Here is a 71,779-nt window from a genome sequence, read left to right as displayed (position 1 = left end):
ACCTAGATTCGTGGGAGAGTAGGCAGAGAGAGCCAAAGAAGGCTCGTCTTGTTGATGCCCCAAGGTGTTTTAATGTGATCACACAAGTTAATGTTGGACCCCGTGGTAGTTTTGATGTGATCAACCAAGTTAGTTAGGTCCTGCATTTTGTCTGAACCCTGTGTCTGAGTGTGCAGGAACTTAGGAGCGCAGGAAGTCGAGCGGAAGACGCAGCTAGCGAGAAGGACGGCACGGGAAGGGAGTCGATGGGCTCGGTGCGTCCGAAGGACGAGAGAGCTGCGGAAGAGTACTCCGGTGGAGCGAGAAGAACGTGCGCGGCGTTCGAGGGACGAGAAGCCAGACGGAAGCTTGCTCGAGGAGAAGGCCAGGAACTGGGTTCGAGTGAGCCCTATTCCGGATGGCCGCAATCACCCAAGGAGCCGAACCGGAGCAAGTCAACTGGAGTTGACTTGTCAACAGTTCGGTCGACTGAACCTATTGATCGGTCGACCGAACCCTTCATTAACCGAAGCCAACCGCAGCAGACACGTCGAATGCCACGTCAGAAGCTGACCGTTGGTGAAGCTGATCGGTCGACCGAACCTATTAATCGGTCGACCGAACCCAAGTTTATCCAGAGACCAAGTCAAGTAGTTTGATCGGGCCAACACAGCTGGAGACCGTTGGCCGATCGGTCGACCGAACAAAAGGATCGGTCGACCGAACCTAAGCTCGATCCACAGAGATTGCACCTGGACAGAAGACTGGGCAAGTACAGCAGGTTCGGTCGACTGAACCTGGGGATCAATCGACCGATCCCTCTGGAGTCAAAACCTGATCCCAAAGATCAGGTCATCCAATAAGCTCTAGAACCCCTATATAAAGAGGGTCTCGAACAGCTTTACAGTACAACGATTTGATACGAAAAAGCAACTCTGTAATTTCTGTTTAAGCAACTAGTGAGCTTTCAAAGTGTAAAAGGCTTCTCCGCCTTCAGAGAAGGAGTTTCTCTTACTGCGCCTTTCATCGCCCTGGATTAACAACCCTCTTGGTTGTAACCAGGTTAAAACTCTGAGTTCTATTTCTTTTCTGTCATTTTGTTTTTAAGTGTTGCTTTATTTTAAGAGTTGAAAAGCTTTGAGGAGGGTTATTTTTACTTGCAGGCAATTCACCCCCCTCTTGCTGGCCTCCGCTGGGCCAACAAGTGGTATCAGAGCCCAACAGCCTCAGAGGGACTAACCGCCATCTGAAGCACAAAGATCAAAACAATGGCAGGTGCGAACATTCATCCCCCAAAGTTCGACGGAGATTTCGCTACATGGAACCGAAAAATGGAGGTATTCTTTAAAATAGATTTTGATATTTTAATTACTATGAAATATGATTTTGCAGCTCCTAAAGACAAAGAAGAAAACACGTGGAGCAAGAAGGAGGAAGTCGACTTCGTCGCCAACGGAAAAGCTGAATTCCACCTCTTCAGCGTTCTGTCACCTCAGGAGGTAAGCTGAATCGGAAGCTACAATTCAGCGAAAGATCTCTGGGAGAAATTTCTAGAGCTTCACGAAGGTACCTCTGAAGCGAAGCTGGCGCGGCGCGATATCCTCCGAAACAACTAACAAACCTCCTGATGAACAACGGCGAGAACGTAGCGCAACTCCAAGCAAGAATCAAGGAGCTGATAACGCAACTAACGAACCTTGGAGAAGAAGTGACCAACCGGGATTCCATCCGATACACGCTCAGTGCCTTCCCGAGGACTTCAGAATGGGCGTCCTTAGTAGATGCTTACTACATCTCTAAGGGCTTTGAGGTAAGTAGTTTAGAAAACTTGTTTTCAACTTTCAAACTTCACGAGTCTCGACTTGCAGAAAAACCAGTAGAGAAGTCGAACCTCAACATTGCCCTACGAGCTGAAAAGGACGATCCCGACTCCGAAGCATCAATCGACGAAAACGAAGCTGCGTTAATGGTAAGGCGTTTTAATAAGTTTTTTAAATCTAACAAGTTTAGATCGCAGTCAAGTAAGTGTCATAAAAAACGAAGGACAGTCCGGTGCTACAATTGCAACGAAGAAGGGCACATCAAGGATGATTGCCTAAAATTGAAGAACAAACAGAAAGATAAGGAAAGAAGCAAGAAGCCAGCTCGACCCAAGCACAGAAATCTGAAGGCAACATGGGACGACTCTTCATCCTCCGAGTCAGAAGTCGAAGAATTCTCGGGACTAGCACTGATGGTCAACCATCAGCTAGAAGAAACATCTAGCTCAAAAATGAGCATTGATGAAGGGGGAGGAACATCAGAAGAAGAAAGCAGCAGTGAAGGGGGAGCGTCACCAGACCAGGTAAGTAAGGTACGCAATCTAACCCCGACTCAATCTTTTAAATTTATTAAAGTTCTTTCTAAAGAATTAGATAAATTAGAAAAAGAAAATGAAAATTTGAAATCAGAAAATGAAAATTTAAAATTGGAAATTGGAAATTGAAAAATTGAAATCTGATGCATGCTTAAAAATAAATGTTTTTCCAAAATCAAAACTTAAAATTTATGAAAAATTAAACTAGTATATAAGGAAGCATCAGGGTCAACTTAGGAAAATTCCTAAGAATTATATACCCCCTAAGTTTTTGACTAATCCTGTAGGAAGGAATCTTTATTGGGTTCCAAAATATGTGCTAAACTAAGCTCTTAAAATTAAAAGCTTTATAGAGAGAAAATTAAACATTTTCCTTATGAAGGCTTTGTCTAAAGAAGTGGTTGTTGCTCCAATAACCAAGAAGGCCTAGTTCCTCGCCATGACCTGGAAGCTGAAATGTTGAAACAAAATGTTTAATTAACTTTCTGAAAAAACATTAAAAGTAAAATTAAAATACTTTGAAAGTGCACAAACATTTTTTTTTACTTTTCTAAGTTTTGGATTTTTTTGAATTTTTTTTTTTAACTTAGAAAATAGATTTCTAACTTAGAAATTCTTTTTGAAAATTCTAAGAAATCATATTAGAAATCTTTTTTCTATCTTAAAAATTGTTTCCCCGTTTTTTGCTGTGATTAAAGGGGGAGAGAAAAGTACAAGTTCAGGGGGAGTTAGGAAATTTAAAAGTTTAAATTTTTAATATTTTTCTAAATAGTGTTGCAATTTTACTTATTGCAAAACTTATGCTTAATATGCTAGTTTAGTAATTTTTCTTTAAAATTAATTGTGTCTGTTTTACCCTAACTTGAACTTGGGTTGATGCACATCAAAAAGGGGGAGATTGTTGGACCCCGTGGTAGTTTTGATGTGATCAACCAAGTTAGTTAGGTCCTGCATTTTGTCTAAACCTTGTGTCTGAGTGTGCAGGAACTTAGGAGCGCAGGAAGTCGAGCGGAAGACGCAGCTAGCGAGAAGGACGGCACGGGAAGGGAGCCGACGGGCTTGGTGCGTCCGAAGGACGAGAGAGCTGTCGAAGAGTACTCCGCTGGAGCAAGAAGAACGTGCGCGGCGTTCGAGGGATGAGAAGCCGGACGGAAGCCTGCTCGAGGAGAAGGCCGGGAACTGGGTTCGGGTGAGCCCTATTCCGGATGGCCGCAATCACCCAAGGAGCCAAACCGGAGCAAGTCAACTGGAGTTGACTTGTCAACGGTTCAGTCGACCGAACCTATTGATCGGTCGACCGAACCCTTCATTAACCGAAGCCAACTGCAGCAGACACGTCGAATGCCACGTCAGAAGCTGACCGTTGGTGAAGCTGATCGGTCGACCGAACCTGCTAATCGGTCGACCAAACACAAGTTTATCCAGAGACCAGGTCGAGCAGTTTAATCGGGCCAACTCAGCTGGAGACCGTTGGTCGATCGATCGACCGAACAAAAGGATCGGTCGACCGAACCTAAGCTCGATCCACAGAGACTGCACCTGGACAGAAGACTAGGCAGGTACAGTAGGTTCGGTCGACCGAACCTGGGGATCGGTCGACCGAACCTGGGGATCGGTCGACCAATCCCTCTCGAGTCAAAACCTGATCCCGAAGATCAGGTCATCCGATAAGCTCTAGAACCCCTATATAAAGAGGGTCTCGAGCAGCTTTACAGTACAACGATTTGATACAAAAAAGCAACTTTGTAATTTCTATTTAAGCAACTAGTGAGCTTTCAAAGTGTAAAAGGCTTCTCCGCCTTCAGAGAAAGAGTTTCTCTTACTGCGTCTTTCATCGCCCTGGATTAACAACCCTCTTGGTTGTAACCAGTTTAAAACTCTGAGTTCTATTTCTTTTCTGACATTTTGTTTTTAAGTGTTGCTTTATTTTAAGAGTTGAAAAGCTTTGAGGAGGGTTATTTTTACTTGCAGACAATTCACCCCCCTCTTGCCGGCATCCACTGGACCAACAGTTAAGTCCTATTGTGTTTAACCCTGTGTCTAAGTGTGCAGGAACTTAGGAGCACAGGAAGTCGAGCAAAAGACGCAGCTAGCGAGAAGGACAGCACGGGAGAGAGCCGATGGGCTCGGTACATCTGAGGGACAAGGTACTACAGAAGAGTCTGCGAAGCGTGCAACATTTTCGAGGGACGATAAGCTGGAGCGGAAGGTTGCTCGAGAAGGCCGGAAGTTGGGTTCGGGTGAGCCTAACTCTGGATGGCCGAAATCACCAAAGTGAGCGGAGTCGGAGCGGAAGACCCGGACTAAGGTGAGCATAATTGGAGCAAAGGGCCCAGACCGAAAAAGTTAACTATGTTGACTTTGTGGGTCCGAGCGCCCGGAACCTGATTTTTATCATGTTCGACATGGATATTGACCGACGAATCGGGGAAGTTCGCTAGCTGGAAAAAGTGAATGCAGATATTCATTAAAACCAACTTTGAATTACTTTTAATAATGAAGTTCGATCTTGTAGCACCTGAGGGTAAGGAAGAATACCAGTGGATGAAGAAGGAGCAGGTTGACTACGTGGCAAACGGCAAAGCAGAATTCCATCTGCTGAGCGTCCTTCCACCACAAGAAGTCAACCGGATCGACACCTACAGCTCAACAAAGGATCTTTGGGAGAAGTTCCTTGAGTTACACGAAGGGACGTCCGAAGCCAAGCTCGCGAGATGGGACTTACTTTGCAACCATCTCACCAACCTACGATTTGAAGAAGATGAAATGATTGCGCAACTTCACTCGAGGATTAAAGAGCTCATCACCGGACTTTCAAATCTCAGAGAAAAGGTAAGCAACTGAGATTCACTAAGGTACGCTCTTAATGCCTTCCCTAGAAATACAAAATGGGCATCACTAGTAGATGCCTTCTATATCTTTAAGGACTTAGAATCTATTACCTTAGAAGAATTATTTTCAACTTTTGAAGTGCATGAGTCGAGATGTGCAAGTACGAAGGAGCCGAAGCACAACATCGCCTTCAAGGCAACGAGAGACGAACATGAGTCAGAATCCTCTCTTGACGACGAGGAAATGGATGGTAAGGCATTTTAAAAAATTATTTAAATCAAGAAAAGCTAACATCCGCAGGGTAGAAAGAAAAGGATAATTAAATGCTACCACTGCAACGAAGAAGGGCACGTTAACGACAACTGCCCTAAGCTAAGGAACAAGGATAAGGCCAAAGGAAAGAAGCCTATCCAAATGAACAAGTACAAGACTTTAAAGGCGACGTGGGATGAAACGTCGTCCGAATCGGAAGTTGAGGCTTTCTCCGGGCTTGCGTTGATGGCAAGTCATCAAGACGAATACGAACAAAGCTCTTCCAAAATGAGCATTGAAAGTATCGATGAAGGGAGAGCGACATCGGAAGAAAACAACAGTTCAGGGGGAGTCACGGACAATGAGATCGACAAGGTAAGTCAAGTATGATCTCTTCCTCCTGATAAAATGTTTAAATTCATAAAATTATTATCTAAAGATTGTTATAAGTAAGAAAAAGAAATTAAAGAATTAAAAGTAATTCTAGCAAAATCTTGTCCATTACAAAATTTTGATAAATTAAAGTTAGAAAATGACAATTTACAAAAAGAAATAAAAAAACTTGAAAAATCTTATATGTAAATATAGTACAAGTTTTAGAAGATATAATTTGAGCTGGCATTTTAAATATCACAAAGGACAAATTAGGAAAAATTCAAGGAAATATGTTCCAAAAAAATATTTAATTAATCCAGTTGGTTGGAACCTATATTGGGTTCCAAAGTCTTGTTTAACTTGAACTTTAATTTGAGTTAGCGCTTTCAGTGAGAAAATTAGACGTTTAATTTCCTTATAAGGTTTTGTCTAAAAGTAGTTAATGATCCAATAACTAAGAAATCTTAGTGCATCGCCACGGTCTGAAAGTCAAATATTGAAATAAAATATTTAATTGAGTAACTGATAAAACATTAAAATTGAAATTAAATAATGCTTTGAATAGTTATTCAATTTTTTTTTTTGAAAAATTCTAAATTTTTCTATGCAAAAATATTTTAACTTCTTTTTTTTAACTTAAAGTTTTTTTAACTTGTGCTTTACCAAAAATTTATTTTAACTTAGAAAATTTTCCTTAGATTTTTTTTTACTTAGAATTTTTTTTTAGTTTTTTTTATTTACTTTACCAAACCTTCTACAAAAATTAATTCTTGAAAATTTGTTTAACTCAGGAAAATTTTGATTTTTACTTAGAAAATGATTTTTTTTACTTAAAAAATGTTTCTAAAATTATCACATTATTAGCGCTATCAAAATTGTTATCAATATTTTCAAAATCAGAGTTTCTTAGAAATTTTTTTCATACTTGAAATTTATTTTTTGGAAATTCAGAGTTTTATAATAGTTACCCTTAGATTTTTTTTTTTTTACCATATTTTTTATGTGATCAAAGGAAGAGAAGTGGAGAATTAAGTCTAGGGAGAGGTAGCTAAAATTTTACATTTTACACTTTATTGCAAAACTTATTATTCTAAATTTATAGTTCTTTTTACCCTATCTTAACTTGGATTGCTCACATCAAAAAAGGGGGAGATTGTTGATGCCCCAAGGTGTTTTGATGTGATCAAATAAGTTAAGTTAGCTCCTGTTATGTTTAACCCTATGTCTAAGTGTGCAGGAGCTTAGGAGCACAAGAAGTCGAGCAAAAGACGCAGCTAACGAGAAGGACGACACGGGAGAGAGCCGACGAGCTCGGTGCGTCTGAGGGACGAGAAGCTGCGGAAGAGTACACGGGCAGACGAGAAGGAAGTGCGCGACGTTTCTGAGGGACGAGAAGCCGGAGCGGAAGGTTGCTCGAGAAGGCCGGAAGTTGGGCTCAGGTGAGCCCTATTCCGGATGACTGAAATCACCCAAGCGAGCGAAGTCGGAGTGGAAGACCCGGACCGAGGCAAGCAGAACCGAAGCAAAGGGCCCAAAACCCTTCTGGGCACCCGGAACTTGATTTTTATCATGTTCAACGTGGACGTTGACCGACGCGTCGAGGATAGAATTCTATCACACTCCAGGTGTCTGGAATCCTTCTAGGTGTCTCGATCAAGACTATAAATACAGTCTTGGTCCAGAAGCTGAAATACAACAAGCATTCTTGAATCAACACTTGTACACACTTTAGTTTCCATTTAGCTTCTTATTTTCTGTACTTCATTGCTATAGTGAGGCTTCTCCGCCTTGAGGAGATCTTTAGTGCACATTCACTTCCTTGGATTAACAACCTCCCCGGTTGTAACCAAATAAATCCTCCGAGCTTCAGTCTTTCAGTTTATTTCTTATTTTATTTAATGCAAGTGTTTCTTTAAGTCCGAGAAGGGTTTGTTTTTATTTTGTGCAGGGCTATTCAACTCCCTTCTAGCCTGCCAATGGGTCCCAACACGTCTCACCGAGGGAGGGGTATCTTTGAGAGAGGGCTCATAGTTGTCACAACGAGAGAGGGAAGGCATGGCGAGGGAGGGCTTCAGCGAGAAGAATCGCGAGGGCGAGAGAGGGCTAGGGCTTCGACGAGGAGAATAGCGAGGGCTTCAGCGAGGAAATTATTTTAGGGAAAAAACTGCTTTTATATATATATATATAATATTTCCTGGAATTTATATCCCACATACATTACTATATCCCATAAATGTATTACTATACCCCGTAAATGCCTAAATTTTTTTCTTTTTTTATTTTTCTTTTAACTGAACACTATAATCTAATTGGAAAACCTGAGCCTTAGAGGTGAAATTTTAAAAAAATTAACTTAAAAATTATAATTTAATTGGGAAATCTAAACCCTAGGGATAGAGAGTTATAGGTGTGCAAAGTATTAATGCCCTCTATATAAGGGTCGACCTTAGATTTTGATGAGTCTGGTAAAAAAACCTTTTATTCATATAAAAATAATAAAATTCATGATATAGAAATAATTTCATTAATAAAACATATAAATTAAATTTATATTTAGGGATTTTAAGATTTAAGGAGATGGAAAAAGAAAAATGTGAATGAGGAAGAAAAAATCTACTCAACTGCTTTAGGCATATTTTTGTTTTTTATTAGATACTTTTACAAAAATAAATCCATCTTGTTTTAAATTTATGTTTAGATTTTTTAATTTAATTTTTTCCGACATTGTTCGGTTGGCATTTACTTGAAAAAATAAAATAAAAAATTATTTTAAAAAAATTGGGTTCCACCTTTTTAATTTATTTTTTATTCAAAGAACACATTTTTTAACATTTATTTTAAAAAAAATATTAAAAAAATACAAAATTAAAAGTGGGCCTCGCTAGAGGTGGGGTCTTATGAACTAGCACACTATAGGGTCGGATATATATATATATATATATATATAAAAAGTAAAGTTATGCTTTGGCTGCACAACTTTGTTGATGACATGTGCATTTGAATTTTTTTATTAGTATCTTTTAGCTTGTGGTATGTCATCTAGGGTTCTATTTTTAAGTGTTAAATTATAGTATTAAATATAAAAATTTTCAAATTGAAAAAAAATAGATGATTACGGGATACGCGGCATTAGATACTTATATATAGAGAGATGTTACCCTAAGGATTTTATACCGCATACCTTGTGTATATCTAAAAAAATATTTCGATTTGAATATTATAACCCAATCCATAAACCCTAAAGATAAAATCTTATTGGCATAATCGGGAGCTTAAAAAAAATTTAAAAAATAATAAAAAATTACATTGTCACGAATGGCATCCGTTGCAATAGGTCCGTAGCAGATAAATGTTGGATCGAGACGCGCTAGAGGGGGGTGAATAGTGTTAGTAAGAGCCCTAGAGCCAATCATTTGATGATTGTATGGACTCATTGTATCATATTCTTGTATATTAATAAAGGCATTTGTTTGGTTATTATACTTATTTGTATTAGTGCCAAATAGACTAAGTATAATAGCGTCCTTGAGTAGAAGGTTCATAACAATTCAATCGATTAGTTGAATCGATAGTGAGATGATATAGGGAACACTACTCTAAATCATTCCTAGTCGAGTATTAACATTCAGGGACAATGTTAATACAATAAGACTAGCATGTAGGTCAGCTCAATGACTTGATCTCACAAGTCATGGATATAGAGATATCAAGCTGACACATGGGTATGCATTAGAGAATGTATACTGAATGACCCGCCATGAGAAAGTATCATGGATCGTTATATGAGTGTCATATACTTTCTCATGTGGCTATTAGCATGACTATTAGTCCTTAGACCTGAAGTCACCATGGATCCCTACATAAGGAGTTATGTACTTTGGTTTCGTCAAACGTCACCCGTAACTGGGTGGACTATAAAGGCGATTACTGGGTATGTAACGAATTATGCAGAGGGATGTGAGTGATGTAGATGGGATCTATCCCTCCTATATGACGGGAGTGACATCGATATTCTTGATAGAGTAAGACCACGAAGTGTATGGCCATACCCAAATGAGTCAATATGAGATATTGAGCTCATTTGATTGAGTGAGTCTACTTGGAGTTCAAGATTTAGATTGGTCAGAGGATGACACGGTCTATGCCTCACATTGATCAATCTAGATGTCTAGGATAGAAGGACACTTGTCATATATTGTGAGGAGTCACAATTAATAGTCACAAGGTGATGTTGGATCTCAACATTTCTTGTAACTTGGGTAGCAATGATGTATTGCTAGATGCCGCTCATTGCTTATATTTCTAAAGGAGTTTAGAAACATTACCAATGTTACAAGAACCTATTGGGTCACACACAAAGAACAAGTGGATGGAGATTGGGTTTATATGATGAACCAATTGGATTGGGTTCATATGATGAACAAATTGGATTCAAATTAGACTTATTGAGTTAGACTCAATTAGATTCAATTGTTGAATGAGTCTAATTTAGATTTGATTCATTGAGTCAATTTATATTAATGAATTGAGATTCATTAAATTAAAATTGACTTGAGTCAAAGGTTGGATTTAACTCAACAAGGAAGACAATTGGTCAAGTTTGACTTGACCAAGTAGAAATTGAAACATCAAGTTTGACTTGATGTATTGCCACATCATAAGGATGACTCATCCTTGCCACATCACCTCCACCTCATGAGGCATGCCACCTCATGGGGGTTACACTCTTCCATGGTTTTAATGTGGCCGGCCACATTAATGGGGAGTTACATTATGTGGCCGGTCACACTAATGGAATAAGGTGGTTTTGATTTTGTGGAGTTATGTGGGCATTTATTCTCTCATCTTCTTCCTTGATTCTTCCTACTCTTCTCTTGTTGTGGCCGTGGGTTCCAAGGGAAGGTGAAGGTGGTTGAGTGAGTTAATCCAAGAAGTCCAAGAAGAAAGGTAATATTTTAGAGGAGTGTATTGTATTCTCTTCTTTGTTTTTCCTTTCTTCTTCCATTCCCATCCGAGAGCCCTAGAGAGAGTGCTAGCACACTTGGGGTCTTTCTTCTCCATCCTTTGAGTGTGAGAGACACTCCTTGTTCGTGTGGATATCACTAGAGAAGTATCTACCTTGATACTTTGGAGATCCGACACGTACCTTGGACGAGCGAAATTTGCGAAGGCACGCACCAAAGGTATAAAGTGTTTTTCTTTGTAGATCTACTGTAGATCGTTGTTTATAACTCGTACTTGTGTTTTCGAAATTTTTCCTTGCACGGATCCTACGGCTTTGGGTGATTCGGGGTTTCCGCGACGCGAAAAGCGGTTTTCGCGGCCCGAAAAACCCAACAGTGGTATCAGAGCCACGTGCAAGGCTTGTACGAGTTTAATTTTTGGTTTTATGAAAACTAAAGTTTCTGTAATTTTCTGTAAAATTATGTTTTTATAGTTTTTATGGGTAATTTTTCCGTAGAAGCGAAGCACAAGTGTCTCGGCACTTGTAGGCTTCGGCTACCGGAAAGATTTTCCCGAAACGGCTTCGTTTTGCCCCAAATCCATTTGGGACAGCGGGCTTGGGTGCCATTAGATCACAAAGGAGCAACTCACGATGGTTAGATAGTGGGTAGGGGTACTGCCCCTAACCCCGCAAGGGGATTTGCTCCGCGATTGCACACAAAATAGCTAAAAACGAACCCGCCGGGAAGATTTTTCCGAAACGGCAATGTCTCGGCCCAAATCGTTTTGGGACAGCGGGTTTAGGCGCTGTTGGATCGCAAACGAACCCTCGCGATGGTTAGATCGCGGGTAGGGGCGCTGCCCCTGGCCCTGCAAGGGGATCCGTTCCGCGATTGCGCCCGAAACCGCTAAACGTGACCGCCGGGAAATTTTTCTCGTAAAAATTGTAAAAATTATTTTTAAAATTATAGAAAATTATGAAAATATATAATTTTGAATTATATATTAATTTTGTGATAGTCATGGCCCAAAACCCAATATGATTGGATTGTGTTGTAATTCATAATACGGCCTGCGTGCCGTTATGTGTTTGCGCGTGTTGTATGTTTTTATTTTCCCGCGACCTGCGCGTCGTGCCTTTCTCTTATATTCTTGTTGTAAATTAGATTTATACTCGAATGTAACTCGAGTTTCAAATTGTAATGTACAAATTGGAGCGGTGGAGGGTCCACACGAGACGGAGTTCCGAGGCGGGCACAAGCAACACAAGGTGGTCAAAGGGAGGAGCTTGGAGAAGCTGTTGACCCTAGGTTGACCATTCGATCTTCTCATTGGCTTGAGAAGATCGTAGTAGGGCCATGACTAAATCACAAGTATATTAATTAGTTAATTGCTTATGTATATGATGCATGTTTAATAAGTAATTAATTAATTAGTGCCTTACAATTAGATTAGATCTAAGTCGTGCACATGATGCACCCTTGTGATTAGATTAGATCTAAGTCGTGCACAAGATGCATCCTTTTCGATTAGATTAGATCTTGATCGAACCAACTCTAAATGCCTAACCGTGCCGTGATACCTATCACTACCTCGATCACATGTATTGTTGAATCTGCCAAAGCAGAGCAATACATATTATCTTGGTAGGGTTCGGAGGGACAATCTTGGTCCCGCCTATCAACGCATGGGTGAATACAAACTCAATTAGATTGAGTATTCCTAGTTACTCGGTTGGATCGAGTCAACTATAGGCATTCTTCCAATAGTTGGAATGATAGGTCAAAATCACATCTATATTAACTCTCGGGCGTATTAGCCAAAGCTAACTCGAGTTTTAATATAAATGCGGATATTGATTTTATAAACAAGAGTTGCATAGAGATGTAATTGGTAATCGTTACCTACCGATCATACTAAGCCTTGGGCGTATTAGCCAAAGCTAACTCAAGGGTTAGTATGATGTGGATCTTGTCCCACAAGAATTATAGAATTCAGTGGGAGCATCATTTAATTAAAGGCATAATTAAATGATTTTAAAAGAATATGATATTTATTTCTATAAATTTTCTGTTGTAGATAACCATGACGTCGAATACGAACTCTTTCTCCCTGCGTTCTGTCCTTAAGAAGGACAAGCTCAACGGAGCAAATTTCCTGGACTGGTACAGGAACCTGAGAATAGTTCTCACTCAGGAACGTAAACTGTACGTTCTGGAGCAGCCCATCACGCGAGCTGACCGGGATGCTTACAAGAAGCATCAAGATGACGCATTAGATGTGTCCTGTCTTATGCTCGCGACCATGAACTCTGAGCTTCAGAAGCAACATGAGTTGATGAGCGCTTGCGATATGGTTGAACATCTTTGTCACCTATATCAAGGACAAGCAAGGCACTGGAAGAGGAACTCCAAAGAATACCTGGAAGATCTTACGAAGAAGAGAAATAAGATTCCTACTTCAGGTATACATGTTATAGAAGTCAACCTCTCTATTTCTTCATCGTGGGTATTAGATACCGGATGTGCTTCGCACATTTGTACTAATGTACAAGCGCTGAGAAATAGCAGGGCATTGACGAAGGGTGAGATAGACCTACGAGTAGGCAATAGAGCACGGGTTGCTGCTATTGCTGTAGGAACTTATCAGCTATCTCTGCCCTCTGGGCTTGTACTAGATTTAGATGATTGTTGTTATGTGCCTGCTCTTACTAAGAACATAGTTTCAGTTTCTTGTTTAGACAAGAAAGGATACTTTGATGATTGTATGGACTCATAGTTTAGACAAGAAAGGATACTAAGAACATAGTTTCAGTAAGAGCCCTAGAACCAATCATTTGATGATTGTATGGACTCATTGTATCATATTCTTGTATATTAATAAAGGCATTTGTTTGGTTATTATACTTATTTGTATTAATGCCAAATAGACTAAGTATAATAGCGTCCTTGAGTAGAAGGTTCATACCTATATCAATCGATTAGTTGAATCGATAGTGAGATGATATAGGGAACACTACTCTAAATCATTCCTAGTCGAGTATTAACATTCAGGGACAATGTTAATACAATAAGACTAGCATGTAGGTCAGCTCGATGACTTGATCTCACAAGTCATGGATATAGAGATATCAAGCTAACACATGAGTATGCATTAGAGAATATATACTGAATGACCCGCCATGAGAAAGTATCATGGATCGTTATATGAGTGTCATATACTTTCTCATGTGGCTATTAGCATGACTATTAGTCCTTAGACCTGAAGTCACCATGGATCCCTACATAAGGAGTTATGTACTTTGGTTTCGTCAAACGTCACCCGTAACTGGGTGGACTATAAAGGCGATTACTGGGTATGTAACGAATTATGCAGAGGGATGTGAGTGATGTAGATGGGATCTATCCCTCCTATATGACGGGAGTGACATCGATATTCTTGATAGAGTAAGACCACGAAGTGTATGGCCATACCCAAATGAGTCAATATGAGATATTGAGCTCATTTGATTGAGTGAGTCTACTTGGAGTTCAAGATTTAGATTGGTCAGAGGATGACACAGTCTATGCCTCACATTGATCAATCTAGATGTCTAGGATAGAAGGACACTTGTCATATATTGTGAGGAGTCACAATTAATAGTCACAAGGTGATGTTGGATCTCAACATTTCTTGTAACTTGGGTAGCAATGATGTATTGCTAGATGCCGCTCATTGCTTATATTTCTAAAGGAGTTTAGAAACATTGCCAATGTTACAAGAACCTATTGGGTCACACACAAAGAACAAGTGGATGGAGATTGGGTTCATATGATGAACCAATTGGATTGGGTTCATATGATGAACAAATTAGATTCAAATTAGACTTATTGAGTTAGACTCAATTAGATTCAATTGTTGAATGAGTCTAATTTAGATTTGATTCATTGAGTCAATTTATATTAATGAATTGAGATTCATTAAATTAAAATTGACTTGAGTCAAAGGTTGGATTTAACTCAACAAGGAAGACAATTGGTCAAGTTTGACTTGACCAAGTAGAAATTGAAACATCAAGTTTGACTTGATGTATTGCCACATCATAAGGATGAATCATCCTTGCCACATCACCTCCACCTCATGAGGCATGCCACCTCATGGGGGTTACACTCTTCCATGGTTTTAATGTGGCCGGCCACATTAATGGGGAGTTACATTATGTGGCCGGTCACACTAATGGAATAAGGTGGTTTTGATTTTGTGGAGTTATGTGGGCATTTATTCTCTCATCTTCTTCCTTGATTCTTCCTACTCTTCTCTTGTTGTGGCCGTGGGTTCCAAGGGAAGGTGAAGGTGGTTGAGTGAGTTAATCCAAGAAGTCCAAGAAGAAAGGTAATATTTTAGAGGAGTGTATTGTATTCTATTCTTTGTTTTTCCTTTCTTCTTCCATTCCCATCCGAGAGCCCTAGAGAGAGTGCTAGTACACTTGGGGTCTTTCTTCTCCATCCTTTGAGTGTGAGAGACACTCCTTGTTCGTGTGGATATCACTAGAGAAGTATCTACCTTGATACTTTGGAGATCCGACACGTACCTTGGACGAGCGAAATTTGCGAAGGCACGCACCAAAGGTATAAAGTGTTTTTCTTTGTAGATCTACTGTAGATCGTTGTTTATAACTCGTACTTGTGTTTTCGAAATTTTTCCTTGCACGGATCCTACGGCTTTGGGTGATTCGGGGTTTCCGCGACGCGAAAAGCGGTTTTCGCGGCCCAAAAAACCCAACAAATAGCGCTCGTAGCTATTTCGTTCGATTCGTAAAACTATCGGAGTAAAATACGCAACGGAAATGTAAATAAACACAAACATAGAGACACAGTCGTTTACTTCGTTCGGAGCCTAGATCGACTCCTACTCGAAGGCCCGCGATCCTTGATCGCTTTCCGTGGGCAACAACTAAAATATCGTGAATAAGTACAAGGAAATTAGTACAACTGGAAATGAAATAATACCAACAACAAAATAATAACTAAAGCTTCGGGTCGTCGGTGACTGCAACAGCACTTCAGAGTCGTTTCTTGAGCAGCACACAGCAGAAAGAAAGCTTGTAAGTTCTTACTGTTCACTGCTGCTCGAAGACCCCTTATAAAGGGCATCCAAGGCGCCTTGAGAGCCTCCGAAGGCGCCTCCATAGCTCCGAGTCCACCGTGCAGATGAGCGCTGACCATTCTGCACTTATCACCTTGAAGGCGCCTTAAACCTTACCCAAGGCGCCTTCTGCCTTCTTTAAGGCGCCTCCAATGATGTTTCGTAGCCAGCTCAGCTTGTGCACCCGAGGCGCCTCCAAGCTCCATGGAGGCGCCTCGGACACTGTTCATCCGAGGCTTTAGGTTGCTCCTTTGCACCTGCAAGATACGTTAGTCCCAAACACTATCCTGCAGCACAAAGTTAGCACAATAAACATGATAAATAAAGTATAGACAGTCTCCGGACTGTCCGAGTCTGACTTCGGATTTCCATCCGGAAACCCTAGGTCGACCCGACGCCTACTGTTCCCTCTACGGGGAACGCGTCCTCACCTACTCCACTCAGGAGATTTACCTGTTGCCAGTCGATCCTCCAGATCGACTGGACTTTTGCTTCCGGACTTTCTGCTGGACATCCGCTTCCCGGCTAGTCCAGTCTTTCACCTGGTTCGCGACACCAGGACTTTCCACCTAGGGTTACCACCCCCTAGGACTTTTGCCTGAAGCTATCGACCTGCCAAGACTTTCCGCATAGGGTTACCACCCCCTATGACCTAGGGTTACCGCCCCCTAGGGTTTTTCCTTTGCCTAACCGCAGCTAGGACTTTCCTGAAATCCTCAAGTAGACTTGTTAGACTACAAAACATCTTAACTTTGAATTCTTTGCCGTTATCAAAACACGAGTTCGATCGTCGGATGCTTCCCGCACCAACAATCTCCCCCTTTTTGATTATGGCAACTCAAATTCAAAGTTAAGTAAACAAACGAATAGATAGACATTTTTAACACAGGCAAATCTACTAAGTATAGATGAACAAGGTAACTAAAGCAAATTTGCCCTATATGCTCCTCCTTAACTTTGGCTCCCCCTTAGTTTTTAACTTAAATTTTATGTTTACATTTTTTCTACTCTCCCCCTTTGCCATAACTCAAAAAATGGGCAATAATAGGTGTTTTAATGAGTTGTACATGATTTTATTAAGGTTAGCAATGTTCAACAGAGTTTGAAAGTTAAGGTCAATTGGAATAATAGTTTTAAGGTTTTAGGACAAGATTATTCATTTAAGTTCAGTTGGTCCTTAAGTCCAAGCACAAGTCATGTTGATATATTAGGTATCAGAGCCATAAGGAACAAAACATTCTTAACTAAAAAAAATTGAGTATCCTTTACCAACTGTCTAACTTTTAGCTACATGCTGATTGTCTATAGGACAATAGCTTTCACTAGGTTAGTCAAGTTAAGTTATTTTGGTCCAGATAGACTTGACTAGAGCTGGAGAACTTAACTTGATTAATGTTTATTGCATATTTAACGCCCAAACTCATATTGATGCACAGATATAAGCATTCTTGAGTCCAGGCTATACCCTATGCATCTCACACCGTTCTATATTTTTCAAACACAATCAAGGTAAACCTAGGTGTTTGTGAGATGCTCTGGCTTAATTCTAGGGGGACATGATATCTAGGGGGAAAGCTTAGGCTAATTCCAAAATTTTGAACAATCTAACAGAAAGTGGGGTTTTGAAAACTGTTTTTCCTAGAATTTGAAAAACAATAATAGAAATAATGGTAAGATATCTACTCTACCCAACACATTCCTATTTGCCTTCTAAGTCCACTGAACTCGAGTTCATGTAAGGGTATTGTAAAGATGTCAGCTAGGTTTGATTTGGACTCAACATGGTTGAGTGCAATTTCACCTTTAGCTACATGATCCCTTACAAAGTGGTGTTTTACCTCTATATGTTTGGTCCTAGAATGGTGAATAGGATTTTTGGTCAGATTAATCGAGCTGATATTATCAATAAAGATTTTAGTGTTTTTATAGTCTAGTTGATAGTCTTTTAGTGTATGCATCATCCATAACAATTGAGATGCACATTCTCCTAGAGCTATATATTCAGCTTCTGTAGTGGATAAAGCAACACAATGTTGCTTTCTGCTTGACCAACTTACTAGGCACTGACCTAGAATTTGGCAGCTACCACTTGTACTTTTTCTATCTAACTTGCACCCAGCATAGTCTGAATCAGAATATCCATAAAGGTCAAAGGTGCAAGTTCTTGGATACCAAAGTCCTACATTTAGAGTTCCTTTAATATACCTAAGTATTCTTTTAACATATGTTAGATGTGACTCTTTTGCACATGATTGGTATCTTACACACATACCTACTGCAAACAGTATGTCAGGTCGACTTGCAGTTAGATAAAGTAAACTACCTATGGCACTTCTATAATATTTTGGGTCTACAGGTTTTCCTTCAGGGTCAGAGTCAATGTTTATGTTGGTTGCCATTGGAGTATTAATAATTTTTGAATTTTCCATGCTGAATTTTTTGATTAACTCCTTAGCATATTTAGTTTGATAAATGTAGATTCCATCTTTGGTTTGTTTTATTTGTAAGCCTAAGAAAAAGTTGAGTTCTCCGACCATGCTCATTTCAAATTCATTTTCCATTAATTTAACAAATTCCTTCAAAAATTTTGAATTAGTTGAACCAAAGATTATGTCGTCAACATAGATTTGGGCGATAAAGATATCTTTTTCTATAGTTTTTACGAACAAGGTCGGATCGATTTGTCCTTGGTTAAAGTCTTTGAAAATTAAGTAATTAGATAATCTTTCATACCATGCTCTTGGGGCTTGTTTTAGTCCATATAATGCCTTTTTTAATTTAAATACATGGTTAGGATAGTCTATGTCTTCAAACCCTGGAGGTTGGCTTACGTAGACCTCTTCCTTGATAAAACCATTTAAGAAGGCTGACTTGACGTCCATTTGATACAATTTGAACTCTTTATTTGCTGCATAGGCTAATAGCATCCTAATGGACTCGAGTCTAGCTATCGGAGCATAGGTTTCATCATAGTCTAAGCCTTCGACTTGACTAAATCCTTTGGCTACCAGCCTAGCTTTGTTTCTTATTATTTCACCATGATCATCCAACTTGTTCCTAAAAACCCATTTGGTGTCTATTATTGATTTATCTATGGGTATAGGTACAAGGTCCCAGACTTGGTTTCTCTCAAATTGTGCTAATTCTTCTTACATTGCAATGGTCCAGTCTGGGTCAGGAAGGGCTTCATCTATAGTTTTAGGTTCAATTTTGGAAATGAGGGCAATCTGACTAAGGTTTCTATGGGATGATCTAGTTCTGACTCCTAGGTTTAGGTCACCCAGAATTTGGTCAGGTGAGTGAGAAGTACTTACTCTAGTTGGTCTTGGTTGTGGTTCAGGTACTGGTTCTTCTACCTCATTAAGATTAGGTTGGATTTCGTCATCTTCTATAGCTCTTGGATTAATGTCAACATTGTCAATTATATTAGGTAAATTGTTTTCTTCATCAAATATTACATTAGTTGTTTCTTCAACTTTCAAGGTGTGTTGATTGTAAACTCTAAAGGCTCTACTGGTTGAGGAGTATCCTAAAAATATTCCTTGGTTAGACTTGGGTGTAAATTTTCCTAAGTAATCTTTAGTATTTAAAATGTGAACTTTACAACCAAATACTTTTAAATAGTTTAGGTTGGGAATTTTATGATAGTAGAGTTCATACGGTGTTTTATTGTGAGATTTGTTTATTAAAATTCTGTTTTGAATATAATTTGCCATATTTATTGCTTCAGCCCAAAATTGATGACTTAACTTATATTCGTTTAACATTGTCCTAGCGGCTTCTTGTAGTGTTCTATTTTTACGTTCTACTAGTCCATTTTGTTGGGGTGTTCTAGGACATGAAAATTCATGTTGGTATCCATTTATTTTACAAAATTACGTGAACCTATGATCTTCAAATTCTCCCCCGTGATCACTCCTTATTCTTTTAATTTTAGTATCTTTTTCATTTTCAGTTAATTTGCAAAAGTTACTAAATATTTCATATGTTTCATCTTTTGTTTTTAGGAATTTTACCCATGTGTACCTAGAGTAGTCATCAATTATTACTAAGCAATATTGATTCTTGTTGAGTGATTTGGCTCCATGTGAGTCAAATAGGTCAATGTGAAGGAGCTCGAGTATGGTGTTGGTTCTTTCTAGATTGGTTGATTTGTGGGTTGACTTGGTTTGTTTTCCTTTTTGACATGCATCACATATTGAGTTTTCAATGAACTTTAATTTGGGCAAACCTCTGACTAGACCATTGTGACTCATTTTTGAAATGAGTCTAGTGTGAGTGTGACCTAGCCTTCTGTGCCACAGTTGGGTTTCCTCTTGTTGTGTCAAGAGACACTTTATTGAGGACATTGATAAGTCAATCGTGTAGATGTTATTCTTCCTAAGTCCCTTAAGCCTAATTTCAGGGTTTTCTATGTTTTTAACTAAACATCCAGATCTGTCAAAATTGACTAGATATCCACTATCACATAATTGACTTATACTTAGTAAATTAAAGTTAAAATTTTCAACCAATAAGACATTTCGAATAATGAAATCGGAACTAAGTTCAATATTACCTTTTCCGATTACTTTAAGTTTACCGTCGTTGCCGAATGCAACCGATCCTAACTTTTTGTACTTCAGTTTAGTAAACTTCAACTTATCTCCAGTCATATGTCTAGAGCATCCGCTATCCAACATCCATTGATCTAACTCCTACACATGAAGGAGTTTGAGTTGGATTTAAATGGATTTAAAGATGGCTTATTTGAAGTAGACTTCTTAGTTTTCTATTTTACTCAATTATATTTAAAGTAATTCAGCAAATACTTAAACCTATTCTAAAGTTTTGAATTGATATACTTAAATTTTGACAAGAATAATAAAGTTAGTTAACTTTGGAATAATATTAAAGATAGTTTTTTTTTATTTTTTATTTTTTTTATTTTTTTTTATTATTATTCTTTTAAATAATTTTGAAAATAATTTTAAAATTGAAGTTTTTAAAATAATTTTGAAATTTAAGTTTTTTAAAATAATTTTGAAATTTAAGTTTAAAATAATTTTGAAATTTTAGTTTTTGAAAATAATTTTGAAATTTAAGTTTTTGAAAATAATTTTGAAATTTAACTTTTTTTTTTAAATAATTTTGAAATTTAAGTTTAAAATAATTTTGAAATTTTAGTTTTTAAAATAATTTTGAAATTTAAGTTTAAAATAATTTTGAAATTTTAGTTTTTAAAATAATTTTGAAATTTTAGTTTTTAAAATAATTTTGAAATTTAAGTTTAAAATAATTTTGAAATTTTGAAATTTTAGTTTTTAAAATAATTTTGAAATTTTAGTTTTTAAAATAATTTTGAAATTTTAGTTTTTAAAATAATTTTGAAATTTAATTATGGTTGAATTTTTAGGGTAAGGTTTAACTTTGTGTTAGATTCAGGTTTAGCTTTGGGTTCAACAGGTAGGCATTCTTTGGATAGACTTCTGGGCTATGGTGAGTCACAAGGAGCTCATTAAAGTAACCATGCCTTCGAGGTCTTCCAAATAGTCCTACCCATTGAACTTAATACTAATCCTTGGTCTAACTAGTTAGGATCCATTTAAGGGTAGCTTCGGTCAGTTCCACTTGGCCAAATGCACCAGGTCGAAGCCATATCTTCCTAAACATGCGATGCCCAAGCTTCCCTAACGTACTATCATCCAAAGATTTCACCAGTACTGTGGTTCAAGTTAAACTTATCCCGTTTTAATCTGACCTTAATTACCCTGCCGGGTAATCTATTCTTGTTTTACCCATTCCGGGTAAATTAGGTTCAGTTACCCTGTCGGGTAGTTCAGTTAGAGGTGCCAGCTAGTTTGGATCCTCCATCTATTTTCAATTTAATTTTGAATTTTTAATTTAATTTCGAATTTTAAATTTAGATTTTGTAATTTAATTTTGAATTTTTAATTTAAATTCAAATTTTGAATTTAGATTTTTTAATTTAATTTTGAATTTTTTATTTAAATTTGAATTTTTAATTTCGAATTTTGAATTTAGATTTTTAAGATCGTTTTCATATTAGTTTTCCCTGGATCACGGCCTCGATACGGTCTGTCGAGGTAGTATATTTGATCCTTCGGAACCTAGTATTGAAGTCCAACTTGATTGATCAATTTGGACTTGGGGACCCATGCTTGGACTGATTTGCTATTTTGTTTTATTAATGATAAATAAGATCTATATTTCTTTTTACTTTTATATCCCAGTCCAGTTTTGTTGTAGACGGTTCTTTGTGTCCCAAGAATTAGATCCAAATTCTTGGAGCCCAGAGAGAACTTTTCTAAAGTAATTTTTAAATCTTTTAACTGATTTTTCAGATTTGAATTTTCTTTCTCAAGTTGTTGTACTTGAGTTGAATCTTCAATTTGAACTTGATCAGGTAAAGATTTTGAGTTAGTTACTTCTTTAAGAATGGTTACTTCTTTTAAAAGTGACTTAATTTTCAAATTTGACTTAGCTAATTTGCGAAGTAAATAATTGACTAAATTATTAAGTCTAGGAATACTTACAGCGGAGTCTGGCCCTTCGGAAACGGATGCGGATCCGTGGCTTTGCTCGGAGTCGGCTTCTGACTCGCTCTCGGATTCGATGATCTGGTCCCGGGCCATCAATGCGAGTAAACTCGTTTGGTGGAGTTCGTCGTCTTCGTCCTCCGAAGAAGATTCGTCCCAGGTTGCCTTTAGGACTTTCTTTCTTCTTTGCTTCTTGGCTTCCTTTTGGTTGGGGCAGTTTGCCTTGATATGGCCCTTCTGGTTGCACCCGAAACATGTGACTTCGAATTTTACCTTTGATTGAGCCTCCTTAGATTGAACTGCCTTTTTCAGATCTTTCTTGTTGAAGCCCTTCTTCTTCTTGTAGAGTTTCTTTACAAGATTCACAAACTCGCTGGCCAGTTCATCTTCTGAATCTTCTGAATTGGGTTCGTCTTCTGATTCTGATTCAACTTTTCGCCGTCCTCTTGATTCCCGTGTTCGACTCGTTCCTGCAATCAAAGCAATACCTTTCTCGGATGGTTGTGCATTAGTTTGTTCATGGAGTTCAAATTCACTAAATAACTTGTCAAATTTTAAGGACGACAAATCCTTAGAGACTTTGTAGGCATCCACCATTGATGCCCACAATGTACTCCTAGGAAATGAGTTAAGGGCATACCTTATTATATCTCTGTTTTCTACTTTCTGCCCGATTCCATGAAGGGAATTCAAGATATCTTGAATTCGAGCGTGTAAAGAACTTGCCATCTCGCCTTCCTGCATTTTCAAATTATATAGTTTATTAAGTAACAAATCACGCTTACTTACCTTAGTTTCAGAGGTTCCTTCGTGAAGTTCGATCAGTTTCTCCCATAGTTCCTTTGCGGAGGAGAATGGACCGACTCTGTTGAGCTCTTCTTTGGTAAGACCGCATTGGATGGTGTAGGTGGCTTTGGCGTCGGCTTCCACCTTTTTAATAAATGCTGGCTCCCAGTTTTCATAGGATATAGGCTTACCGTCGGTACCAGTTGGTAGTTCCAGTCCTGTTTTGACGATCATCCAGGTGTTGAACTGGATCTTCAGATATATCTCCATTCGCCCCTTCCAATATCCGAAGTCCTCTCCAGAAAATAGTGGGGGACGAACGGTGCTATATCCTTCTTGTTGGGCCATTTAGATCTACGAAAACAGAAACAACAAGATCTATTCCAAGACTAAGTCTTGGATTAGTAATGCGGGAGGAAGGAAAAAAAACAGGCTCAAGTGGTATTGTCCAACTTTGAGCAGAAAATTGATTCGTGAAAAGAAATTAGAATATAGCTATGAGGCTAAATTCTAATCGACTCCGAACAAAACCACGAAAAAAAATTGTCTCAAATAGTGGTTGCACCGATTCAAGATGACCCCGCTCCGATACCAATTGTTGGATCGAGACGCGCTAGAGGGGGGGGTGAATAGCGCTCGTGGCTATTTCGTTCGATTCGTAAAACTATCGGAGTAAAATACGCAGCGAAAATGTAAATAAACACAAACACAGAGACACAGTCGTTTACTTCGTTCGGAGCCTAGATCGACTCCTACTCGAAGGCCCGCGATCCTTGATCGCTTTCCGTGGGCAACAACTAAAATATCGTGAATAAGTACAAGGAAATTAGTACAACTGGAAATGAAAAAATACCGACAACAAAATAATAACTGAAGCTTCGGGTCGTCGGTGACTGCAACAGCACTTCAGAGTCGTTTCTTGAGCAGCACACAGCAGAAGGAAAGCTTGTAAGTTCTTACTGTTCACTGCTGCTCGAAGACCCCTTATAAAGGGCATCCAAGGCGCCTTGAGAGCCTCCGAAGGCGCCTCCATAGCTCCGAGTCCACCGTGCAGATGAGCGCTGACCATTCTACACTTATCACCTTGAAGGCGCCTTAAACCTTACCCAAGGCGCCTTCTGCCTTCTTCAAGGTGCCTCCAATGATGCTTCATAGCCAGCTCAGCTTGTGCACCCGAGGCGCCTCCAAGCTCCATGGAGGCGCCTCGGACACTGTTCATCCGAGGCTTTAGGTTGCTCCTTTGCACCTGCAAGATACGTTAGTCCCAAACACTATCCTGCAGCACAAAGTTAGCACAATAAACATGATAAATAAAGTATAGACAGTCTCCGGACTGTCCGAGTCTGACTTCGGATTTCCATTCGGAAACCCTAGGTCGACCCGACGCCTACTGTTCCCTCTACGGGGAACGCGTCCTCACCTACTCCACTCAGGAGATTTACCTGTTGTCAGTCGATCCTCCAGATCGACTGGACTTTTGCTCAGCACTCGATGCTTCCGGACTTTCTGCTGGACATCCGCTTCCCGGCTAGTCCAGTCTTTCACCTGGTTCGCGACACCAGGACTTTCCACCTAGGGTTACCACCCCCTAGGACTTTTGCCTGAAGCTATCGACCTGCCAAGACTTTCCGCATAGGGTTACCACCCCCTATGACCTAGGGTTACCGCCCCCTAGGGTTTTCCCTTTGCCTAACCGCAGCTAGGACTTTCCTGAAATCCTCAAGTAGACTTGTTAGACTACAAAACATCTTAACTTTGAATTCTTTGCCGTTATCAAAACACGAGTTCGATCGTCGGATGCTTCCCGCACCAACAATAAATTCTCTCTATATATATAGGATTTTATTACCCTAAGGGCCTCATGTCGCATACCTCATGCAAATTCAAAAAAAAAATTTTGCGCTAATGTTATAACTCAATTCTTGAATCCTAAAAATAAAATTATATATATATATATATATATAACATTAGCCTGCACACTCATTCGGTGTATACTCCTGGGTGACTCTCATAACTCTGAACGCCCAGGGGTATATCTATATATACACATAAAAAAAATTATGCTACGAATGAGTCTGTGTGAACAAATCCACGCTGAACATGAATTTTTTTTTTTTGTTTTATTTTTTGTAAGTTTTTAGTTATGCTAATAAGATTTTGCCTTTAGGATTTAGAAGTTGAGTTATAATATTAAGCATGCAAAAATTTTCAAATCAAAATTTTTTCGAGTGTGTATGAGATATGCGACATAAGGTTCTTAGGAAAAGAAAAATCATATATATATATATATATATATGCTAACGTCCAACAGGACCCCAACTGGTGTAAAAGAAAGTTATGCGATTAATCGATAAGTAATTCAGTTCAATTAATTTCGAAATTTTTTTTTTTAATGAAAACATCAATTATTTCAATTAAATTAAAAGTTAGAATTCGATTAAATCAAATAATTCGAATTCAATTCATGATTTCCAACAATAGATGGATGGAAATGCAAATCGAACGGATGCTTTGTAATTGATGGTTTGATTCAACTGTATGGTAGTCAATTGACGATGGAAAAATTAATTTGGTCTATTTAGTTTTTTTTTTTTTTTTTTTTTGAAAGGTTGGATTGGTAAAAAAACAAAGAAAAAGTTCAATTTGTCTGATTTCAATTAAATCGGTCCGTTGACATGGAGTGCTTAGGTGGTAAAGTAACACAACCGCTGCACACTCCCAGACAAAGACAAATGGAGATATTATTATCACAGCGACGATGATAATTGATGTGGCGGAGGCAATAGGGGCACATGGTAGGCTCAAGGACTTAATCAACGCATTTAGGTCGAATCTGTTAATTGGCTCAGGACTTGATTAATGCATTAAAGTCGAATTAGTCAATTCACAATCAACTGACTTATGGTCGAGTCCGACTTAAGTTAATCTGAGTCATGTCCAAATAGCAAGACCTAGGATTGGGCTCAGATCAAATCGCTCTCAAGGGTGCATGCACCCTTTGATAAAGAGGAAAGAGGTGCATTCTTTAAGTACCCTTGGCCTCTCTCCTAAATCTTTTTCAATCTTTTTAGTCACCGTCGTCGTCAAAGATTTTCACCACCAGAGTCCTAAAAGGACTATGATGCTAGATGAGCCAATCTGATGCGCATCTACATCCTAAAAGGACTCGGTTGCAAACATATTGAGGAGTCCGTCTATCGATCATTTGACCTTGGCAGGATGAATGATGGAGATGATGATGATGGTGGTGAAGAAAAAGAAAAAGAAAAAGAAAAAAAAGTTATATATTATTGCTTAGGTTAGTAAAATCCATGTCTGCCATGTACTTGAAAAAGGGCCGTGCGTCTCCTTCCAAAGTGCGTGACCCACCCCAGGTTAAACACATCCAATCGCGCGGAGGAGGACTGCTCAGTTTCCAGTACGCACACTGATGAGGTCAAACTGGTGGGTCGATAATTGTGTTGGAATCCTGGAGTTGCTAATAAAATGCGAATACGACAACGTACCTGAAAGGATTGCTTGGATTATATAAAATTCACATGTTTTTAGACTTTAGTGAAAAGATCAACTGGTAGAATTGGATTATTAAATTAATACTATTTCTTTCAATCTAAAATTCCACCGTCGTCTAATAATATTTCCCCGTGCAGAGACGTACGTGCTTTCATCGCTTGGCACGAGCTGCAGTCTTTGTCTTGGCGGTCAAGTTTAAATTTTCCTGTCTCGTTGGCCTTCTATTAAAATAAGATGCTTGTCGCTCCTATTTAACTTCTTATTAAATAAAAGTACAAAGAGTACAAAATAGTTACTTTTTTTTCCCCTCGGCTATACAAGTAATTTATATTTTGTTAATTATAGTGTTAAATTGGTACATCAAGTGTACTTTATCGTGCCAAAATAAAGATTAAAAATCAAGCTTCGTACAATGGACATCTTGGATCAAGTGAGGAGCTTTGAATCAAATTTGAATATGGACTCAAAGATTCTATCAATGTATTATATTGATTGTTGCTCTCAGGTAATGGTATACTGATAAGACGTCTTTTTATATTTAAGGATCGAAATTCAACTTTAACGAATTAATGGATAAATTATTCTTACTAGGCTCGGCAGTTGACTTAAGAATATTAAATTGATTGACGGTTCACTGTGAATGTTTTCCGATTTGTCTTGTTGGTTGATGAAAAATTTTCTTGGATTAAACTGATCACCTCTAAAATTAGTAGAGGTAAGCTTGATACATGGAAAATATATTGTATTGATTGTTATATTGTGTAATTTTGGATTTATTATGGGTAGAATTGATTATATTAATAGGATTTAAATTTTAAGTATAATTTATTATTTATGAAGTTTTATCATAGCCTGAGTGTTTAATAGGCCGTTTTGAATTTAGAATGGATTCCTAATGATTGAAGGGTTAAATCAACAAGTTCAAAATGAGCTATAAGATAACAGCTCTGATCAATCAAATAACCTCTTTCGTCGATCAAACAATGTAAACATATCTGGTCGACTAAAGTAAAGTAGGGAGGCAACTGCATGCTTGCACAAATTGGTGATCTAAGTCCTCCCAACAAAACATCACTCCGATCAAGAAGCAAAGCATGATATGATTGTCTATTTTAATACCATCTATTTAGGCTAGAGTAAGTGTGGTTTCACATTTTAACAACCATAGCTATGCAATGCATCCGAACGAACTTCAGGAGATTATAATTTTTAACTCAGGTTGAATTATAAGACACATAATATATTAAATCTAAGCACATTCAAAAATTTTCAATTGATTAGAGGGTGTAACTGATAACAACCCAGTCATAAACCTAACAAATGTCATTTAAATTTATTCTAAAGCTTCTACTAAGTTAGTCCTTTTTGTTGATGTTATTTTCATCTTTTTTTAAGACAATTTAAATATTTATTTAGTTGATATTAGAGTATTATTTTTGCATTGGTAGTATTTTGAGACGATTTAAATATTTGTTTAGTTAATATTAGGGTATTATTTTGTTTTGGATTAATATTTTCGTAAACCTATTGACGGCTCTCTACGTTTGACAATCTTTTATGGTTTCCTCTATTAAAATTAATCAATAGGATAATCGTTCTTCTATCCGGCGTCACATAGCGGGCAGTTAACGTAAAGTAATTTATATGGAGAAGTTGAGATTACATAATCAGTGTACACTAAGCTAAAGATCTGGATACGACATTTAGCTTGATGCCATGCTTGAAATTGAGCACAATGCCGTATTGAAACTCCAAGGGGGATTCCATCAGAGGGGAGTGTCTAAAAACATAATGGCGGTAAAGGTGTATGACACTCAATTTGATCTCTTGAAGTGAAAACTTCTTCCCAATGCACGCCCTCGGTCCAATTCCGAACGGAATGTGCGCATACGGATGCCTTCGTTTTTCTTCATCGCCGTCGGGGTCGAATCTCTCCGGCCGAAACAAGTGGGGCTCAGGGAAGCACTTTGGATCATTGGCCAGCACTCCAGGTGCCAACCAAACCCATGCACCCTGTGTTCCCAAAGTCACAAACCCACTCGTTACATTATTATACCCCTTTGAAACAACTAATTTGAAATTAAATCGAATGAGGAAATGAACTGATTCATACCTTTGGGAGGAGGTAGCCTCCAATTTCGATATCCTGAGACGTTTCTCTTGCTATAAGTGGTGACACTGTGTAAAATCTCATGGCCTCTTTAATCACCTGTGATCAAAGGATGGAGTTTTGTGAAATCTACTGATCACCAATTAATAATGTACAACATCAGTAATCATATGAAGAACATATATAACATGAAAACCTGATCAAGGTAGGGAAACTTGTGCTGAAGATCATCAGCACTTGGAAGCAGAGTTGGAGGCCCGAAGCCATCGATTTCCTGGAGTAGCTTTTGCTCCACTGCCGGATGCTTGGCGACCAGGTAAACGATGGAAGACAAGGTGAAGGAAGTGGTGGCTGAGCCAGCAAGGAGGTGCTCGTACGTGAGAGCACTGATGTAATCAGACGTGAAGAGGCTCCTTGATGCTCCTCCATCTCTATCCCTGGCATTCAATATGGCTGACAAGAAGTCCTTGGAGCCCCTGTCCTTCTCAGAGGCCCGTTTGGACACTATCTCCCCAACTCTCTTGCTCAGCTTCGCGTTGGTCTGCTCCATCTTCCGGTCCGCCGTCCCCGGAATCCTCTTCAGGAGTTGCCTCCATGGCTCTTGGAGCACTGGCAAAATGAGTCCGAGGATGATGGAGAAGGAGCCTGAGAGATCCATCTTGAGGGAGGTGGTGGAGTAAATGTGCTGTCTGATGAACTCGGAGACTTGAGCATCTTTGCTGCTCCGGTCAGCCGGCGCTGTGAGGCCAAAGTCGACACCAAAGGCAGCTTCCCCGATCACGTCAGTAGCAAGTTTGAGGGACAGACTGGAAAAGTCGACGCCTTGTTGTTCATTTTCATTTTCTGAAGAGAGCCGTTGTGCTGCACAGGCAATGTAAGATTGCATGGTGGGGATCAAGCTGGCTAAGTGACTGGGTTGGTACAGGGAGATTATAGTGTTTCTCATTGCAGACCACCTTGAATCCCTAAATAAATGATTTAGGGTGAAAATCAAAATGCGCCCCATAAATCATCAAAAGGCAACGCGTCTCTTTACCAAAAAACAAAAAGCATTAAAAGAGCATTCCATGAAAAATCTTATTGCTAGAATACCCCTTATTTTTACGGTATTATGATAATTATCAGTAGCTGTTATAATATATAAAAATTACTAAACACTTATTATAATGCATAGAAACTATCGAGTAGTTTAATATTAAATTATTCCTTGCTTTCAATACTATTGTAGCAACTAGTCCTAGCTGTTAGGACGTGTAAAAGTTACTCTATAATTATTATAATGTGTAGAAACTATCAAGTAGTTGCTATAACTATTTTAAAATGATTTTAATTAATTTAAAATGATTTTATTGAAGTTTAAATAATTTTGATCATACTAGTTAAATCAAAATCTAGATATAATTAAATTTTAAATTCTAAAATCAGTTACCGGTGGTTGTTACAACAGCGTTGGATAAGGGATACTCTAAATAAAATTTCTCATAGAACACCTTTTCATTTCCATAATTTGAAACGCCCTTTTAGTTTTTGACCAATAATTTTCTTAGAAGCTAAGCATTGCGTTTTGAGAATTTCTTTGATAGGTTTGCGAATAGGGTTTTACTTGGTAAAAAATAGACCCTTTTGGTGTAGAGGTGATCCTGAGATTGGAGAGGGCAAGCTTCTGTTGGAGATGCTTTTGAACTTTTTAATTCCAACCTCTTTGCAAAGTTCTGGATCAGCAACGACTATTATAGGTTGTCTCCCCATATGAAACCTGAGACCAATTGAACTTGCTTGTTCATTGTACGTAAACTCATGGAAGAAGAACAATCCACAAACCTAAAGATTGGGCCATAAGTCTTGGCGAGAACACCAAACACATCTGGTCCGTGCTTTGCAAGCAAGGGGAGGTGGCCGACGAGCGGGATCACCGGCGGCCCCGGCACTTTCCTCACTCCCCAATACGGTGCGTAGAGGTACACGAAGGAGCCGATCAGTAAGGCCACCACAATGAAGAGGGAACCTTTTCCGGCCTCCGGCCATCCAAGTCCGAGGCTCATGTCCATGACCTCTCTACTCTTATTGTGGACAAATCAAGAACTTGACGATGGATGATTATATACTGCACACTCTTCTTGTTAGCGGAGCAATCCTCAACATGCAATTTCCAAACATCGATGATGGTGTTTGATGAATTTGTTGAAAGGTCTTCTAACTAATGGCACGATTGGAGATAGCAGACAAGGACGAGATGCGCAGCATGACTTGACTGGGGATGGAATTTCCACCCACTTGCCTTTCCTCCAAAGATCCTTTCAGGACCGTTCTTTGTGAAGTGGGTTATGCTCTGTGTCGCCTAGTGGAAGGAATAGCAGCAGCCTGAGATAACCATCAAATCTTTTCTTTCAATTCATTTTGATCATCCACAATGCCTAAGCAACAGTTTGTTGATCTATTATGCAATTGAAAACAAGTAGATTGATAGTGATCTCCTCATATATCACAAATATATACACCCACATACAATAGCAAGAACCACACCCCTTTCCCTGGCTTCGACATAAAGCTAGGCTTTTTTTGCAAGTCCCTGGATCCTTAATTGAATAAGAAACAGGGAGTTTCTCTGAATCCATAGCAATGCATTGCTTAGAATTATGGTAGTTTAGGGTTTCTATTTACAATGGATGAGGAGGTGAATATCAACTCCAAGGAGAATGCTAATACGCGGGCCTTCCATCATTGTCAAGGTTAAGGCCGTGAAGGTCTCTGAGTGTAGATTCGTAGTCCATAGCTCGATGCCTGCCGGCTGATGAATATTTGGGGTCTGTCAATATAGCTTGGGAACCTCGCTGTGCTGAAACTTTAGTAAAGACTGCAGGGCTTGCTTCTTTTGTGCGGGTATGTGATATATTTGAGTCGCTGCTCGGCATTACATCACGGTTGCTAGAAGCCAAGGCTCGGCTTGAAGACCCACCTGACCGCCTCACAAATGCTGAGCTCGATGGCTGCAAAGGTTGAGAAATATCACCGTGAGGGATAGATGAAAATTAAATTGTGCTTTATTTCTGTTTTTTTTTCTGGTCATAAATACTGACAGAATCGCAGCAACTAATTCTAAATCATGAACCTCTCTAAGAGAATATGCAATTAAATTCATCATCATGAAATCATTGAGATGCGATACATAATAACATAGATCATCATGATTGAGATGGCAATGTTATGATAAAAATTTAACAAGGATTACTCTATAAAAGACCACGGCAATTTCCAAAGGGCACACTTCAAGTTTGGTTTTGCCCAAAAGGGACATCCAAGTTTCATTCTTCTCAAAAGGCACACTTGATTTCAATTGTACCCCTATGACAATTAATGACTTTTCCTCCCCACTTCCACTCTCATTTGCCTACAACATTTAATCTCCTCTTTCCTCTCTCTTAATTTCCCTCTAAAATTCATTTAAACTTTAATCAGCATTCTAAATTTATTTTTTTTAATTTAATTTTAAAACTTCAAAAAAATAAAAAAAATATAAAAAAATAATAAAACATCAAAAATATTTTTTCTATCTTCTATTTTTAATATCTAATTATAAAAATAATAAAATAAAATTAATAAAGCTAATTTTATTAATAAAAATAGTAATAAAATAAAATAAAAATTACTTTGGTGACATAGTTGTGCTGGTTTTCGAAGATCAGCACCACAATGTCATGAAAGTTCAAATCATTTTAAGAACTATTGGGAGAGCCTTAAAACAATAAATAATGGTTTATTTGGCCTTAAGTTCACCTAATAAACACATCGGAGTTCGAAGGAGTCCGATCAGAACTTCGGTCTTCGTAGTTACATCAATGGATTTTTTTTATAAAAACTTGAAATGAGATGAAAGAGTGTAAAAGGGAGATGTGGTGAGAAATCCTGGTCCTGAGTCTCCTACACGAAGTTATAGACCTGTGTCAATTGGAACAAATTCTGAAACTTTCTAAACCTTCTAAGCAATGATGAGACTCTTTTACGATGATAAAGGAGGGCACCCTTCGACTCTACAGAATGACAGAAACTTACAGGAGTTGGAATGAGTTTGATCATAGCTCTCTAAGTGCATCAGATCTAGATGATTTGGATTTATGAATTTTTGTAATGAGATGGAAGTCTAGTGTGTAGAAGGTAGATATGATGAGAAATCTTGGTTTTGAGTTTCCTACATGAAGTTATAGGTCTGTGTCAACACAAAGTCTGAAACTTTCTAAACCTTCTGAGCAATGCTGAAAATATTTTACGATGACAACGGAGGACCTTGGACTCTAGGGGGCTGTAGAAACCTACAGGAGTTGGAATGAGTCCGATCAGAGTTCTCTAAGTCCATCAATAAGTTTTTACCAAATCTCATTAATGGACATCTAGGAAGACTTAGAGTTCTAAAATTTTACAATGAGATGGAAATACATATATGTTGTCTAATCCTAGTTTTAATACATGTAGGTGAAGTTATGATCACGTGCCAACTAGTGCTGGTTTTTGAAAAACGGCACAACTAGATCTTCAGAAACCAACACCATAGTGTTGGTCAGAACCAACATCGTCACAATATTTTGACAAAATAGCATCATCTTAGTTGCTAGTTTAATATAATAATTTTCTTTTCATTATTATTCTGATTTTCAATGTGAAAAGATTAAGTGGTAATGACATAAATCCATGGTGACACTGTAGATGAGTGTCAGTTATAAGTATTCCTTTTTTCTGTTTGCTTTTTTTAGAAACAGATATACCTCTCATATTTTTTAACAACTAGAGAAATTGACTGCATTTCTCCGTTTCTTGCCTGATTTAATGCAAAGATTTTCCATTTTTAATGTTTTTATTTGGTGCTTTAACCTGGAAAAGACTTCTCCAAATCTCTAAGTTTCACATAAACACTTAAAAAATTTAACAGAATATATTGTCAATACCAATAGTTGTTGTGGTCAAATTTAGAAAGAAATGAGTGTCTAATACTTATATCAATGTAATACTTATCTCTAAGTCCATACATTTTTATATTGATACTAGATTAACTTGTCATATTCAAATAAAACTCCACATTATATGCTACTTCTTATTCATATTATGCTAGTCAATTGATTAACTCTATTATGTTAATTAATGAGAGTTTAGTGAAGATAAATAAAACTTTGAATTATGAGCTGAAAGTTTCAGAAACTAAGATATTGAGTCGAACTAAAATTGAATTATGGTGTTGGTCGATAGTGTTGGTTCTGACAAACACTGTGGTGTTGGTTTATGAAGACCAGCAGAAACCAGCACCACAAGCTAGTTGGCACATGATCATAACTCAGTAGGGATCCTCTGGTCTGCAAATTATGGACTAGAGGATGGTCCATTGCATGAGGACCCTTGATTTGGATAGACTCCACCTTTAAATAGGTGGGGTCCATCCAAATCAAGGGTCTAAAAAAGTGGATCATCCTCTGGTCCGCAATTTACGGACCAGAAGATCCGTCCTCATCATAACTGTGCCTACATGCATTAGAGTCAGGATTGGACAGCATATATATCTTCCACACACTCAACAATTCCATCTCTTTGTAAAATTTCAAAAATTTCAAGGGGGTATTCAATGTTAGACTTTTAATTATTTTGAATGATTTTTATGGATTTTAAAAATCTAGGTGTATTCAATCTAGACTTTTATAAACTCTATAGAAATCTAGTGGTATTCAAATTAGATTTTTATAGAATTTTAAAAAGTCATATGGTATTCAAACTTGACTTTTTAAAATTCTATGAAAATCTTTTGGTATCCAAAGTTTCAATAGATTTTCATGGATTCTTTTAGAATTCCTTGGATATAAATTTTAACGAATAAGAGCTCTCCAAAATACTTGGTACAACTTTAAAAATAAAATAAAAAGTCTTCTCCTCACCGATAGAAATTCAAATCACCTTAATTTTTTTATGAATAAGTCCTTTCTCTTCCCACTCCTCGATTTTGATTATTTCTTGATCTAAATGGCATTGTCCTTGTTCAACCTCTCGGCGTCCTGCATCAACCTCTCAGCATGCATTTCATGGGAAGTTGAGAGTCCTCTGAAACACCTTTTTCCGACATTATAACGACAAAATAATGGATCAAAACGGCCGGAACGGAACGGCAACCGCTTGCAGCCTTTTCTTCGACGGCGGCTCACGACGGCAGGCTACAGGCGGAGAATTTTCTCCAGTTGCTCGTGATGGGAAACAATGAGGAGTGTCATTAGGTGAAGCTTGTGATGCGTCGGAAAGGAGAAAAATAAATAGAAAAATTGTTTGAGGAGATCGATGATGCTTCTGTCGGCTACTTGCGAGCGGGTCAAAATCGAAGTCGATTTGGACGGTGGCGCTGTGCATACAGGGATGAGAAACTTGATACATTAGGTTTTAGTATAAAATATATAATAATAAATCAAATTAATTCTCAACTTAATTAATAGATTATTTAATAAAATCTAATGAAATGAGACCCTAAAAACATTCTATTAAATTTATTTAAATCTTAAAAATTCCTAAATAAATTTTATATATTTATATTTATTTATTTTAATAATATTATTACTAATCAAAATAGTAATATTATTATGAATTTTATTACTAATCAAATTTATTAATTCAACACTTTATTAAAAATTTGACCAAATTAAAGGGTTGCCAACATTTCATGATAATTTGGATTAAATTTGTAAATAAAAACATTTAAAATTATTATAATATTGTTGGATTTAAAATTACATTATTAAAGTTTTTTTTTTAAATTACAAATTGCGACGTTCTTTGTTTTTAGCCAAAACAAGATAAAAGTATAAAAAAATTTTTTAAAAAAATATTGACAAATATACTATTTATTATTTTATTAAAAAAAAATTTAATTAGGTATTTTAGGTTTTATTCGAAAATAAATATCATGCGAGACCATAACCACCTACGCTTTTCCAAGATTGAATACACCCCCTTAAATCTACAAGTTTCCATAAAATTTATAAATGCCTGTAAAAGTCTTGCAAAAAAGTCTATAGAACTCCATGGAATTCTTTTCACAACTATATGAGATTCTATAAAAGTCAATAAAAATCTATCAACTCCACAAAAATCTATCATTAAAAAAAAAGTCAATGAAAGTCATTCAATCTCTTGATTGAATACACCCCTCCAAGTCATCTAGGTTTATCAACGGATTTCGGTCAAAACTCATTGATGGACTTAGAGTATTCTGATCGGACTACTTTATTATCATAAAAGATTCTCAACATTGATCAGAAAGTTTAGAAAGTTCCAAACTTTGTGCTAATTGACACGGGCCTATAACTTCACGTAAGAGACTCAGAACTAAGATTTCTCACCATATCTACCTTCTATACACTCCACATTTCTCTTTACAAAAATTTAGAAATTCAAGTCATCTTCCAACTCCTGTAGATTTCTACAATGCCGTAGAGTCGATGGGTGTCCTCCGTTATAATCATAAAAGATTCCCAACATTGTTCAGAAGGTTTAGAAAGTTTCAGACTGTGTTAATTGGCACGGGTCTATAACTTCATATAAGAGACTCAGGACCTACACACTCACCTCTTCCATCTTATTTCAAATTTTTAAAAATCCGTCCACTAGGTCTATCAATCAATTTTGGTCAAAACTCATGGATTTAGAGAGCTCTGATCAACTCATTTCAACTTCTATGTGTTTATTAGGTGAGCTTGAGTCCAAATAAATCCTTAAAGGCTCTCCCAGTGCTCAAAACGATTTTTGAAACTTTCATGACACTATGGTGTTGGTCTTCGAAAACCAACATCGCAACGATGTTGGTATTTAAGCTGTGGTGCTAGTTTACAAAGGCCAGCACCAAAGTAATTTTTATTTTATTTATTATTTTTATTAATAAAATCATCTTTAGTAATTTTATTTTATTATTCTTTTATAATTAGATATTAAAAATAGAATATATTTTAAAATATAAAAAATCTTTTTGATATTTTATTAATTTTTTTATTAAAGTTTTTAAAAAAAATAAACAAATTTAGAGTGTTGATCAAAGTTTAAATTAATTTTAAAGGAAAGATAAGAGAGGAAACTTAGGAGATAGGAAAGACAAGAAATTAAATGTTGCATGTAAATGAGAGGCAAAAAGAAGACATGAAAAGTCATTAATTGTGGGTAAAATTGAAATTAAGTGAGCCTTTGGAGAAGAATGAAACTTTGGTGCGCCTTTTAGGCAAAACCAAACTTAAAGTACGCCCTTTGGGAATTTGCTGAAAAGATGACCATCTTATTTACTCTAGCACCTTTTCTTCGAATACCAAAAGAATTGGTCATGATGCCTGATAAAAGTCATATCCAGAGCTTGAAGGCGTCTCCACAACCCCTAAACCAGTCACCAATACCTGGATAGGTGAGGACCAAGGAAATCATCCTTGGCTCTGAGTGAGAGGCTCACTCAGCTGAACACCAATCACACTTAAGTTGTGACAGGTTTCAAATCAGTCAAAATGACATCAGTTTTATTAAAGGAATGCCAAGGCCTTAACCTCAGACTGTCAACTAAATTTATAATTACTCACAGAAATGTTAGAAATATTTCCAACCTTAGTTTGCTCCTTGAAGTAAAAAATTATAACTTCAAATTATCCTTATAGTTTTTTTGGCGTGAAATCTCCTTGAGCATAGATACAATGATCTAACTGAAGTTTAACATATATCTAAAATTGGTCTAAAAGATGATATATCAGCTCTACATGACAGTAGGTATGCACAATGAATGTTTTTAAATCAACAAATGGTATTTGTTACCTTAAGTTCACACAATATGCTGGGCAATCCCAGTGGATTAGTACTACTACACCATAAAGAAAATATAGTCTAGTAGAAAATAAATCGTACTCAAGAACGGCAAAAAAGCACAATTTTGAGCAATATAAGAACATCTCACAGTAGTTTCTCTTGGGACAGCTGGATCATTTATTGCTGGACTCTTCTCATTGTATATGTTACCAGCATTTGCAATTGGTGCAGAGAATTGCAAACGCGACTGATCCCCTGCCCAACCATTTGTTCTTGCTCCTTCAACACCTGCAATGCAATTATAGTTGCATAAAGAACTATATTGTCTCAGAAAACCAAAATAAGAAAATTGGTTAAAGCTAGAGAAAAATGTTTTTACATCAGGCTAGAAATCCCACAAATATTGAATGGAGGTGTAACGCCCCTAAAAAAAAATCCACTACATGCATAAAGAATTTAAATGTACTAAAATAATTTATATAAATGATTTAAATAAATATTTATTTTAATGGCTCGAAAATATCCGGCCAAGAGTATCTTTCTGGCCAATAACCGACCGCTCGAGTGTCCTCCGCAAGTTCCTTGATGGACTTCCAGTAGAATGTAATCGATGTCCTCTGGCTCAACGCATTTGAGCAGGGGTCGGGAGAAAGCTTTCTTGTATAGCTGATCCCCAATTAGCGTGAATCTTCCTGCCCTTTTTCTCAATCGGTGGGCTTCTTCCCGATCGGACGGCGTAATTCCCGATTACAGGAACTCTATCAGCGCTGCCCTCCAATCATTTGGGAAGATGAACCCTTCCATTCGATCAATGTGTGCCATCAGAGATACCTGCCCGATCGGCTGCGAGATAACGATCGGCGATATGGAGTTGGCTAGCTTAGCCAGCTAGTCCGCCACCTGATTTTCCTCTCGGGGTATCTTCTGAACAACCACCTCCCGAAAGTTGGCCTTTAACTTTTCAAAGGCCTCGGCGTAGAGCTTGAGTCGAGTGTTGCTTATCTCGAATGCCCCGGTGAGTTGCTGTGCGACTAAATGGGAATCCGAGTGAATCAAGACCTTGATCGCTTCGACATGCCGAGCGGCCTTCGCTCCGACATGCCGAGCGACCTGCAAGCCTACTATGAGTGTCTCGTATTCGGTCTCGTTGTTGGTCGCCCGATATTCTAACCGAACGGACAAGTGCATTCGTTCCTCCTGGGGGGAGATCAGTAGTACACCGACTCTGCTTCCTTGCCGAGTGGACGATCCGTCCACATATACCCTCCAAGTGACTTCTGGCTCGAGATTCTGTACTTCAGTGACAAAGTTCGCCAAGGATTGCGCCTTGATGGCCGTTCGGGGCTGATACTGTATGTCAAATTCACTAAGCTCAGTTGTCCATTTGATCAGCCGTCCGGACACCTCTGGATTGAGGAGAACTCTTCCCAAAGGGATGCTAGTCATTACCACGATCGTGTGTGCGAGGAAATATGGGCGAAGCCTCCAAGCGGCGAGCACCAAAGCAAAGACAAGCTTCTCGAGTCCAGTGTAGCGAAATTCAATATCTTTTAAAATATGGCTTAGGAAATACACTGGTTGTTCTTCGTCGTTCGACCTCACCAACGCCGAGCCGACAGCGTGCTCGGTCGAGGACAAATAAATGCGAAGCGGCTCGCCGACAGTCAGCTTAGCCAATACAGGCAGTCTTCAAATGCCCTGTCGCACTCTTCGTCCCATTGGAACTTGGTAGCTCGGCGCAATATCTTGAAGAATAAGAGGCTCCGATCGGCAGACTTGGAGATGAATCGAGATAAGGCAGTTATCCGACCGGTGAGTCGCTGAGTTTCCTTCAAATTCTTTGGCGGCGGCATATCTTGCAGCGCTCTCACCTTACTAGGGTTCGCCTCGATGGCCCGCTCGGTGACGATATAGTCGAGGAATTTTCCACCATTTGCACCGAACAGACACTTGCTCGGATTTAGCGTAACTCCATATACGCGGAGCGTCTGGCAGGTTTCTTCTATGTCTGCATAGAGGTCGGCAGCTCGGAGGGACTTGATGAGTATATCGTCGACATATACCTCCATGTTTCGTCCGATCTACTGCTGGAACACCTTATTCATGAATCTTTAATAGATAGCCCCAGCATTCTTTAGTCCGAACGGCATCACGTTGTAACAGTAGGTGTCGTCCGCCGTGATGAAGCTCACCTTCTCTTGATCCTCCGCAGTGAGCGGCACTTGATGATACCCCTGATACGCGTCAAGCATGCATATCAGCTCGCACCCAGCTGTGGAATCCACCATCTGGTCAATCCTCGGCAGTGGGTAGAAGTCCTTCGGGCAGGCCTTGTTGAGGTCTCGAAAGTCGATGCAGACCCTCCACTTGTTGCCGGGCTTCAAAACCAGCACCACATTCGTGAGTCAGCTCGGGAACTGGACCTCTCTGATGTGGCCAGCCTCCAATAGCTTCTCTACTTCAGCTCGAATGATCAGATTCTACTCGGCGCTAAAATCCCTTTTCTTCTGCTTCACCGGCCTAGCGTCCGATCAGACGTGGAGCTCATGCTGTGCTACGCTCAGGGAAATGTCGAGTAGTTCATGGGTGGACCAGGCGAAGACATCATGATTTTGCTGAAGGCATCTAATCAGCTCGGCCTTCTGGTGAGCTTGTAGGTCGATCGCTATGAAAGTCGTTGCCTCCAACCGGCCAAGGTGTATCTGCACCTCTTATTTTTCTTCATAAACTAAAGTAGGAGGTTTCTCGATTATGGCGTTTACCTCGAGTCGGGGAACTTTCCAAGCGGACTTAGCTTCCGCTTTCACCATCTCGACGTAGCATCGCCGAGCAGCCAGTTGATCTCCTTTAACTTCTCCAACCCGATTCTCCACGAGGAACTTGATCTTCTGGCAATAGGTAGAGACTACCGTCTGAAATTCATTGAGGGCCGGTTGGCCCAGAATGACGTTATAGGTTGATGGGGCGTCCACGACGATGAAAGTGGTAGTCCTGGTCCTTCGGAGCGGCTCCTCTCCGAGTGATATGGCCAACCTTGTCTGACCGATCGGCTGGGCCTCATTATCGGTGAATCCATACAGAGGGGTTCGTCATCGGTAGCAACTCGGCCTGGTCGATCTGGAGCTGGTCGAAGGTTGTTAATAAATATGCGATGAATAGTGTAGTTGGCGATTACCGCATGGATGATAAGGGCGTCATCGTGCGGCACTTCAATCCCATCAAGATCCCCGGGGCCAAAGCTTATTTCAAGCTCGTTCGCCCTCTCTTGGTTGCATCCCACAGCATGGATCTCCAATCGCCGAGCATATAACTTCAGAGCTCGGTTGGAGTCTCCGCTGGTTGGTCCGCCAGCTATGATGTTGATCTCACCCCGAGTAGCGTTGCTTCGGTTTTCCTCCTCCCGAGCGGAGTGCCTGATTCGCTCGTGTGAGGCTTGGGTGTGGTCATCACTCCTTGTTTGATGATGATGCTGCCGCTCGAGTGACCTTCTAGTCTCCTCTCGCCATCCGGCACTCGGCCGCCTATATCGCAGTTCGGGGGAAGGCGATCTGCGGCGGTAACTTCTGAGAGTCGGCTGAGCGACCGCAGAGACTCCGCGACAATCACGGGTGTTGTGGGTAGCCGATTGATGGAAGGTACAGAACATAGGTGTCCATACCTTTCCCTTGGGCATTGGCCGTTCGACGTCCATGTGTTGAACAACGTGTGACCTAGCTACTTGATGCGATTGTGCCACATCGGCTCGTGGCCCTCTCGGAGGCTGGTGGCTGACCGACGACCTCCGTTCGGCTTGCACCAATCGCTCTGATGGCGTTTCCTTCCTTCGGGTCGCTTGAGCTTCCTCCACATTGATATACTCACTGGCCTTCCTCAACATATGGTCGTAATCACGGGGCGGCTTTCTGATGAGTGAGCAGAAGAAGTCCCCATCGATGAGCCCTTGGGTGAAGGCATGCATCATAGTTTTAGACGAGACCGTGGGGATATCCATGGCCGCTTGGTTAGAGCATTGAATGTAGGTCCGTAAAGTCTTTCTCAGCCCTTGCTTCATAGAGAACAGACTGACGCTGGTCTTCTGATAACGCCTGCTGCTCGCGAAGTGGTTGAGGAAGGTCGTTCGAAAATCTTTGAAGCTCTGAATCGATCCATCCGGTAATCTTCAAAACCAACGTTGTGCCGAGCCGGATAACGTGGTGAGGAAGACTCAGCACTTAACCCCATCTGTGTATTGATGAAGGATTGCAGCGTTATCGAACTTACCGAGGTGGTCGTCCGGATCAATCGACCTATTATATTCACCGATCGCTAAGGGTGCGTAGTGCCTTGGCAAAGGATACTGCAGAATTGCCTCGGAGAATTGGCGGTTGATCCGTTCAGGGGAGGAGTCAGCTCGGGGCGCCTTTCCCTTTCTCACGTCCCGAGCGAGAGCTCGTTAAAGGATGACTGGTCTCGGTTTGCTTGCGCGATTTCAGATGGCATCTGGAACAAGGCCCGATGGAATGGGATCGGGGCGGGCGACGCCTCTGTTTGCGTGCCGATCGGACCCTTGTTTTGGCCCCATATGGAGAGCTTTTCCGATCGGTCTTTGTGCGCCGCTCGGCCTCCCGATGTTGAGATTGCTTGTTGCGCCATCCGATCGGCTAGTGCCTTCTGTTGCTGCTCTATTATCTTGGTCGCTCGCGCTTGTATGAGCGCGCCGAGCTCCTCTTGGGAGAGAGTCACAGTGTGTTGACGTCCAGCTTCTTCCATCTCCTTAGCTCGGATTCAGGTGTGTTCCCACAGACGGTGCCAAATTTGTTCCTGTCCGAAAGCTGAGTCGATGGACGCTGGGGATGTGACGCTCCCGTTGACTGGTTGAAGACTGCAAGCGTAGATCTCCCGCCGACGTAGACCTGCAAGCACAATGCCGAACCGGGGAGGGGTTCCCCGGCGATGACCCTCCGACGCTCAAGTAAGATGTCCGGTAGAAAAAAGTAGAGCAAAGGGGAAGCAAAAACTGTAGCTACAGTAAAAAAGTGAGCATACCTCCGCCGAAGTCTAGGGGTCCTTATATAGAGCTCACCAGAAGCGCGCGCACGCCCCCCGAGGCGCGCACACTCCTCCAAGCATACCGGTAATGGATGTGTCAGAAAAACGTGTCTGACGTTATACCTTAATAACACGAGCATATCTCTGACATGACAGTGGAAGTTTCCACCGTACGATTCTCTGTCTGACCATGCCGCCGACCAGGCCTCTTGTCGACGACACTGGTTCCTAGGAAGATATCGCCAACTGCTCCCTTTGTCCTTTACAGGGTCGAGCGGAGGAACCGCTCGGCTAGCGCCTTCCCTGGGCCGAGCGGAGGAGCCGATCGGCTAACACCCTCCAGGCGACACCAAGATCGGGCCGATTTGGCTGTGCTCGGCTGGTGATTTGATGTTCGACTCCACCCTGTCGAGCGAGGGAGCCTTAACTGCCGGGTTGATGTCGTGCCCCTTATTAGGCGAGCGGGATGACCGCTTGGCATTCGTCTCTTCTAGCTTTGTCTTATGAGCGTCGGAAACTTGGCATCAAGCCGAGCTGTCGACATGCCGGGTCGGCTATTCTTCTTGCCGCTCGGGCAGGTATCTTGCCCGATCGGACGCTTACCCTGGATGTTGACCACTTTGACTTCTTACCAGGCGGGCCTCGTCTTACCACCAGATCAAATAGTAAGCTCCTGAGCGAAGCTTCTGAATGACCTTATACGGTCCTTCCTATAGGACTTCTAACTTGCTGATGTCGCCGACCGGCTTTACTCTCTTCCATCTAAAGTCGCTGACCTAGAATAACCTTGGGATCACTCTCCGATTGTAGTTTTGCTTCATGCGCTACCGATAAGCCATTAGTCGGATGGCAACCTTATCTCATACTTCATCCACCAGTTTGAGCTCCATGAGCCTTCGATCAACGTCTCTATCATCGTAGAGTTGCATCCGGTCGGACTCTACTCCAACTTCTACCGGAACCATAGTTTCACCCCCGTACACCAAATGGAGCTGGGTTATACCGGTCACCTCTCTTGGTGTGGTGCGATAAGCTCACAATACGCTCGGGATCTCGTCGACCCTTGCCCCTGGCACGGTTAAGCCGAGCCTGCAACCTTCTAAGGATCTCTCTGTTGATGACTTCCGCCTGGCCGTTACTTTGGGGGTAGGTCACCGACGTGAAGGCCTGCAAGATGTCATAACCCATGCACCATTCCCTGAGCCTCTTCCCTGCGAATTGTCTTCTATTGTCTGAACAAGCTTGCGAGGGATGCCAAACCGACACAGGATATTTTGCTATATAAACTTGATAACCATGTGCTCGGTTATCTTAGCGAGCGGCTCGACCTCCATCCATTTTGAGAAATAATCTACCGCAATAAGTAGAAATCATTGTTGCCCGATTGCAATAGGAAATAGTCTAACAATGTCCATGTTCATTGGTCGAACGGATAAGACACGACGGATGCCCACCAGCAAGACCTGTTCAACCGGCTTATCTATTATGATCGGCGATAAAAAACTTACTAACTTAGCCAACTCGTCCGCATATTAGTTGTTCGACCAGGGGATCTTCTGTATAATCACTTCTTGGAAACTTATCTTCAACTTCACAAAAGCTTCGGCATACAGCTTGAGCCAGGCGTTATTCACTTCGAACGTTCCAATAGCTGCTGAGTTGCTAGCTAAGAATCTAAATAAATGAAGACTCTTGTAGCTCCCACATGCCAAGCTGCCTGCAGACCAACTATCAAGGCCTCATATTCTGCCTTGTTATTTGTTGCCTAATAATCAAGTCGTATGGATAAGTGCATCTGATCCTCTCGCAACGATATTAAAAGGATGCTGATTCCACTACCTTGACGATTGGATGAACCGTCCACATATATCTTCCAAATCGCGTCCGGCTCGGTGTTCTGGACCTCAGTGACAAAATCAACTAAGGCTTGGGCCTTGATCGATGTCCGCGGCTGCTACTGTATTTCAAACTCACTCAGCTCGGTAGTTCATTTGATCAGCCGTTTGAATGCTTCTAGGTTAAGGAGGACTCTCCAGTGCACTGTTAGTCATCACCACGATGGGATGTGAGAGAAATACGGGTGAAACCTCCAAGTGGCGAGTACTAGTGCATACGCCAATTTTTCGAAACTGGTGTATCGAGATTCTGCATCTTTCAATATATGGCTAAGAAAGTACATTGACTGTTGTTTAGAGTCGTTCTGCTGCACCAACGCTGAGCCAACCGCATGCTCTGTGGATGACAAATAAATCTAGGGCGGTTCACTGCCAGTACAGGTAAAGAGGTAAGGTATTTCTTAAGTTTCTCCAGTACCTTGTCACATTCCGCGTCCCACTAGAATTTCGTCACGCGATGTAGTATCTTGAAGAACAGGTGACACCGGTCGGAGGATTTGAAGATGAATTTTGATAATGTGGTGGTCCGTCCGGTCAACCGTTGGGCCTCCTTCAAGTTGTGGGGCGGGGGCATGTCCTGCAACACTTTCACTTTGCTCGGATTTGCCTCGATTCCCCGTTTAGTGACGATATAACCAAGGAAGCAACCACTTTTTGCTCCGAGCAAGCACTTGTTCAAGTTCAGCTTAATTCCGTACGTCCTCTGGGTTTGACAAGTTTTTTCGACGTCTGCACAAAGGTAAGTGGCTCGGAGAGATTTTATTAAGATATCATCGGCATATACCTCCATGTTACGGCCGATCTGCCATCAGAACACCTTGTTCATCAGTCTTTGATAAGTGGCAAGGCGTTCTTTAATTCGAACAACATTACGTTGTAGTAGTAGGTCCTATCGGCTGTAATGGAGCTGACCTTCTCTTGATCTTCCTTGGCGAGCGACACCTGATGGTATCATTGGTATGCATAGAGCATGCAGATCAGCTCGCAACCCACTATAGAGTCCACCATTTAATCTATCCAATGCAAGAGATAAAAGTCCTTTGGGCAAGCTTTGTTTAAATTGCGGAAGTCAATGCAAACTCGCCACTTGTTGCCCGGCTTAGAGACCAGCACAATGTTGGCAGCCAGCTCAAAAATTGTACCTCACAGATGTGACCGGCTTCCGGGAATTTTTCTATCTCCTCTCGGATGATTTGATTCTTCTTCAAGATGAAGTCCCTCTTCCTTTATTTCACAGGCCGAGCATCTGATCGGGCGTGGAGCTCATGTTGAGCCATGCTCGACGAGATACTCGAGAGTTCATGAGTTGACCAGGCGAACACGTCGTGATTTCACCTAAGGCAAGCCACCAACTTTGGCTTTTCTCGTCTGTCAAGTCGACGACAACAAATGTTGTGGCTTCCGACCGACTAGGATGGATTTGAACTTCATCCTTCTCATCATAGACCAGCACAGGCGATTCTTCCATGATGGTGTTCACCTCCAAACGCTGGATCTTTCGCGCGGCCCTCGCCTTTGATTTGACCATATCGACGTAGCACCGCAGAGCGGCCAATTGATCGCCTTTGACTTCTCCTACCTCATTGTCCACCGGAAACTTTATCTTCTAGTAGAAAGTGGACACTACGACTCGGAACTCATTTAGGGTCGGTCGACCCAATATTACATTGTAGGCGGATGGCGCATCCACCACAATGACATTTGTGGTTCTGGTCCTCTTGAGAGGCTCCTCTCCGAACTATATGTTCAACCGAGCCTAGCCAATCGCCAATACCTTATTGCCTGTGAACCTATACAGCAGGGTCGTCATGGGCTGCAATTCACTTCATCGATTTGTAGCTGATCGAATGCTTTCTTGAAGATGATATTCACCAAACTGCCTGTATCTACAAAAGTTTGGTGAATAGTGCAATTAGCTATTACCGCTCGGATAATTAAGGCGTTGTCGTGAGAGATTTCCACTCCCTTTTGGTCTCGAGGGCCAAAGCTAATCTTTGATCCCTCGGCTTTCTCCTAGCTGCATCTCATATCATGTATCTCCAGTCACCAAGCGTGCGACTTCCTGACTCTGTTGGAATCACCGTCAGTTGGTCCTCCAGCGATCATTCCAATTTCGCCTCGGGCGGCATTACTTCGATTTTCTTCCTCCCGAGCCGAGGGTCTAGTCCGTTTAGCCGAAAGTCGGGCGGAGCTTGCATTTCCCTTCGCTAAGGATGCCGATGGCGCTGCTCGGCCACCGGTCTCTCTTCTTCTCTTTGCCCGTCTGACTGACGTCGATGACGCCGATTAGGAGTTGGTGAGCGATGACGGTATCCTGGAGGAATTGATCGGCCTGAGACTATTCTCAAATCATAGCAATCTCGTGTGTTATGCGTCGCCGATTGATGGAAAGAGCAAAACAACAATCCACGGCCTGCCTATCGCAGCGTTCGGCCGGTTTGCTGCTACATGCTACACGACATGGGTTCGGAGCTCCTGGTGCAACTATGCTGCCCCCAATTGGGGGCCCTTTGGTGGCTGATGATTATTGGCTAGCTGTCGTTCAAGAGGAGCAGTCTGCTCAGTGGGCACTTCTTGCCGCTTGGGCCTCCTCTACATTTATCTACTCAGTGGCGCGCCTGAGCAGGTGATCAAAATCCTTTGACGACCTCTGAATAAGTGAGTGAAAGAATTCCCCTTTGATAAGCCCCTGCGAAAAGGCATTCACTAATACCTCCGGGGTGACCAATGGGATATCCATGGCCACTTGGTTGAACTGCTTGATGAAGCTCTTAATGCCTCCTTGGGCCCTTGCCTCACCACGAACAAATTAACACTCGTCTTCTGGTGGTGGCGATTATTGGTAAAATGATGCAGGAACGCCGCTCGGAAATCCTTGAAGCTGTGAATTGATCGATCGGCAGTGGTCTGAACCACTATTATGCTAATCCCGAGAGGGTGGTGAGGAAAACCCGACACTTGACTCCATCAGTGTACTGATGGAGTGTGACCGTATTATCAAACCTGATCAAATGGTCCTCTAAATTCAGTTGTCCCATTGTATTCCCCGATCGTCAATGGAGTATAATGTCGAGGTAGTGGGTCGTCAAGAATCCCTGAGGGAACTGCCGGTTGATCCGTTCAGGAGAATCATTGGCCCTTGGCGCTTTCCAATTCCGCCCATCCCGGAAAGGTGTGTCGTCCGAGGAGGATCCTTTCTCCCTATCCGCTTAGCCTTGTTCCTCTGAAAGAGTATGGAACAATGCCCGATGAAAGGGATCGACGCATTCGGCGCATCCCCGTATGTGCCTGTCGACTTCTTGTTTTTCCCCCGAACGGATATGTTTTTCGTTCGGTCTCTATACCCGGCTTGCGGTTCTGTTACTGAAGCCACGGGTTCATTTACTTGGTGCTCGGCCATCGCCTGCTGTTGCTGCTTCACCATTTTGGCAGCCCGAGCTTGTATCAACATGTCCAGCTCCTCCTTTGTTAGGGTTACTGTCATGAGTCGTCCAACGCCCTTCATCTCCACGTCTCGGATACAAGCTACGTTCCCACAGACAGCACCAATATGATCATGTCCGAAATCGGTGAAAAAGGCTAGTTGGGGATGTGTCTCCTCGATTGACTGCGCGAAGACTCCGCTCCGATCTACAACACAAGAAACGTCAATGCCAGGCAAGGAAGGGGTCTCGACGTTGGCCCTCCGACGCTCAAATCAATCACCGGAGCAGTAGAAAGAAGGCAGAGAAATCTAGTAGCAACAAAAGCACAAGCACAAATAACAGAAATCACATACCTCCGCCAGTGCATAGACCCCCTTTATATAGTGTTACAGTAGGTGATGTGCACGCTTCTCAAGGTACGAGCACATTTTCCCAACCGTCCTATGAAAAGACATGTCAGAAAAGAGGGTATATAAATCCTTAACATGACAGTAAAAAGTTCCATCGTACGACTTGCTTTGACCATGCCCTGTTGTTAACTGCATTATCTCCCAGAGGGATATTACAAGATATGAAAGGGGTCCCACAATTTTGACCGAGCGGGATAGCCGCTCGACCGAGACTCCCCGCCCGGTCGATCCCAGCAGCTGCTCTCCTCCGTAGTACCGTTTCAGTAGGTTGTGTCTTGCCCAACCGGCTGAGCGATCTACTCGGATGAGCTTCTTGGTCGGTCGGACCCTTTAGGCCTGATCGACAATTGAAATCGACCTCCGCTCGACCTACTTTTAAGTGATCCCATTAATTCCCTAGCGTTAACCGTCTTGACTTTAACATCCACGTCGACTGCTTGATAGACATCTTTTACCACCACATCAAAATATATATATACACACCCACACATAGTATTTCTCAACCATTTTTTTTCTTAAAAATAATTTAAATAAAGTGGAAGTTAGGGCAGTTTCATGGCGGCAAAAGGCGAATACGCTCGCCCTCAGCGCCCCTGCCAACCCGTCCTAGGACCAACATGGAGGAGGTAAATCACGGGCGGCTACTAGCCTTGGAATAATAACTAGCACATAAGGGAGGCATTTACCTCGGCTTTGACGAGATTCGAACCCCAAGCCTCATGGTGACAGCATCTCATGCGCTAGCCACTAGACCGTCCCGAGGGGACAAGTTAGGACAGTTTCATGAGTCATATAAGAAAACGATCAAATGTCATATCAATTTCTTATAACACTTGAGGCATCACACAGGGTAAATAATCACAAAAAGGAAGAGACTAACTTACACAGATAATAAAAACCAATGAAAAAGAATTTTATTATGCAAAAGATGATTAACATACTGGAATTAAGGTCCTTAAAAAGAATTCAACCCGAATAAAACGAAAAACAAAATTAAAAATACTCAAGGAGAAAAAAAACAATTGTATACCTAAATGGACTCAATAAACTGGGAAACAATCCAAATTACATAATTAGCATTCTACCAACACTTACCTATAATTCAAAATAAAACAATTATCAATTTGGAGACTTACTTTCCTAAAGAGGGGAACCTACCAAAATGAATTCTTACAAATCTACAAACTATTCCAAAAATCCAATTCCTAATTTGCATTAGAATGATAAAAGATTCACTATTAGTTTTACACCATAATTAAATTTTTTTAACTAAAATAGGTTAAGAAAAAACAAGTGCACTAGACATTACCAGACTTCCTATCAACATTAGTAGTGGCAGGGGCCAAACCAGAGCTAGGTCCATCTGCAAGAGCCTAAAACAGAGAGACATCTTCTTAACTAACCAATCAAACAACAAAGACAAAGGATAGGAGCAATCATAATTTTACAACATACCACAGCTCGTGGTGGAACACCTGCAATTTGTGCCTGCTGGTATTTCAAAATGGTCCAATCAAACACATAGTCAAATTGAAAACCTGTAAGGAAGAAAGGCATAAAGAATCTGCTCTGATACCCATTGGTTTACGTAGATGAGAGAGCGCACCTTCACGGATAAAGAGTTCACGAAGTATTCTCTTAAGATATGCATAATCAGGTTTATCATCAAAACGTAGTGAACGACAATAGTGGAAGTATGATGCAAATTCTGATGGATAACCACGACATAAGGCCTGTAAATGCAATCTTTTAGCAATTCAGTTTTGAGGAAATGCAGAAAATTTGGAAATTTGATATTCCTATCTGTTATATGCAGTTTACTTCAATAAATAGTGGACGTATGATGCAAACTCTGATGGATAACCATGACATAAGTCCTGTCAATGTGATCTTTAGCAGTTCTGTCTTGAAGAAATGCCGATATTTTGGAATTTGATACTCCTCTCTGTTATATGCAGTTTACTTCAATAAATGTGCAATGTGTTGCTGAAAAGATAAAATGCTGCTGTTGTCGTCAAGAGACAACTATTACACAATTTATGTACAAGGACTCAAAAGTAATAACCTGTAACTAGAATATCCTATGTCACTACACTCACAACACATAAACTCTATGCCCATTAACTCTAACAATCCTCTCCGACTAGACTATATATCTATATATATCAATACACACACTAGACGATGCTTCGTGCGTGATTGTGAGTGACGCGTAGACGTGGCGTTGTCAGCTCGATTTCTTTGCAAAAAAATATTCCTTCCCCTTCCGGCTTCTATTCAAATTGAGGGCAAGAGAAATTTCCCAAATTCTAAATTTCCCTCGTCGCTCTCTCTCTCGCTCTCGCCTCTTCCTTCGCAACGTGCTCCTGTCGGACAGGCACTGCAAGCTACTTGGACAACTTACAGTCACATGCTTGTTCTCAAGCTGGCTGGAAGCTCGAGAAACTGCCACCGAACACATATCCTACACTGGTTTGCTTACCACCCCTCTTCATTCTCGATCGTAAGTTTTTTTCCACTCCACTGTCTAGTTTTCAGCTTGTACAATGATATATCCTATAATGTACAAGCCCTAGCTGCTTTCTTACTAGCTTTTGCTTATATGATTTGCAGGAACTACCCAATCATCAATTCCAATATTTCATAACCAATGGTAATTCGTTTTATTTTAATTTGTAATTCCCGACCGTGATCCTAATATATATTAGAAGGATTTATGCTACAACGTACAAGGTTGACGCCTGCTACAACGTCTGCAGCCACTTCCCACATATGTTCTCTTTATTCGAGGTATTGCTGCTACAATGTTGTAGCAGCTACTTGGAATGTTAGTTGCTACAAAGTTGTAGCAGCTACTTGGAATGTATACTGCTACAACGGTGTAAGTAGCTGCTACAATGGTGTAGCAGCTACTTCGAAGGCTAGATGCTACAATGTTGTAGCAACTACTTGGAATGTTAACTGTTGTAACGGTGTAGCAGCTACTTCGATAGCTAGCTGCTACAACGTTGTAGCAACTATTTCGACAAGTAACTGCAAGTAGCTACTTCAACGGCTAGCTGCTATAACGTTGTAGCAGTTAGTTGGAATGTTAACTGCTACAACAGTGTAGCAGTTACTTCGACGGCTAACTGCTACAACATTGTTGTAGCTACTTCGACATGTAACTACTACAATGGTGTAGCAACTACTTCGACGGCTAGCTGCTACATAGGTCAGTTTGTCTTAATCTTGAGATGCTCAATCATATCAATATGGTCTACAACTAACTCATTATGTTTTTAGTGTCGCAATGCCCTATTGAAATCGTGATAAAATTCATCAATGAGTTCTTATTTGAGACATACTCCTTAAAAAATGAATGTGAGCTTTCAGATCGCTGACTACTTAACATCTCAGCAGAACAAACATGGCTGAAATATAATGGAACCCACTTTTGTTGTAATTCAAACATCAATGACAACCAATCATTTTTCTCTAAGCTAGAACACTTGATAACTTCTTCCCATGACTTCTCAAATTCATTGGGTGTTGAGGAGTTCACAATGATATCCTTTATGGTTTGATAATAGTTGTGAAAGTCAAAGGGGTAATTTATCTAGAAATTTATTGAGTATGTGCCACAAATAATATCGATGCGCTGTTTGAAGGAAAACTTGGGCAATGACCTTCGTCAACACAGGATCCTGGTCAGTGATGATCACGGTTGGTGGGCCTTTAGGCATCGCTTTTATGAACTTCTTAAGCAACCAAACAAAAAACTCAATTCTCTCATCACAAGCCACAACCAAACACAATGCTTTGATGATAATGATTAACTCCTACAAAGGATGCAAAAATCAACTCATATTTGTTGGTGTTATATGTCGTATCAAATACAACTACATCACCAAAAACATTGTATGTCGTCCCGCCCCAAAGCACCTAGTGAATTTTTCAGTTAAATCAGTTTCATAATCAAGAAAAAAAGGATGAATTCTTCTCTTTCTCAGCTGCAAATAACTAAATCAGTATTTCAACATCAATACCCTTTTGTTCATCCCTTAGCTCTTTCTCAAAATTTTTAGTATCTCTTTCTGTGCAACCTAGATGCTCAGGCTCTCCATAATCTATCACCAATATTCGAATTTGTTGACAAGTTGACACATTAGCATCCGAAAACTGTTGAGTTAATACTTTATTGGCTTCAGAAACATGACGATGTGAGCGTAGCAAATACACCTTTGAAGGAGCGGAGAGTGGATGATTATGACTTTCCATTAAGTTTGTGACAATCCAATTTAGCCCGGTCTGTTCTTTAACAAGTGAAATTTTTTACTTACATCCAGTCTTTACTTCGCCACGTGCTCTTTCCATTTTACCGTCTTCTTTTTTCTGTTTATCATCTGTATGACCTTCTTTAAAACATGCAAATTGTTTCCATCCAACTTCATTTGTCCTTTTAGTTTTCTTACTGTTGCCTAATCTGGCAGTAAATTTGGCTTCTCGTGAATATTTGTTATAGAACAAAAATGTCTCCTCCACTGATGCAAATTCCATCCTAATTCATGGTTTTTGATCTTCAGCAACTTGGGGAATGTATAGCTGATTAGCAAAACAAGTTTCTTCCATTGCTAGAGAATGACATATTTAGCTCAAAATAAATTTAAAAATTTCAATGGTATAAGAAAAATAATTAGAAGAAAATATTTAAATGCTCGTAGAGGTAACTACGTTATTCTAGAAGGCGATTCAAAACCATATAAAGCCTAAAAGTCTAAACCCTAATCGCTAGGTGAAGAGTCAAATTAAAATAACTTATGACAGGGACAAAGATTCGAAGGCAAAAATCAGGCATCACGGTGAGGTTGATAGATGAAGCAACAGTGGCTACTCACGAACTTAGTATGGGTTAATAGTGGTTGTGGAAGCGTCGACAAAAGGGTAATTAGTCTATCATTTTCACGTTTTAGCAAATTACACGGGAGTAGCTGCCACACGGTGTAGCAGCAACTGCTGACTAGCTTCTACAACGTGCAGCAGTAGCTGCTATAACGTGCAGCAACTACTGCTACATATTGTAGCAATAACAACCGACTAGCTACTACAGCGTACACTAGGCAACTTGACAATACATTTACAGGTGATTTATAATAGATTAATCCAACTTTTATTTGTCTCTTATAGCAACTACTGCCGAGAAGCTATTGCACGTTGTAGCAGTTACCAATTAACTGCTACAACGTGTAGCAACTACTCGATATTAGCTGTTACACCGTGTAACAACTACTCGAGAGTAACTGCTACACCGTGTAGTAGGATCTATCAAGGCTAAAAATTATTGTACAGAGCTGACAGACAATGGAATGGAAAGGCTTACAATTGAGAATGGAGAGGAGTACTAAGAAAATCGACGTCGGCTATGTGTTTGGTGGAAGTTTGGGGAGCTACCAGCCAGCTAGTGAACAAGCAAGCGACTGTAACGTGGGTTTAGCTTGCTTTGCTTTCCCGGATGGAGCACGAGGTCCGACGAACGATGACGAAGAAGGAAGGAGCGAGAGCGCGAGGGGAGAGAAAGAGAGAGAGCAAGGGAGGTGCTTTACTTTCTCTGCAGGAGCGCAAGGTCCGACAGACGACGACGAAGGAGCGAGAGCGAGAGAAATTTAGATTTGGCCAAATTCCTTCGCCGCTGTTTTGAATAGAAGGCGGAAGAGGTGAGAGAATAAAAGGAATATTTTTTTGCAATGAAATCGGGCTAGCAACGTCACATATGTGCATCGCTCACGGTCGCGCACAAAGCGTCGCCTAGCATATCATTTCTATATATATCCAACTTGTTATATAAGCAAGAATAAAAAACTAAATAAAAGAAAATAACTGACAAAAAACCTAACAATCATGGAGATGAAGATGAGATACTAGCACAGGGTTTGAAATTGTGACTATCTAGATTGATCTTCAAATAACTGACAGCTGGATTGAAGTTGATGGCATCTTTAATAGAAATATTCAAAAGACAAAGTCGATGGCCTTCATAGAACTCATAAAAGCTTACTGTAACTGCCCGTCAAATTCAAACTGAAGATATTGCAGGTTTCTGAAGTTTGTGAGAATGAAATGATAATTTGTCATTGCAAAGTAAAATAGATAGACAAAGGTTCTAATATCTACTTTGGAGATGAGAAGTTAATATTAGTAGAGGAACTGGATAAAAGCTAATATTACTCTGAGAAACGAGTCCGAAAGAAGATTGTATAATATTTGACATCTAATTGGGAAAAGAGGAAACTAGAAGAGAGAGAGAGAGACAAATCTATCATTTCAAAGTTGCAGGTGAAGGACATAGAACTGTTGCTTGCAAACAGAAATGGTCTTTGGGCTCCAATCATCTACTTTGAAAGGTGAGAAATGCTGGTAGGAGAAAACTCAGTTGTGATCATTTTACTCTGAGAGGAGTAAGGAAATTAGCGATGAAGAGATACTGAAAATGACCACAATAACAAAGCTCATCTTAAATCATACGTACAAAACAGATGAAAAATGATGAAACATAAACTAGCGTTACATCATGACATAAAGAAGAAAAAAGAATTGTGAAAAATAGATGTATTATTTTTGTTTCTCTTAACTTTGTTAAAACTCATGTTAACTCCCTTTTTGCAATTATATTTCTTTTTAAAGCCTAACTCCCGGGAGTAGATCCTCTAGTCCACAAAAAAGTGGACCAAGAGATGACCCACTTGTAATTGTGGTCAGATCGTAGCCACGATTCGCTGCATTTGGTTATCATCCCTCCCTGGGTTCACCGTCCCCTCCAGGTTATAGTTTGGGTGGGGGGTGGGTGGCTGGAGGCTGCCGACAGTGGACAAGTGACCAGGCAAGCACCGAGCGGGGTGGCCTCCGGCCTCTTGCCCCGACCCAAACTATAACCTAGAGGGGACGGTGAACCCATGGAGGGATTGCGACCAATTGCAACCAGATGGCAGCCATGATCCGGCCGCAATTGCAAATGATCGATCCCCTAGTCCACAAAAATGTGGACTAGGAGATCTGGGCTCCTAACTCCCACCCTTTTATCCTCTTTAGCACTACCCATTTTATTAGTTTCCCTGTCATTTCCTCAATCAGCCCTTTTGCAGCCTCTCTTTACACACCCCCTCCCTTTTTTTGAGTGGACCCTCCTCTCTCATCTTGGACCAAGACTCATTAGTTTTCTTTGGGTCTGTGTCACCCTTATCTATTGTGTATAACCTCACCTATGCCTCTGAGATCAAGATACAATGAGGATTGCAAAAGAAATTGAGGATTAAAAAGGATATAGCGAAAGGATTGGCTGCCACTATTGAGTGAGATAAACTGTGCCCTTCTATTGTGATGGGAGACCAAGGGAAGCTTGTAGATCTTCAGTCACCCTACTAGAAGCTGCTTCAACCGTAAGTTGAATATGCAAAATGATATCCTGTCACTAAGTTCTGTGGAAGAGATCCACCCACTAGATTTTCACCTGGTCTTGTGGAAGAGATCAGTTGTTGGTTTTGTGTAAGGAGAACAAAGCCATTCTAGAATCAGGGAACAAATCTTGAGGTTGTTGATGGAGGCAAGTGAAATCGAACTAGAAAGAATGTGGGCAAAGGCACCAATAGTGAGGACGAAGGAGGACTATGCAAATTCGTCAAACAAGCTTAGAAATTATTTGATCAGTTAGCAACTATTGTCTGCCTCTTAGGAGGAAGAGGTTGTTAGGTCTTATGTCAGCAGGGAAACAAAGAGGCAAAACATTGGTAAGGTGGGGTCAAGAACAACTTCACCAAATGGGGGGTGTAACCAAAGGATGTTGGGCTTCTGGACTGGCCACCGCATGCACTCCCCGATTTACCACGGTGGCCGATGGGAAACTTCCGTGGTACCGGGCCGGTCACCCCCGGGAATAGTCAATAAGGCTAACTGGGATTATCATTTTCTCTTTTTTTCAAGGAGCTGATAGGAGGGGTTAAACAGTAGAAGCCTCAGTGTTGGCTTGGTTACATTGCTACTTTGTGTAAGCTCACCCTCCCACCCTCTAACCACTTGGCGGCCGGCTATAAATTGACCTCGTGATTTATCTCCCTTCATATAGCCTAAGGACGGGCTGTGAGAGGGCGCTCAGGGTGAGCTTAATCACCTTTTGCTACAACTAATGGTCTACCCACTAAGCCCCCCATGATTTACCTGCCTATATCTAACCGCCGGGTGGGGGGGGGCGCGACGATATTGACCGCCTAGGGTGAGTATTATCACCTTTTACCACAGACTAATGGTTTAGCCAGAAACCACAACAATAATAGAAGTTTTGGAGATACAGGGCGGTACAAATTTATGGCAACAATAAATGAGGGAGAATTAAGATTTTATGATGATGGAATGAGGGTATGTTGCACCATTAAATTAAATTGTGGCTTCCTCCTAGAGGTATTAAATAAGTAAAATAAACTGTCTGGTAAAGTCTACTCTAGTACCAAACTGATAGGGATGAAATATTGCATTGTTGTTGTTAGAAGATAACTATTACAAGATATATATAGACTCTAAATAACTAATAACTAAAATATCCAACATACGACTAAACTCAGAACCCATAACAGTTCAAGTAACCTAATAACTCTAATATATTTAAGTGAGATGCACAAAATTTGGAAATTTCATGTTTATATCTCTTATATGCAATTTACCTCAATAGATGTGGAAACTTTTCTTTCACTAATTCTTTCATATTTCTGCTTCTTATTTCCAGCCTTTAAACCCTGCCATGGGAGGCTACCAATGGAACAAGTACAATCAGTAATAGAAAGAACATGCAACAGAGTGCATTCATATTAGAATTAATGTCAAAGAGAACTAACCTTCCTCTCAAGAAATACATGAAAACATATCCAAGAGACTCCAAATCATCCCTCCTGCTTTGCTCTAATAGCCACAAAAGTAAAGCAGTCAGAACTCAGAAGGGAAATGGAATAAGGCAGATCGTTAATAGTGAATTAAAATGAAGTGCAAAAATAATGTCAGTATAATGCATATACCAACTCCAAGGTGAGTGTTTATGCTAGCATATCTTGCTGTTCCAGTCAAATTCTTGTTCTCCCTGTAGTATGGGCAAAAGTACGAGGATAATAAAGGTATTTTTACAATTGTGTCCCGAATATGCTTAATTGACATAAATCAAGTATTATCAGGTACAGGAGTACAAAAAGAAAAAAGAAAAAAAATGGCACTTTTGGTCATTCGAGTTGGATCCCAATGAACAAAAGGCACTTCTATGCTGCCAGTCTTAAAATCATGTCCAAAACATGGGTGGTAATGTAGAATCAAGTAGTGTCTGGGAGAAGATGGTTAACGAAAAAATGGCACTTTTGATCTTATTTGGTTGGGTTAAAATGAACATTACATCTGTTAAAAGATAAGCACCCAATTAGTCTCTCTTTCCTTGCTTAATAATCCTCTTCTATAAATTATGCCACTGGTTTACATTCACTCAATTGCTAATTACTACTGCAGAAGTTCTTTGCTCATATTTACTCAGATTTGTACACTCTTCACTCACATGTATTATTTTCCTTTGATTAATTAAGACTCTGTACTTTTCTTCACCTCCAAGTTGTTCAATGATCTATTTAAAATTTTACTTTTGTACCCACCACAGGTCATTCACATACAACTCCTGAATCTCAAAAGAGAAGGGTATTATCCTCATGGCTGCTTTACTTTCTGCCTTACTTCCACCTCCCTGGTCCACATTTGTTTACTTTCAATCTACCTAGTTCTGATCTTCGAAACACTCTTACTTCCTCCCTGGTCCACATTTGTTTACCATCAATCTACCTACTTATGATTTCCAAAACACTCTTGTCCCTCTTCCTAGGATACAAAAGCTCGGCCCACCCTTCATAAATTTCAAACCTACCTCTCAAATCATCCATCACTCCCATCCATGTCCTTCAGCACTTCTTCCTTTCCCCTCATAAGAACAGGAAATATTATTCCCATCGTGTCTGTCATCACCTTCAAATGAGCAAACTACCTACCATGTCCACTCATCTCCTACCTTTGCATCAAAAGGGACCTCTAAACTTGTGGTCCCAGAATTAAGCAGTTTTTTAAAGAGGAAACTACAAACACGATCGCCTTGCCTTGTTGTAGTGGAGTTTAATACAGTTGAACTGCTTGGAGTTTTGTTGAAGTGGGTTGGTTTGGCCAAGTCATAGACAACTAGACAGAGTTGAGTTGAAGTGGAATTACTTTAAATGGCTCAGATTTAACCAATATTGAATCGTAAGATATAGTAGAACAGGGTTAATTGCTAAAGTGTCAAATTTTTAGGTGATCGGTATGAAGTGATGAGTAGTTATCACCCAAAGATCAGTTGGAGCACTGAGCTATGGTAGTGGGTCTATCTGGGAGTCTCTTTCCATGCAGCCTTGGTTCTCATTCTATAGGCATCAAAGCCTATGCCTAGTCAATAACATAACTCTATGTAGCTTGAGCACCCAAGTGAATCCATCTGGTCTCTTTGGTGGATTTTGGCATGGACTCCCTTCACCAACCATGTATATCCTTCTAACTTCTCTTTGGTGGATTTTGGCGTTGACTCCCTTTACCAACCATGTGTATCCTTCCAACTCATCCTTGAGACACAGGAATTGAATCATACACAGTATTGATCACCTAGTTCACACATGTCACCAGTGATTGAAATGTCGTTTTGTGCCACTTGGCACGGACAATTTTTACCGTTCCGACGGCGGAGCGAAACCAGCACAGTATGCATTACAGTTTCGTCGTGCGTCACACGCATGTGTTATGCGCCATAAGGAGGGTTGATTTCAATCGTAGGATGCCTCCGACACCGCTAGAAGCGTCGCAGGACGCTTCTGTGTCAGAAGCATCTCGGGACGTCTCTGGCGCCACCAGCTACGTCCCACGCGCGCACGAGCTTTTGTTTGCCGAAAATGGAAAATAAATTTAATTAATTAAAGCAATTCCCAACTCAAGTGTGATATTTCGAAGAGTCTTTCATAAACCCTAATTAAATTATCCTAATAAAATATATAAAAATATATATAATTTTTTTTTTAAATTAATAAATTTTATTAATTGATATTTTAAAATTTTCTTTACCAATTTAACCCTTTGCCATGCACTCAGATAAGGATTTTGATCTAATAATAAAACTAAGGTAGGTTTAAGTGACCAAGCAATGAGAAAACATTCAATAAGATCACATCAAATACAAAACATAAATCAAGAATAAACAAGTTTCTTTAACCATGTAATTAAATTAAAATTTTAGTCTGCTAATATAATTTACCTATACGGAATGTGCTGATGGGTTGTGGTGTCCCTGTACTTCTTGGCTAATCCGAAATCAATAATGTAGACCTAGAAAAAGAGCACGTCATGTGATGTACAAGCAATGGAAGTTAGGAACAGGAATACCATTAGTACACTTGGTGAAACACCTGATTTGCTCGCCTCCCCAAGCCCATCAAAAAGTTATCTGGTTTGATATCTCGATGCAGGAAAGATTTAGAGTGAAGATATTCAACACGGTTGATCTAGTAAAAAAAAATCAGAAAATGTTAGAAAATATCATAAAGAAAACAAGTATCACTTCCATAAAAAGCTAGAAATACCATCTGATCAGCTAGCATCAGGACAGACTTCAGAGAGAGTTTTCGGCTACAAAAATTAAACAAATCTTCAAGGCTTGGGCCCAACAAATCCATAACAAGAACATTATAATCTCCTTCTATGCCAAACCATCGCACATTTGGAATGCCAGCTACCATAATAGGAGAAAATAATTATGAAGCCAACAATGACCGTGCATTTATTTATCATGAAGAAGTATTAAATGTTAATTACTTCCTCCTTGTAAAATCCTGTAAAGTTTTGATTCATATTGCAGCTGTGGATGCTTTGTTTTGACATTTTCCTGAAAACCAAACTGCATCATCATAACCTTTCGATGCACCAAAAAGGAAAAACAAACACTGTGTAGGATGATAATGGTTTATAATGATCAAAGTCGCCGGAGTGGAATTATCAAATAGATGATATGCTATTCTTGTGAGAACGCACAAGACCCCACATGATTGTCATGTTACTCCATATGTCACTTAACATTAACTTAAATTTGAAACAAACAAAGTAGATATTTATTGGAGCATCTCACATAAAGGAGCTACTAGTGATTCGTACAGAAACCAGGAGAGGAGAAAAAGAAGACCATACGAGCACATACATACAACCAAAAATGATCAACTAACATTAAATGGAAATTTTTTACATAAAAAAAGAGTTCAAGCAAAATAGTCCTTCCTCAATACATACCACTCTTCTACCATCTCGATTATTGTTTTATTGTGAAACACATTCATCATAGGCATTAAATTTGGAGACTCCTAACTTCACCATATTATGAATTAATCAGCAATATTAAATCTTCAAATCCTACAATTTGAGACAATCTGACCTATCATCATCATCAAACCATGTTTGTCCAAATAATTTTAAGTCAACTACATGAATTGTATCCTTCATTGAGTTCAATGCAAGGCTATAATAATTGTAATGTTCAAATCAATTAAATAAATTTTTACTACATTGATTAAAGTGATCTCCGTCTACCCCTCACACCTTCCTCTCCAAGCCTTATGCCATGAAAATTGTCAAACCTTAAGCACCTATTGAATATACCAAATTCATGTCAAAAACAAAAAGATGATGCCATAATTTCGTTGGTACAGCCTATGATCCAAATGGGTCAAGGATTACCAATCTCAACCATATTAAGTTCCTCAACTTTCTTGTAGACCATAGATCATCATACCAAAGTGATGCTAAACACAACATACATCATTAATTCAAACGCAACTCCTAGTACACAATGAACTTTCACTGGAATTTCTCTGTAAATTAAGTATATGAGAACGACAAATAAAAGCCACATAGAATTGCTTACAAGTTTGATTGCTATTTCTTCATTAGTTTGAGCATTAGTACCTAGAAAAAGTTATCAAAAGAGCAACAATTAATGGTTCGACTAAGAGCAAAATAATTTTTCAGACAAGGTTTGATAAATCCAAACCTAAAAAAATCTCGCCGAAGGAACCGCTCCCAATCTTACGACCCAGGCGAAACTTGTTGCCAACTCGTGGTTCCATAACTGGTACACAAACCGGAAAGGAAGAAGAAAAAAAAAACTGAACTTTTTTTTTTTTTGCCGAATTCAAACCCTAATGAAATCTAAGCACCAAAAGAACCTCAAACAACAAACGCAAAAAGGTGAAGGGAGATGTGCCTGAGGCAATCAACAAGAAAACACTGCGGAATTAAAGAGAAAGGCTTGATCTGATGGTTTGGTGCTGCTGTTGGATTAGTTGAGAAGCGGAGAGGGGATGGAAGGGGCGCAGAAATATCTTAAAGTGCCGCAGTTGGATGAACAAGGGCGTGGGGCAATTATAATGCGCCTTGCGATCCTCGCCAACGCCATTCACTTGTACGCGTACGCGGTCGCGGTGCTTGTTTGTTAACTATTTCTTTGCTTTTGAGGGAAATTTTGCCAAATTGGGACAGTAATTTTATCTATCTACTTGCACCAAACAGCATTTTTTTTTTCTTTCTTTCGATTTTATAAAAAAGATTTTACGATAAAATAATTGGTTTCCTCCCTTGTTTAGGTGTGCGGAAAAAATATATTTCCCAAACAGATCGCTTGGAAAATTAATATGACACGCAAATCACACGATAGGCACGCAAGTATTTCATTTGGTGAATACGAAGGTTGTGAGAGAGGTTCAAGTGTTATTTTGGTCATTTTAAAAATTTGAGGGATATTTTACTAAATTAAAAGATTAATGTTCCGTTTAATATTCACCATCGCATTAAAAAAATATAAAATCCTTATATCACTTATTAATTTATTCATTCTCTCACATTGTTTAATAATAATCTTAATTATTTAGGGGACTTGGGGCCTATGTTCATTCATCTTTATTTTTATTATAATTTTAATTGTATTTACATAATTTAAATTATTATTATTTAAAATGCTCATTGGACGCGTTCAATATTTTGATGGGTCTCATATATGTTATAACCATCCTTACATTGATTTTAATGTCCTAAAAATACAGTTAATTTATAGAATGCAATAATTGTGGCAAAAGACGAATAGAGGAGGTAAATCAATGGAGATAAATCACGGACGGTTATTAATTTTTGGAATAATAACTAGCACATAAAAGAGATATTTACATCGATTTTACCGAGATTCGAATTCCAAACTTTATTATGATAATATCTCATGTACTAATCATTAGAATCATTCAAGGAGACTTATAAAATGCAATAATAAACTATGAAAAAATTTCCACGATAATTCCCCCCTCCTTATTTACTTCATACAAAAAGATGAACTACTTTCTTTCTTTTTTTTAACCTAATGGTCTGATGAATTTTCAAAGATGAATTATTTTTTGATATTTTTTCCTTTAATCCAACGGAAAGTAATTCCCATTGAATTTCTTCCATGATTGGCCTCACGTGATCGCGGATGACAGCTGCCCCCGCAAGACAATGCAGGGGCAACCACCCCTCTAGATCCTGGTCGGCGGGCACGCACGATTGCCTTGAGAAGTGGCTTGGTCGGTGGTCAGGCACGATTCCCATTGAATTTCTTATTGATTTTTTTCCACCTTCTCTGCTTGCGCATCTTTTCCTATGTTTTTTATTTCTTTTGAATTCCTTCTCCTCTCTCTCTCTCTCTCTCTCTCTCTCTCTCTCTCTTTCCATCTGAAATTTAGAATATGGAGTTTAAATTTTGCTCCAGATGATTTTTTATAATTACGATCAGATCTGATCGTAATTAATTACGAATCCTATTAAATTTATTATCTCTCAAATTATAATTTAGATTAGAACGGATGAATAAAAGTTATTCGGAAGCTATGTCTCGTTCGATATCAGATAGCTTGGCCATTTGCCTATCGCCGACAACCTCTGATCATCTGTCTCGACTCAAATTATAATTTGGAGGATGATGAATCCGGAGAGATAATAAATCGTAATCAATTACAGTCGGATCATAATTATGATCCAATTATAATTACAAATGATTCATCTCACTGGATCGATTTATTTTTTGACTAAGGATATAATTTTCCACGGACACAGCACAATGATAAGAGGATCTCCAATATAAAATTTATTAAAAATTTATTAAATTGAAAAGTCTTTAAAAAAAACTTAAATGGCTATGAAGATAAGATTTAGGATGAAAAATTAAACTTTTTTTTTTTTTTGGTTGTTGTTGTTGTTGTGAATGAAAAATTAATAAATAAAGATACATAGTTGGATCGTAATATCATAAACGGTAGATCATAATATCGTAAAAGGTATAATCTGTCATCCAATATGATGGATTGACTTCACAACTTTTTGTGAGGAGATATATTGATTAGGTAGAAAATAATAAATTTTATACTTGTGATGTGGAACCCCATTAAGTATTTAATTATTGGTGAGCCCTTGATGTCAATCAAGAAGTCTACCGTTTGATCTCATACTGGAGCATGCGTTGGTATTGAATTTGTATGCTTGACTGCCCGGATCGAAGTACCCATGTGCGGAACAAAAAATTAGGAGATTGCTTTCTCAGGCTGAGTACGCAATTCAGCGTCGGACGACTTTATAAGACGAGGTGACTGAAGGGAAGGGATGATCGTCGATGTATTTCTGGATGTAGCCGATGGGTAAATCAGGGGAGGCACGAAGCCTGGACACGTGCATTCAAAGAAAAAGAGGCTAAATTAAAATTTTAAATGCAAAAGCTGGTGGGAAATTTTACGGAAAAATTCGAGTGTTAAATGTGAAAATTTGCTTTTTGTTAAAATGGACCCTGAGAATTATTGTAATGACAAATTGAGTTTGGGAGGGTGGGTAGCCAGTTTCCATGGTTCCTTTTTGAAAGAAAACGCCGGAATAGTCGTCTCGTCACTCGGCTCCGTCGTTCGTCGTCGATGGGGTTGGAAGATTTCCCATCTCCGATCTTGGTGGATATACTGAGTCGGGTGGGCGATTCCACTGATTTGGCCAGGTGCCGCCTCACCTGCCGAACCCTCCGCTCCCTCTCGTACGAAGCCCGATCCATCCGCCTCTTCTGCTCTCGCGAACGTGCCCTCCGCTCCAGTGTCCCAGGCACCGTTGACCTCCATCCAGCATTCAAGTCGGTGGTATGCAACCTTGCATCTCTCCTTTCTTCCGTCCACAGCCCGCTCTCACTCTCCCTCGCCGCCGAGCGGCCCGACTGCGTCCCAGCGGGCGAGATCGACGACGGCGACGAACTCTATTTCACGGATTCTCCCTTCCTCAGTCGATGGATTCCTCTTATTTCCGCTCGCCTCCAATCCCTTTCCATTCACGATTATTGGCTTCAGTCTTGCTGGCGTCCCTCTCGGGCGTTGCCTCTGATCTCGATCTTTTGTGAGCATATTCTCCTCATTTTTTTTTTAATTACTTTCATCGCTACTTACATGGATTTAACACTTAAAATTTACTTAATTTGTGACTTTTCTGCATACTAACAATTCAACCTTCCTGAGTCCTGAAACACCTATGTTGCGGGAACAGACGAGGCAAAGTTTAATTTTTATGTTATACAAACGTCACTTCGATCAAAGAAGAACTCTTCTTATCTCCTGATCATTAGTTGTGCCATACAGTATTATAGCGAGGAGTCACATTTCTTTTTAGTTGAACATTGCCTTCAATCGCATCTTCTAGTTGCAGGTAACCATAAATTAGATGGAGAAACCACTGTTCTTTTTCCTGCATGATCTCTCTTTCACCTAATTTTGGCATTAAAGAGTGGACCCAACGGTCATTGTTGATGACTACTCGAACTTTACACTATGCATCATTATTTTCACTACATTATCCATCAAGGAATACATGTGCAGTCTATTTTGATGTTTTGTGCATCTTCCTATTTATGGGATGAGGACATTGATGATGCTCATCCGCCCTATTCAAGTTTTGGATATCATCTTGAGAGATGCAAAATCCCCATAGCTTCTTGAATGAATGAGTCTTGGTCTCCCTTGTCGCCTTCTTTTCATAAGGTACTTGTCTGCTATTTCATTGGGGTCGGGATATAATGGTAGGATCTATTGTTATCTGGTGGGCACCATTATTTGGTGGTAGGTATTATTTCTTGCACATGGAGGGATCTGAACAAACTGGAATCACTTAGAGAGGGCCTTGTTGATTGACGTCATTTTTCCTCCTCTGTGAAGGAGTTATTTTTTTCTTGTTTGCTTACTTTGAGATGCCAATGGGAAGAACGTTGAATATTGGGACATCAATTGTTGACCTCTTGTCCTGTGAAGGGAAGAAGCTAAGAAGTAAAACTCTACCTTGAACTTGAGATGGAGAAATTGTCATTAACTATTGCTGTTGGCACCAAATTTGGAGGCTGACACTCTTGTCTCTTGATAAGCATGTTTGGCAATATAGCACAACTACCAATCTTGCTATTCTACATCTCAGATGTGGGCCTCAGGAGCTTGTAGTAATGAAGCGTGTAGGCAGCTATTAGCTGAGTTGTGTGGCATGTCATCTCTGTGACTCCTGAATCAATCATGGATGGGTTGCTTGGATGCCTTATTGAATCCTTTTATATTCCTGTATTTTTTTGGTGTTGCCAACCTTTTTCATTAAATTTTTCCCTCATTGCATGTTGAGTTTCTCGTGAAACTTTGGGACACTTCCATAACTAATATCGTGGGCAAGTGTCCAGGTGACTTTGCCACAATGATATCATACTGCTTGCACTGTCAATGGTGTTGCCTTTTTAATCATCATGCATAATCACAAATAGGATATTCACCTTCTTGTTTTGGCATTTGACCACCTCAATGTGATTTGATAATTATCATACTAATTCAACACAATTATCTTAACAGAAAGCAAACTAATTTGATAGGTAAATTAATGTATAACACATTCATGTATAACAAACTTATCCATCGGGAAGTTTTCTTTCACAGGAAAGTCTCCAAGAAGAGAGATTAGCAGAAAAATTAAAGGGAGAATAAAAGAGTTTGAACTTATGTGGCTAGTTAGAACTTGAAAGCTAAGAAGCATAGGCTAGTTTCAAAGGATAAGAGAGAATTTCAGTAAGGAAGAGGGAAGTTAGTGAAAGAAGAGGGGGATTAGTGCAGATATTATTGAGATGAAAGGATAAAAAGATCCCGAAAAAAGGGCTAGTAGTCATTGGTGGTTCTTATAGCACAGTATATGGTAAGGCTTGCTTATTGGAATGGGCAAAACAACTTTGTACATCTAAAAACACTTGGTTGGACTAGTATGGCAAAAAAATAAAAAAATTGTAAACCTTGATTCCAAGGAACAGATAATGAATGGATTTTGATAAAGTTCAATGTTTTACCTAGTCCCCAGGCCACCTTCCATATATGGATGAGCTCTAAAAGTCATGTCTATGAATCTCTTTCAGAGAATGCCTTCCCTGGAATTAAGAACACACATTCTTGTGCCATCCAACAATTTATGAGATATCTTTCTCCACGAATAATTGTAGGAATCATGACATTGGATTCTGTAGCACATTCCGAATGGAACGTATGACACTAACTGTTATTATGGCTTGATCTTAGATTTTAGATTTCCTGAATATAATGATAGTTATGTTCTTCTAGTATGACTTATAAAACTACCTCTTAGATCAGGTTTCCACTAAATATGTGTTTACTCACTCACTACCAGAACAACATTAGTTAATAAGTGTTAGGGGCATTGGTATGATTCATCGATTTGTGAAAATTTGAACCTAAATTTAAAGTATCTGAGCAGCAGTGTTACAAATATACTAAAACAGAAAATGCCTTGAGGAGATAAAGCATCTGGATAATTGATACTAATTTTTTGAACTAAATAACATATACCAGGAGATCATGATGTTAGTCTTTGAATTCAAGAAATTTCCCATGAGATGGATGTATTACATTGAATTTAACCTGTCTTCCAAGTAGGATCAATGTTCTCCTTGTGGTGACAAAATATGGAAAGAGTAGTTGACTGTATCATGTTTATGAATTTGAACTCTTAGCACAGATTGAGAAATTGGACAAGAGTTAAATTTTCAGTATGGATATGATAGTCGCTCCACTTTAATATCTCATGTCCATTCATCCTGTGAGCCCCTTACTGTTCACAAGCTTTTGGTACCCAAGCACAGAAGTTTATGATCTCTAATAAGTAAAGAAACCCTTACAAATGCATTTTATTTTGTTGCTTCTTGGAATCATAAACTTGAAGTTTCATATGTTCAGGCTCTGAGCTTCTTAACTTGGAGATCAGAAATGCCTGGCTGTCGGTCAAGGAGCTCATGCCAATGCAAACGTTGACTTCACTAAACCTCAACTACATAAGACTAGATGATGAAAATCTTGAAAAGGTGAATGAGTGTTTCCCATCTCTCCGAGTTCTTAATTTGATTGACGTAGGAGGGCTCAAGGAACCCAAGATTCAACTTCTGCAACTAAGGACCTTTACATGGACTGTTTCCAACTTTGTGGTATCTCTAACGGTGGATGCACCCAAATTGGTTGAGCTGAAACTTACGTGTGTTGAACCAAAGGCTGTTCATCTTCAGACTCCTTTACTGCTTAATCTTGATATTACCATTAAAAAGGTTAAAGTGATCAAAGTGGATAAACTTCATAATTTGAGAGTTCTCAGGGTAGAGTCCTCACAGCTAGGCAACTTATCACAAGTGTTTGCAGAGAGCAGAACCATTAAGCGGCTAGAGATGGAACTGTATGAACCTGCCTGTGTTATTAATACCGAACAGTGTTCTGTCAGTCTATCAGATACATTCCCTGACATAGAAGAATTAACCATAGGAGAAAAGGCCTGGTTCCTCCTCCCACAAATTGTCAGGATCAAAGGTGAACTTGTAAGCTTGAAGAAATTGGTGGTACATGAATCAACCACCGAATTGGATGGTGCAATTATATCCTCAAAGTTGTCTATACTGGTACACTCCCATGTTTGTCAAGTTGTGATGGTTATTCCAGCTACTGCTCCCATTGAAGGTAGAGTATGTGCCATTTCCAAGTGCATCAATGATTTTCCAAACATAAGGTGGGAATTTGTTACGAAGGAAATTAAGTGAGCGAAAATACCAACAGATACATTCCGAGTGCAACTTCTTTGAATTGGTGTGGCATCACTTCTCATCACAATTATTTCACCGGACAACAGATGGTATGCTCACGCTCGAACCACAAGGCTGAATAATGGTCTTTGTATGTATGAGAACCGACTGCTTATTTCTTGATATGCTGGAATCAATGTTCTATCTTGATTAGTATCTAAGTAAATTATTGTTTATGTATAGATTATTATGATGAAAAAGAATAATATTTTAGATATTTGAACGTGTTATAATATTGTTATAGTTATTATACTTTGTATTGCTCGTTTAGTTCTTACACTGCTCTACCCTTTTGGACTAAATCTTTAATCAGAATTAGAATGAAGTATTCATATTTGTAGAAATGTGCTATGGAGTATGAAGATTCTACCCAAAGTTCACATGTAATATGCTTGCCAAAATCAAGAAGGTAGACTTTGCCCGACAAAAAAAATGGAATTTGTGAGCATATAATGCGAACAAGAATGTACGTAGGAGCTTCAACAAGCCTTGAGCCATGTCCTTCAGACTGCAATCGGATATAAAGTGCATGACAACCTCCCTAGAGGCTAGAACCAGCCACACCCTTCCAAATTGCCTCTGAATTCGTTGTCGAAGAGCAATCGCCGGAGCAAAGTGACTAACTGCCTTCACAATGAACAAGCATAATGAAGGTGGCGTGTGCAAAGGTAGACCATCAGAAAGTAGAGCCCAGGCACAAGTCTTGAAAACATCGATCCTGTAGCACAAAATGTAATGTCTTGCAAAAGCCCCGGGGCTATAGTTATTATCTAAATGCTCAGGTTGCCTATAGAATTTTATTAATTATTTAATTACAGTTGTATTGTAAGATCTCTAGATTGAAGTTGATTAAAATTTATTTTCGATCAATTATATGAAAAAATTGAATAGATTAACTATTTTATCTATGGAAGAAAAGACAGTTGAATATGTTGATTATAAAAATTTAGTTAATATTTTTGGATGAGTAATATTTAAAAATTTATTTAAATTATTTTTATTATATTATTTAATTATATGGCATACATTTTAAATATTATATGTTATTTTATATTTTAGAGTTTTATTTTATAAAAACAACCCATTAATAAAAAAATACATTTTATTATTTGAGGGTCATTTTTTTAAAATTCACCTTAGAATAAAAACATATATTAAGTGCATCCTTTTACCCATTAACATTCATATGATAACCTAATCTTGACATTGGATCCTCTATCTCCAAAATTCTTTGTTCCCATATTCCACTCATCGTCTTAGCTCATCATCGACGGTTTCCGGCCACTGGCCCAATCAAAACTATACCATGGGGGAAGATGAACCCAAAAGGATTGCTACCGGCATGATTGACACTGAAATCCGGTCGGATCTGAGTAAACTTTCCTCTGTCATCGATCTGAGCTCCTGCTCAGATCCTGCTAGATTCTAGCACTGATCACGCCAACGACGATCTCTCTCGGTTCATCTTTCTTCCAAAGTATAATTTTGACTGGTCTGATGGCTAGAGGCCACCGACAATAAGCTAGAGATGATGGATGAAGTATGGGGATAAAAAAAAAAATGGGATAGAGGATTTGATACAATAAATATAAACATAGTTAAGATCCCTTTTTAATACATTACTTATTTTCTCTTTAAATTTTAAATCTCAATAAAAAATTTAATTTATGAGACTATTGAGATTCACTAATATATTTAAAAATATCAAATAATTAAAAAAATGATCATTTGTAATAGTAGTTGCTTAAATTATTATAGACTTAAAAATAATCATATAACCGCTTTGAAAAATGCACTTAAGAATTACATTGAAATCCATTCATTTTTTTTAAAGTGATCAAAAGTGTGAAATGTTGGTACAATATTTTCTAGATTAGGTTGATCAAGTTGATTAAACTTGAATTAGCTTAAGTTTGAGTCTTGATATTTGAGTTTCGATATTTAACAATACATGGAGATTACAGATGTAATTGTCCGATTGGGGAGATTATTGATACAATTCTTCTTTGGTCAAGCAATGACCAGTTTGATGTGAAAGAGAGTCAAGTAGATCAAGGTTGACCGGATACTTGACTGGGAAAGTCATAACTGGATGTTAGGTAAGGGAAAGTCCTGGTAAGTGAAGTAGGTGAAAGACCCGGTGAGTGAAGCCGGACAGTTGGAAAGTCCCGGTGAGTGAAGCCGGGGAGTGGTGAAAAATTCTAGTGAGTGAAGTTAGGTAAAAGTCTCGGTGAGTGAAGCTGGGTAGTGGAAAAATCTTGGTGAGTGAAGCCAAGTGAAAATCCTAGTGAGTGAAGCTAGGTGAAAGTCCTAGTGAGTGAAGCCAGGTATATGGAAAACCCTAGTGTGTGAAGCTAGGTAGAAGGAAAGACCTAGTTGTTGGACCGTAAACGTTCGATAGAGGGAGGGTGAATATCGATTAAAACTTTCGTTCGAAAAGAGTTAAGCGCACGACGGAAATAGAGTAAAGACAAAGTAAGAAAGTAAGGCAAGGCTAACACAGTTTGGTTTTACTTGGTTCGAAGCCTGTGTCGACTCCTACTCCAAGGCCTGCACTCGTTGAGTGCTTTCGTTGGGCAATCCACTAGCAGTTCGAATATTTGATTACAGAAAGTTAAGTACAGAAGTGCTAATGAAAAATAAAACAAAGCTTATACCGACAAAGGAGGAAATTAAAAGAATAGGAGTGAGTTGTCGGAGCTTCGTTAGCATCACTGGAGCGTAGAGCAGCAGAGCAAGCAGTCTGAGAATTCTGAGTTATTTTTGTGCTCCGCCTTTGACCCTCCTTATATAGGAGGCTCGGGGCGCCCCGGATCCCTTCCGGGCGCCCTGGTGAGACGTGGCAGGTCCAACCAGCGAGCTCCACGTGGCGACGACGCGATAGGATGAGAATTGCCTCCCGGGCGCCCGGACCACCTTTCTTCAGAAAACTTCTTCTCCTGCAAGACAAGGTTAGTCCGAGACAAATATATAATTTATAACCTGCAAAATAGAGTGTTAGTTCAGTTTATAGTTTAACAAAAAAGAGTATGACTTAGATTCCATCTTTCCGAGACCGGAATCTAGTTACGATCTCGACTTAGAGATTCGAAATGGATCTAAGCCGGATCAACGCCTAATGTTCCCTTCCCGGGAACGCCTCCTCACAGTCACTCCCTTCCAGT

The 71,779-nt window shown here is 39.7% G+C and overlaps 3 protein-coding genes across 8 annotated transcripts; 1 reads left to right on the top strand and 2 right to left on the bottom strand.

The window, feature by feature from the left end:
- Nucleotides 1-28,325: 28,325 nt before the first annotated feature.
- Nucleotides 28,326-30,963, bottom strand: LOC122051904 (cytochrome P450 711A1-like). Of its 2 annotated transcripts, XM_042613231.1 has the most exons (5): nt 30,632-30,953; nt 30,414-30,566; nt 29,007-29,775; nt 28,814-28,909; nt 28,326-28,713 (listed from the first exon to the last, which is right to left on the bottom strand). In XM_042613231.1, exons 1-5 carry the CDS (start codon nt 30,856-30,858, stop codon nt 28,378-28,380), a joined length of 1,581 nt encoding a protein of 526 aa, XP_042469165.1. In that variant the 5' UTR covers nt 30,859-30,953; the 3' UTR covers nt 28,326-28,377. The 2 variants fall into 2 exon arrangements, with proteins under 2 accessions (XP_042469165.1, XP_042469166.1); XM_042613232.1 differs by lacking the exon at nt 30,414-30,566 and having other exon boundaries at nt 30,632-30,963.
- Nucleotides 30,964-31,221: 258 nt separating this feature from the next.
- On the bottom strand, nt 31,222-61,859 carry LOC122051905 (casein kinase 1-like protein 1). 4 transcript variants are annotated; one of them, XM_042613235.1, is made up of 15 exons: nt 61,680-61,859; nt 61,467-61,581; nt 61,341-61,381; nt 60,242-60,311; nt 60,010-60,158; nt 59,836-59,931; nt 59,685-59,755; nt 57,400-57,461; nt 57,223-57,286; nt 57,052-57,136; nt 49,971-50,097; nt 49,820-49,902; nt 49,674-49,737; nt 37,755-37,894; nt 31,222-31,797 (listed from the first exon to the last, which is right to left on the bottom strand). In XM_042613235.1, exons 2-15 carry the CDS (start codon nt 61,540-61,542, stop codon nt 31,510-31,512), a joined length of 1,416 nt encoding a protein of 471 aa, XP_042469169.1. In that variant the 5' UTR covers nt 61,543-61,581; nt 61,680-61,859; the 3' UTR covers nt 31,222-31,509. The 4 variants fall into 4 exon arrangements, with proteins under 4 accessions (XP_042469169.1, XP_042469168.1, XP_042469167.1 ...); XM_042613234.1 differs by having other exon boundaries at nt 61,467-61,544; nt 61,642-61,858; XM_042613233.1 differs by having other exon boundaries at nt 61,467-61,544; nt 61,680-61,858.
- A 2,419-nt stretch (nt 61,860-64,278) lies between these two features.
- Nucleotides 64,279-69,437, top strand: LOC122051903 (F-box/LRR-repeat protein At4g29420-like). Of its 2 annotated transcripts, XR_006131588.1 has the most exons (3): nt 64,279-64,861; nt 67,729-68,665; nt 68,957-69,437. XR_006131588.1 is itself a non-coding variant. In XM_042613230.1 (2 exons), the coding sequence occupies exons 1-2, from the start codon at nt 64,399-64,401 to the stop codon at nt 68,571-68,573; spliced, it is 1,308 nt and encodes a 435-aa protein (XP_042469164.1). In that variant the 5' UTR covers nt 64,279-64,398; the 3' UTR covers nt 68,574-68,843. The 2 variants fall into 2 exon arrangements, 1 of the variants encoding a protein (XP_042469164.1); XM_042613230.1 differs by lacking the exon at nt 68,957-69,437 and having other exon boundaries at nt 67,729-68,843.
- Nucleotides 69,438-71,779: the final 2,342 nt, after the last annotated feature.

The sequence above is a fragment of the Zingiber officinale genome, chromosome 3A (genome assembly GCF_018446385.1).
Source record: "Zingiber officinale cultivar Zhangliang chromosome 3A, Zo_v1.1, whole genome shotgun sequence".
Lineage (NCBI taxonomy): Eukaryota > Viridiplantae > Streptophyta > Magnoliopsida > Zingiberales > Zingiberaceae > Zingiber > Zingiber officinale.
Note: the sequence above shows the minus strand (reverse complement) of the source record. Positions and strands in the feature narration are given on the sequence as shown.

What these genes read in the sequence shown, in the direction of transcription:
- LOC122051904 (XM_042613231.1), bottom strand. Translation starts at nt 30,858, where the DNA reads ATGGACATGAGCCTCGGACTTGGATGGCCGGAGGCCGGAAAAGGTTCC. An exon ending in ACTTATGGCCCAATCTTTAG is followed by an intron (nt 30,567 to 30,631) that starts GTTTGTGGATTG and finishes AATTGGTCTCAG; the next exon opens with GTTTCATATGGGGAGACAAC. An exon ending in GAGGCTACCTCCTCCCAAAG is followed by an intron (nt 28,714 to 28,813) that starts GTATGAATCAGT and finishes TTGGGAACACAG; the next exon opens with GGTGCATGGGTTTGGTTGGC.
- LOC122051905 (XM_042613235.1), bottom strand. Translation starts at nt 61,542, where the DNA reads ATGGAACCACGAGTTGGCAACAAGTTTCGCCTGGGTCGTAAGATTGGG. An exon ending in ATGTATTTCTTGAGAGGAAG is followed by an intron (nt 57,137 to 57,222) that starts GTTAGTTCTCTT and finishes TTCCATTGGTAG; the next exon opens with CCTCCCATGGCAGGGTTTAA. An exon ending in CTGTCCCAAGAGAAACTACT is followed by an intron (nt 31,798 to 37,754) that starts GTGAGATGTTCT and finishes CAACCTTTGCAG; the next exon opens with CCATCGAGCTCAGCATTTGT.
- LOC122051903 (XM_042613230.1), top strand. Translation starts at nt 64,399, where the DNA reads ATGGGGTTGGAAGATTTCCCATCTCCGATCTTGGTGGATATACTGAGT. An exon ending in GCCTCTGATCTCGATCTTTT is followed by an intron (nt 64,862 to 67,728) that starts GTGAGCATATTC and finishes TCATATGTTCAG; the next exon opens with GCTCTGAGCTTCTTAACTTG.